This window comes from Engystomops pustulosus, chromosome 1 (assembly GCF_040894005.1).
Source record: "Engystomops pustulosus chromosome 1, aEngPut4.maternal, whole genome shotgun sequence".
Classification (NCBI taxonomy): Eukaryota; Metazoa; Chordata; class Amphibia; order Anura; family Leptodactylidae; genus Engystomops; species Engystomops pustulosus.
The window spans coordinates 226,547,371-226,608,318 of record NC_092411.1 but is presented as its reverse complement, the minus strand read 5'-3'; the positions used below and the strand labels follow the sequence as shown (position 1 = coordinate 226,608,318).

Sequence of the window (60,948 nt, the reverse complement as noted above, 5' to 3'; positions counted from 1 at the left end):
CCTGTATATTATCCCTCACATGGCTTGTGTCCTCTCCTGTATATAACCTCCTCACATGGCTTGTATCCTCCCCTGTATATAACCCCCTCACATGGCTTGTGTCCACTCCTGTATATAACCCCCTCACATGGCTTGTATCCTCTCCTGCATATAACCCCCTCACATGGCTTGTATCCTCTCCTGCATATAACCCCCTCACATGGCTTGTATCCACTCCTGTATATAACCCCCTCACATGGCTTGTATCCTCTCTTGTATATAACCCCCTCACGTAGCTTGCGTCCATGTGGATTTGAGACATTTGCAACAAAAAGAAGCCAAAATTTGCGCCTGCCAGGATAGCCAGAAACTGAACATGTATCACAAGAAAAGACTTGATCATACATAAGGCGCAAAAAAAAGACCTTCTGAAGGTCTCAATTATATAAAAAACAAAACTATGATACCTGTCCCCCATTGTGCCACACTCCTAATTAAGGGCTGATACTGAATGGTACATGGATGTATAAGAATCATCCATACACCTCACTCTTTACTCTTACATTATACCCTTTACGTATAATGTTTACCTAAACCTGGACTCCACCGATAAAATCTGCACCTGCCCCTGTAGCAGTTCCAAATAATAGGTATCCTTTATGCTGGAGCCACTAAGCGATGCATCTTTTTTATACATGTCAGAATTGAATCGCTGCAGACACAAGACAGACAATTTATTACAAAACTAACTTTATAGCATAATGCACAAGGACAGGAATTGAACAAATATGCAACATATTAAACTGCGCCCGTGGCCTGGATTAAGTTTCTAGCTGGTTGACTTTCTCTCGGTTTCGGTTCGCCAGGTGAGATTCAATTATTTCTGCAAATAAATCCCTTTTCAAAAGCTTGTACGCAAGAGGTAAAAGCTGGCCAGCAACTTTATGAAAGTACTGAAAAATACAAGCAAAAGAAATTATTTTGTTAAAATTACCTTAAATCATTTTACCTATAAAAAGGTATACACAATGCTGTACTAGCCAGCATGACCCTTCTCCACCCACATGACTGCATACAAGTAATTCAGATAGTAACCCTCCCTCAAAGTAACTACTGTAAGAATCTGTGCGGACCCCAGAGCACAAAGTGCTTTAAATCCAGATACAATCCTGGAATAGAAATCCATTTTTCACAGTCCTGTTACTATGAAAAAACACACTAAAGTATGGATACATAGATCACCAGGGATGCTACCCAATACTGTCTGCAGCTTTGTAAGGTCAAATTTGCTAATAGATTCCCTTTAATGTGTTGTAACTTGTATTTAGGAGAAGTTAACTTCTTGCTTACTTACATGTGATCCATAGCAAAACAGATCAATTCCCAACTCATATCCCATCCCGTAATCACATTCATCATTTGCAAACTGCACAAAAGTGATCATTTCCTGGATAGGAGCAAAAGCTTTCATTCTCTTTTCATCATCGGAGGCTTCAACTATGGTTTTACAAATCTTCTTCAGGTTTCCTTTAGTTAAAATAAATAAATAAATATTATTTTACCACCAGAATATCTGGACTTTGATAAAGGGCAAATCTCGGCAGCACCGTTCAGTGAACTTAAAGGGAACCTGTCCCCACATTTTTCACAAATACAGCTAGTGGCACATTCCCATAGAGCCTTATTAACTTACTGCCACCCTTCTTTTAAATAAAAATTGTTTGTTAGATCCCCATATATCATCTTTATAATTTTACCTTCTATCCAAAGATATCTATAGCAAGTTGAGGGGTGCATCCTCGGGCTGAATCCAGCAGCTCATCCCCTTGCTTTCTCAGCATGCATCAGTAATATCATGTGACTAAGGAGACATTATGTCAGGTCCCTTAGCTTTCTAACATTAGCAAACTGTATACCATGCATGTATCTAACAACATATAATCACATCAGCCTTCATGGTGAGGAGAAGAAGTCCATGGAGGCATGCTGTGATTTCAAATAATATAATATGCTGTCATTTTATGAGATATATGCCTTGCTGTATAGTTTGCCAACGTTAGGAGGCTAAAGGACCTGAGATGTCACCCTGGTCACATGCTGAGAAAGCATGGGGATGAGCTGCTGGATTCAGCCTGAAGAAGCTCCGGCCTCTCAATTTGCTATAGATATCCCTGGATACCAGGTAAAATTATAAAGTGGATTATATGGGGATCAGAGTGAAAAAAATTTAAGCTAAAAGAAGGGTGTCAGTTAGCTGCATTTGTGAAAAATGTGGTGACTGGTTCCCTTTAAAAGGGGTTTGGCCACTTTATATGTATTTTGTACAAATATGGGGGACAGGATTTTAGGTAACTTACAAATATAAAGAAAGCAGTGTAGAACTTCTAATAGAAGTATATGTCAAGTTATGTCCCCGGTTCAGAACGTCATCACATTTGTGATCCAGGAGCTTTACTTTACATTTCAAAAAAACAATGCAGAACTTCTTATATATAATATATTGGCAAACTACATCCTACACCCACACTCATGAAAACATGAGGTAAAGTGGTCATCACTTTTAAGCAACACTGTAGTTGGGCTACATAGCATAACATAATACCTGCATATTCAGATTTATTAACACATATTTACCAAAGAAAAACACAATGGGGCAGATTTATCAAGTTGTCTGAAAGTCAGAATATTCTTAGTTACCCATGGCAACCAATTGCAGCTCAGCTTTCTTTGTACCAGTGCTCATGAATATTTTAAAGGGGAGCTGTGATTGGTTGCCATGGGCAACTAAGAATATTCTGACTTTCAGACAGCTTGATAAATCTACCCAAATGTCTTGGCATCAAGCTTTGTGTATATTTTGGTTACTGCGGATTAAACATAATGCATATGTTTGCCTAATATTTTTTTATACATAACCAGTTGCAAAAGAAAAAAAATTTCGGGCTTGCAGCATTTAGGATGAATCAAACAAGCTTCAAACTTACCATCCGTATGAGGAAGCTCTCTGTATCCTACATTGTTCTTCTTATCTACAGGGACAACCAGGCCTGCGTTATGGAATGATTTTGTCACCACCTAATTAGAGGAAATGGGTAAAACATCAAGGTTCCACATTCATTCAAATATATTTAGAAGTCATAGCTGTTAGGGGAACATAAAATTAACTTGCCTAACAATCATCTCTTAGAAAGATCTCTACACTTAAAGAGAACCCGTCATGCAAAATAACCCCCTAAACTAAATATATTTTCATAAACTGCCATTAGAGAGCATTGCCTCTATCCCTTCATTGTCCCTCTACAGGCCTGTAAACCTAAGCAATGAGGTCCTAAAGCTGTATGCAAATGACCTGTAAAATGTCCAATGAAGCATTAGCATATTCAAGATGTCCAGCTTATTCATGAGTGGGAGGCACAGCCACACCCCCAGTGCATGACTGACAGCCTGTATAATGATGTGAGGCTGTATAATGATGTGCTTCCTGGTGCTGGTGGCCACGCCCCCTGCAGCCTGTGTGTGCATGTGTGTGTGTGTGTGTGTGTGTGTATGTTTAGGAGAGATACAGCAGCTCCATACAGCCATGTTACAGCAGAACATGTCAGATTCATGTGTAGCTGATGTCTGTGTCTCTCACCTGTATATTAGGAGGATGCAGCATGTCAGCAGATGCAGCACTCACACTAGCCATGCTTTACTAAACATTACACACAGACATGAGCAGGGGGAGGAGAGGGGAGGGGGAACAGGGGTGACATCACTGCCTCTGACCATGTGACCAGCCTCACTTACATGATAAAGAATAGATGATTTTACAATGATTAATGTATGAAATAACTAGATAAAGGCTGGGATGGGATCCTTGTGAGCTGCTCTAACAGGTAGTAGTGACAGGACAAGTGACACAGACCTGATGACAGGTGCCCTTTAAACACTCACCGGTAAAGCCAGGATATTGTAGCCACATACTGTAAATATTAATAGTTGTTATGCTCTACATGTGCTATGAATGAGATGACACAGTGTTAGCCAAATAGATAGCATAGGCTACATAATCCAAGGGTGGTAAAGTATTTCAAGCAGTAAACATGTGACCCTCGGGTAGCAGAACCCTTGACTTCCTGTGACGCCCCACGTTCTGCTGAATTGAGGTAGCCAGTCAGACATGGACACCCCTCCAAGCACTGATACGGTAGCTTTTACCGAAAGCAAGTAGAACATGGGAGGTCACAGGAAGTCAAGGGTTCTGCTACCCGGGGGTCACATGTTTAGTTTACTGCTTGAAATACTGGTCACATGACCCACAGCTTACAGCAAACAGGGAAATTATAATATTAGTGATCCTATTAGGGTATTATACTTACCGTGTTACAGTTTAGTAGAAGTGGCCAACCCCTTTGACTCAGCTAGCTAGAAAGTAACAGTCTAAAGATTAAAGGGGTTGGCCACATCTACTAAACTGTAACACGGTAAGTATAATACCCTAATAGGATTACCAATATTATAATTTCCCTGTTTGCTGTAAGCTGTGGGTCATGTGACCAGTATTTCAAGCAGTAAACTAAATATGTGACCCCCGGGTAGCAGAACCCTTGACTTCCTGTGACCTCCCATGTTCTACTTGCTTTCGGTAAAAGCTACCATATCAGTGCTTGGAGGGGTGTCCATGTCTGACTGGCTACCTCAATTCAGCAGAACGTGGGGCGTCACAGGAAGTCAAGGGTCCTGCTACCCGAGGGTCACATGTTTAGTTTACTGCTTGAAATACTGGTCACATGACCCACAGCTTACAGCAAACAGGGAAATTATAATATTGGTGATCCTATTAGGGTATTATACTTACCGTGTTACAGTTTAGTAGAAGTGGCCAACCCCTTTAATCTTTAGACTGTTACTTTCTAGCTAGCTGAGTCAATCTCCCACAAACTCCAGAAAATATTTAGGCAGAAATCACCAGGAGCTGCCTGTGCACGTATTTATACAGCATTTAAATGACTGCATGTAATGGTGCAAAGTCCTCAGCAGGATGGTGACTTAAAGAGGACCTTTCGCTACTTCACTTATATTGAGATTATGATACCATTCTGTAGGGGCTTCTACATAGATTCACGGGCACTTTGAATTTTCTTTCTAGCCCTCACGGTTGCGGAGTTATTAGTCACGAGATGTGACCATTATAATCTGTGTTTGGTCAGAGAGGAGGAGCTGGGGCTGGGGGCGTGTGTTATGCTAATCTTCTCTCATACTGTCAGTGGTGAGATGTAATTTCTCTATCTGAATCTAAAGGCTATGTTCACACACATTCTAATATTCTGTTGACATTGCATTTACACAAGGTTTACAAAAATGCAATGTTACACGCATTGGTAAACGCGCATGCAATGTAAACGGAAACGCAAACGCTGTGTAAACGTAAGTGCAAACATGATGCTAACCAGACATAAATGCAAATGGCATGTAAATGTAAGGGTGCCGTAAACGCAAGCACCGTTTACATAAGCAAAAACACAAGTCACACTCGACATAAAGGCGAATGCTATGTAAGCTTAAACATGGCGCAAATTCAACATAAACAGAAAATCTGTAAACGCACCTCAAACACTGCATGAACGTAAAAACGTGCCACAAATGTTGCGTATGCATAAACGCAAACATAAATGTGGGACAAGCGTAGGTGAAAGTGTGCTGCAAATGCAGCAAATCGCAACCTTGATGCAAACGGCGCGTAAGAATAACCATAATGCGTAATGCAAATGCAGTGTAAGTGTAAACGTGACATAATTGCCTCGGAAAGTTAATTGCAGCTAAGCGTAAACGTCATGCAAACGGCGCGTAAGCATAAACATGGCACAACTGTTGCGCAAGTGTTAATGTGCCGCAAATGCGCTGCAAATGCAGCGTAAGCGTAAACGAGCCGCAAACACGTCTGGGTGTGGAGGATGCGATTCTTTATTTGCTCCACAGGGTATACATGCATCTGTACGAGCCGGGGTCTGAGATCAGGATAATGTTCTTCGACTTTGGGAGTGCTTTTAATAGGATTATCCCGAAACGTTTATGTCAGAAATTGGGTAAAATGGGGGTTGGTTCTGGCCTAATTCAGTGGATCTTTAATTATCTGATATTAAGACCGCAGAAGGTGAAAATTGGAAACACGGCGTCAGATGTGGTTGTGAGTAACATTGGAGCCCCACAGGGGACTGTTCTTGCCCCGTTTTTATTTACCATCTACACCGCAGATTTTCAAAAAAATAGAAATCAGTGTTTCTTGCAGAAGTATTCGGATGACACTGCGATAATAGGGTGCATAAAAGGGGGAGATCTGTCTGAATACTGGTCGACCATTGATGTGTTCTCGGAGTGGTGCGACACAAATGGTTTGGAATTGAATCTAAGACCAAGGAAATGGTAATCAGTTTCCGGAAAGAATGTGATACTGATGGTGAGCCTACAAAGATTAGGGGTGTCGCAGTAGAACTCGTCACAAACTATAAGTATCTGGGTGTCTATCTGGATGATAAGTTATTGTGGCATATAAATTCAGAGAAATTGTATAAAAAGGCGTCCGGGAGACTGTACTTTTTAAGATCGCTCAGGTCCTTTGATGTGGACCGTAGGATGTTGTTGTCCTTTTACCAGTCTGTAATTGGAAGTGTTTTATTCTATGCGGTGGTATGTTGGGGAAATAATGCTCGCACGACTGACCTGAACAAATTTAAGAAATTGGTCAGGAAGGTGAACTCAATTGTTGGTATTAAGACAGAGGATGGGGAGTCAGTCTTGTGTGCACGTATGCTCTCCAAATTTAAGTCCATTGTATGTAATGAGAAAAACCCATTACATAACACACTGATGGGTCAACGTAGCACATTTAGTGATCGGTTTTTGCACATGAAATGTAGAACGAATCGTTTTAAAAATTCTTTTATACCGAGGGCAATTGCATTAGTTAACATGGGCAAGTAATTAATATGTAACCACGGTGTTATTCTTCTTTTTATATTTTTTATTGATTCTTTTTAAATAACTGTTATTATCTATATGTAAAGTATTTTGTATCTTACTCTGTTTGTATATGTATATCTGTGATTATGAATGGAGGTGTTGCTGCTGTCGTTGTGACAAAGTCAATTTCCCCTATGGGGACAATAAAGCATTCTATTCTATTCTAAAAAAAACACAGAGTAAGCGTAAATGGGACGCAAATACCCCGTAAGCATAACCCCCTGTCACAAATGTGGAATAAGCGTAACCGTGATGCACACGCTGCATAACAGTGACTCAAATGCCATGTAACTGGCGCAAACGCAGCGTAATCGTTACTGGCGCAATAGCCGCGTAAATGCAACCACAAGCAAAACTGCCAAAACATCGTAAACATAATGTCAACAGTATATTAGTGGAATGTGTGTGAACACAACCATTAGATGAACATAGAAAAAACCCACAGCTCAATATTCATTGCCTGCCACTGACTGACAGTATTAGCATAACACACACCTCCAGCCCCACCCCCAGCTCCTCCTCTCTGACCAAACACAGATTACAATGGTCAGAACCTCGGAATGATATCTCCGCAACCATGGCGGCTAGAAGGAAAATTCCAAGTGCGCCTGAATATGTGTAACAGCCCCTACAGGATGGTATTATAATCTTCACATGTGTGAGGTGGTGAAAGGTCCTCTTTAATGTCCAAGTTAGCCCTCATACACATGAGCCGATGCTTTAGCAAAGTGAATCATAGCACACAGATAAAGACTACATAGGTGTCCATGAGGGGTCCACATTTTAGTGAAGTACATCACCAGTCAGAAAACTTATAAGAAGCTGCTCACACGCAACCACCAAGAAGAGTATAACCAATAGAGTGAAACAAAAAACTAACTTTCTTATCTCTCTGTTTCATTGATGCAGTTTTCTGTTCCAGCGAGTAGCCCAGACTGTCTGCCGCTGCTGTTAGTTTCTCCACCAAATCTTTTATCGTTGTCACCGTCTTTTTGTCAGAAATTTCCTTCAACTTCTTTACTGCAAACTGTCTGAAGAATAAAATGTAGTTATATATGAGGATTACATAAGTAACGTAACAAAGAAGTTAAAGGGAACCTGTCAGCAGACATTAACCTAATAAACCACTAACAGAATGTTGCCAAGCAGTTGAACACCTTCAGATCATGTTTCTTTCGTGACTCAGCATGGTGGTATCATCCAAAATAATCAACTTTGAAGTGAGGTGTAAATTGGTTGGATAGTCAAGGTGGAGAGTTTAACGCTGAAGTCGAACTCTCCATGATTTTATGCAACCATTTTATATCTCACTTCAAAAATGTCTTTCTGGGTGATGCCCCCACACCGGGCCATAAAAGGAACATGATCTGGTTCCCTTTAACATGTTACAAATGCAATTTAGTTTCAACAAAGTTTTATTCATTGAGAAAACAAGAAAGTGCCTTACAATCCAACAGACCGAATAGAGTCCCCTCGCAGGGGAAACATCACAAGTCAGTTATGTTAGATACATAGGCAAGTTACAAACGCAAATTAAAAGGGTTTTGTGGAATCTCCTTGCGGAACACAACAGTCTAATAGGAAATGGTTACGGTTCATTACCCTTATAAGAAAAAAACGTGTCAGTAGAAAACATGCTTTACTGAAACTGTATGGGAACATCAAAAAAAGACAGACAGAAACTTACTTTACAGCAGAAAACAAATTATCGCCAGTTGGAGTGATGAGGCATCCTATACCAGCTTCACTACAGCCCAGAAACACAGGTAATTCTTCTGGAGAGTCTCTGCAATGTAAGAAAGAGGAGTGATGGACACAGCAAACTGCAGTGTATCTAGTGCATTTTCCTGGGTCCTAAACCAAACAACTAATAGGATGTGCAAAGTTACACTAGACAGATTTATCATTCCACATCAGCTGTGCCCCAAAAGTGTCTTCCCACCAAGCAAATATGGCCCTAATTTGCTGATTGGGAGTCTCAGTGACGCGGCTCCCACCCATCAAGAGAACAAGGGGGGGGGGCTTACTGAGGTACCTGGGACCCTGTCAAAACCTGATCACGTAATCTGTGAACAACAAGTTAGGCCCTATCCACTGTTGGGGAACCAGTCTACAATTGTGCAATAAAAAGTGGCATTAAAAAAAACGTTTCAATACAAAAGTACTATTTTTACCCACTAAAAAACAACCAATTAAATGTTAATGAAAAAAAAAAAATTAAGGCCCAGGTCACACCTTCTGTCACTAAAACACTATAACCTAAATTGTCAGTCGAAAAAATATTGTTGTTTAATACACAATCCTCACCTGTAATAACCAACATGATATTGTGTTTTGCTGTTCCCTACAATGACTGTCTGAAATTCAGGGGGGTCATAAAAGAACCTCCAGTGCAAGTTGTAGTTAATATCCGATGCCTTCTTATCGGCTTTGTGTTTGCCAGCCAGAATATCATATGGGCCAACAAGCTGAAGACCTAGGCTTAATTTCAGGGCCGCTAAAAAAAAGAAGAAGTTAAAATTATTATATTAATCTGGTAATTCTGGTAGGTGCAGTGCTTTTTATTACTTCATTAATTCAAAAACTTAACATAAATTAGCAATACAGTGTACGTGAGGAATGACACAGTTTGCTCTGTCCTTCAACTCTCATCTCTGAAACCTGTACCTGTAGTTTGCCTTCCTCTCAGAGCTGATGGGAGGAAACCTGGCTGCCGCAGCTCGTCCCTCCCCCTTTCCTCTCCACAGGACAGTGATGGCAAACCTTTTAGAGACAGCGTGCCCAAACTACAACCAAAATCCACTTATTTACTGTGAAGTGCCAACATGGAATTTTAAGCAGTAACTTATAGCTACCTGTTCTTCCACATCTTTCAATTGTATCGGCCCCCTGAAGCCACCAATACAGTTGAAAGAAGGAGGGCAAATTCAGACTCTCATTGTAGCTCATCTCCAGGGTCTCTCTGTACAGGAAGAATGTTGGGTCCAGCAGGAGGACCTCCAAAGATAATGCAGTTCTATCAAAAACTTCTCACGGCCAATGAAGTGTTGCTACAAAATAGTGCTGAGAGCAGCATCTAAGTTGCCTGGGAATGGAGGAAGATTCAATGTTTGGTGAACTCCACCCTGGGGAATGGCCTGAGTGGCCGCAGAAAGGGCTCCGGGTGCCACCTCTGAAACCCGTGTCATAGGTTCGCCACCACTGCCATAGACTCTGCCATTGTCTGCTGCTGCTGTGGCAGTTGGACGCTGAGCTCCTCATTCTACTCACTAAAGAGGATTCCTGAAGGAGGGGCGAGCTGATTTTTCATCAGTCAGTCACATACAGACAGCCTCTCAACCTCCTCAATTCAACAGTCTCAGAAATTCTCTTCAGCAAATCACACAGCCAGTGTGAATGATAAGGCAGAGCAGATAAGAACATGAAAATCATTTAAATGGCGAATCAACTTTACAAGCAGACTGTGAAACTTTTCAGGAATGGGGAATATAATAAAAGTTTTCAAAGATATTTTTAGCTTGTGTGGGTTATTTTAACAGGTTACCTCCAAGTCATGTTCACACACTGGCAAAACAGACAGGTATCAGGTATATCTATGGAATAAATGTGAGTCTGACAGATTTCTGCTGCCTATTCTCATACAAGTGGCGGTAATCCCCCCCCCCCCCCCCCCCATGTAGAATCTGTGTAAATAAATAGTATAAATTACTATAATTCCAGGTTGCAGGAACCCTTTTACTAGTAAGGCAGAGGCACCACCAAAGGTGTCACAGTGAAAAACAGCAAACACAGATCTAGCAAACTGTAAGGAAATGAGGTAGAATATTGGGAAATAGTACAAGTCTTCATCATGCACTGCAAATGCTTTTATAAATTTGCTGAAACTGCACAATTTCTCTAGAGGGTTTTGTCCCATAAAGTACATTTATTCCATATACAAAGGATTGGGAAAATGTTTGATAACTGTCCACCCGTAGATGGACCCAACGATGGGTTCATGAACAAGGCAGCTCTAAGAGACTAGTTATTTGAATGGTTGGAATTGGCCCCCTGCAGTGAGCCAAAGGCTAAGAAAACATGGCTCATTTATGATTAGAGGGGTTTCCAAGACTTATTTAAAAAAAAAAACAAAAAAAAAAACTGCTATGTGGTCGGGAGGAGCTGCTTTAAAAAAACCAAAAAAAAAACCCCCCCAAAAAAACCAAAAAACCAAAAAACAAAAAAAAACCTTCTGGCTCATTATCATAGTATCATAGTATATAAGGCTGGAAGGAGACGCAAGTCCATCAAGTCCAACCTTCAAGAATTAAATAAATGTTTTATCCCCATAACCCGTGATATTTTTTCTCTCCAGAAAGTCATCCAGGCCTCTCTTGAACATGTACATAGAGTCGGCCATAACAACCTCCTGCGGCAGAGAGTTCCATAGTCTCACTGCTCTTACAGTAAAGAACCTTTGTCTATGGTGATGGTAGAATCGCCTCTCCTCTAGGCGTAGAGGATGCCCCCTTGTCCTGGTCACAGGCCTAGGTATAAAAAGATCTTTGGAGAGATCCTTGTACTGTCCGTTCAGGTATTTGTACATTGTAATGAGGTCTCCCCTCAGTCGTCTTTTTTCTAAACTGAATAATCCCAAATTTTGTAATCTGTCATTGTATTCTAGTCCCCCCATTCCCCTAATAATCCTGGTTGCTCTCCTCTGCACCCGTTCCAGCTCTACTATATCCTTTTTATACACTGGTGCCCAAAACTGTACACAATATTCCATGTGTGGTCTGACCAGGGATTTGTATAAGGGCAGAACTATGTCTTTATCATGAGAATCTATTCCTCTCTTGATACATCCCATTATTTTATTTGCTTTAGCAGCAGCCGCCTGGCTCTGGTCACTAAAATTAAGTTTACCATCCACCAATACGCCCAAGTCCTTTTCAGCTTCAGTTTTACTAAGTAATTGACCGTTTAGAACATAATTATACTTTTTGTTTCCATGGCCCAAGTGCATAACTTTACATTTATCTACATTAAACCTCATCAACCATTTCTCTGCCCATCCCTCAAGCTTCCACAAATCCCTCTGTAATGCTAAACTATCGACCTCAGTATTTATTACTTTACACAGCTTAGTATCATCTGCAAATATTGAAACTTGACTGTATAAACCCACTACAAGGTCATTAATAAAAATATTAAAAAGAAGTGGCCCCAATACTGACCCCTGTGGCACTCCACTGGTAACATCAACCCAATCTGAGAATGTGCCATTAATGACCACCCTCTGTTTTCTATCACTAAGCCAATTACTTACCCAGATACACAGATTTTCTCCTATTCCCAGCAGTCTCATTTTATATACCAACCTTTTATGTGGCACGGTGTCAAATGCCTTTGAAAAGTCCAGATATACAACATCCACAGCGTCCCCCAGATCCAGTCTTGAACTTACCTCCTCGTAGAAACCAATCAGATTAGTCTGACAGGACCGATCTCTCATAAACCCATGCTGACGCTGGGTTATAAGGTTGTGCACAGTGAGATACTCCAGGATAGCATCTCTAATAAACCCCTCAAATATTTTCCCCACCACAGCAGTTAGACTTACGGGTCTGTAGTTTCCAGGATCGCTATTTGATCCTTTTTTGTATATTGGTACCACATTTGCTATGCGCCATTCCTGTGGAACATAACCAGTCCTCAGTGAATCTTCAAATATTAAAAATAACGGTCTGTCTATCACCGTACATAATTCATGCAGAACCCGGGGGTGTATGCCATCTGGCCCAGGTGATTTATCTATCTTAGTGGTTGCGAGGCGGCGCCGTACCTCTTCCTGGGTTAAACTGTTGACATTATAAAAAGAATTTACATTATTCCTCATTGTGTCTTCCACCAGGGGATTTTCCTGGGTAAAGACAGTTGAGAAGGCGACATTCAGTAGATTGGCCCTTTCCTCATCTCCTTCCACCATGACCCCCATGTTATTTCTAAGGGGACCCACACTCTCTGTTTTTAGTTTCTTATCATTTATATACTTGAAAAATAATTTGGGATTATTTTTGCTCTCCCTGGCAATATTTCTTTCAGTCTCTATTTTTGCGGCCTTTATCTGTTTTTTACAGGATTTATTTTTCTCTCTATAATCCTGTAATGCCTCATCGCTACCTTCACGTTTTAGCACCTTAAACGCTTTATCTTTCTCGCTTATTGCTTTCCTTACAAGACTAGTTAGCCACATAGGGTTTTTCTTGTTCCTTTTATGCTTTTTCCCATAAGGTATGTGTTTCTCACAGGACTTTTTCAGAATATATGAGAAAAAGTCCCATTTTTGGGGGGGGCTTTTGTTTTTGAGAGCATTATCCCAGTCTATGCCTTTTAGGTCTTCCCTTAGTTGATGAAAATTTGCCCTCCTGAAGTTTAGAGTGTTGGTTGCCCCTTCACTAACGTGCTTAGTAAAGTGTAATACAAAATCAATGATATTATGATCACTATTCCCCAGGTTCCCCCCAACCTGTAGTTTTGATATCCTATCAGGTCTGTTGGTAAGGATAAGGTCCAGCAGTGCCCCCCCTCTTGTTGGCTCCAGGACTAGTTGCGACAGGTAATTGTCTTTTGTTGTTGACAAGAACCTGCTACCTTTGAAGGACCTGCATGTTTCTGCCCCCCAGTCGATATCTGGGTAATTGAAGTCCCCCATGATAAGCACTTCACCATGCTTTGAAGCCGCATCCATTTCACTTATCAGCATTTCCACTGCTGCCTCCATTATATTTGGAGCCTTATAACAAACCCCTAGTAATATTTTATTTTTATTTTTCCCTCCTCTTATCTCCACCCATAGGGACTCCACATTTGCGTTACTGATGTCATCTCGCAGGACGGGTTTGAGGCAAGAATTCACATATAAACAAACCCCTCCACCTTTTTTATTTATACGATCCTTTCTAAAAAGACTATAACCATCTATAGTAACAGCCCAGTCATAGCTACTGTCCAGCCATGTCTCGCTGATACCCACTATATCATATTTCCGTTCCAACATCAAGAGTTCCAGTTCCTCCATTTTGTTTGTGAGGCTTCTGGCATTTGTGTACATACACTTTATATGGTTTTCCCTGTCCGTATTCCTTTTGTCCTTATTCCCCAATCTCATTCCAGCCCCCCTTCCCCGTCCTCCCCCATGGACTATGGCTCTTCCCAGCTCTCTATGTACACCGTCTATTTGCCCTGCACAGGTGTAGTTGCCCTCCCCCCAGGTCTCTAGTTTAAACACTTCTCCAACCTTCTAGCCATTTTTTCCCCTAAAACAGCGGCCCCCTCCCCATTGAGGTGCAGCCCATCCCTACTGTAGAGCCTGTAGCCCACAGAAAAGTCAGCCCAGTTATCCATGAACCCAAACCCCTCCTTTCTACACCAACCTTTGAGCCACTTATTTACCTCCTTGATCTCCCGCTGCCTTTCTGGTGTGGCACGTGGTACAGGCAGTATTTCGGAGAAAATTACCTTTGAGGTCCTTGCCCTGAGCTTATGGCCTAAATCTCTGAAATCATTTTTAAGGACCTTCCACCTACCTGTTACTTTGTCATTAGTGCCAATGTGGACCATGACCGCTGGTTCCTCACCAGCCCCTCCCAGTAATCCATCAACCCGATCCGCAACATGCCGAACCCGAGCACCCGGCAAACAACACACTGTTCGGTATGCACGGTCTTTGTGACAGATTGCCCTGTGTGTTCCCCTAATAATGGAATCTCCCACTACCAGCACCTGTCTGACCTTGCCTCTGCTCCCATTACCCTTCTTACTGGAGCACACATTCCCCTGGTTGCTAGCGGCCACATCTTTCTGCAGCATTGCTACCCCAGAGCTGATATCCCCCTCATCCTCCAGCCTGGCAAACTTATTGGGGTGCACCAGATCAGGACTAGACTCTCTACAACTCTTCCCTCTACCCCGCCTTCTACATGTTACCCAACTAGCTGCCCCCTCACTCTGCACCTCCATACTTCCCTCCCCACACCCATCTTCCCCAGAGAGTTTGTGCTCCAGGAGCAGCAAACTTCGTTCCATATTATCAATTGCCCGCAGCCTTGAAACTTGCTCATTTAGATCCAGAATCTGGGCTTCCAGATGAGCAATTTTCACACACCCCACACAGCAGTATTCCCCCTCGAACGGCTGTTCAAGGAAAGCATACATGGCACAGGATGTACACCGTGTAGCAATGCCACTTATGGAGTCCATTATTCTAATGGGGATTACAATAGAATTATGCACAGAAAGAAGAATTTACAGTCAAAGTAACACAGAACACAGAAGTTACCTGCTAAAGCCCCTCAAACTTAAGTCCCTTAAACGTAAGTCACACTTAAGACACTGCACACACTTCAGATCAATGCACACTCGCTGCCAAGCTCATACACTCGCTTTGCTAATGCTTTTTTTAAAAGTTATCTGCCACAAAAATCTGCAGAGCTCACTGCACAAGATCTGGCTGCATCATTTTAAAAGCTGATTTCAGAAGGAAGGAGGTCATAGATAACAAATATAAGAAGATGCATAGATCCAGGCACTATGGCTGTGGTAGTCAGTGCCCCGTGTTATCATGATGGATTTTCATGGTAGATTTCCTGTAATAGGGAGCTGTTCAGGAGCCAGAAGAGCCGCTTTATCCTAGTGAGCTAAGCCAAATGTTCTAGTTCACTATAAAGAGGCAGACTTCCCATTACTAGATGGACCCACCACAATTAGACAATTACAATCCTTGATCCTGGTGGTAGATGTCCTAAATGTGGTATATGTTAATATCTTACCGCATGGATCATCGCCATTGATTTCTGCACAAAACACCCAGAACTTATAGAAGTCTTCTGGCATAGTAAGCTTATACAAGGATTCCACCTCCTGCCGCAGGCTGACCGATACATCGGACTGATCAGAGCGTCTCTTCTTAACATCTTCTGTAACTGTATCACTATTCTGCAGATAAAAGGTACATTACACATCAGCAGTAAAGAAGGGTTACTGCGAGACATACAGTCTCTAAAATATCAGTTTGTTAAATTAAACCAACCATTTGAAAAAAAAACCCTCATCTCCGCTCCTTTTGATGTTGATCCCGGCACAGTTCTCTGCTGGTCTTGAGACGCCGGGATCACCTAGAAAAGAAACTTTTAATTGGCAGCACGGAATGCGGGGTCAAGATGTCCGGTGCTCCAGGCTGCTAATTATGCACGCCCCTGTACCCATGGGAGACGGAGGTGATGTCAGAAGAAAGGCTCATAATCAGCAGCTCAGAGCGCCGGACATCTTGTTGCTGCGCTGCTAGTTTTAAGTTTCTTTTCTAGGTGGTCCCGGCATATTTAAACTAGCAGAAGACAGTGCTGGGATCAATGAACAAAATATAGTATTGGAGATGACATCCAAAGATGCACGTTTATGTCCCTTAATGTCCGAATGGTCGAATTAGAAAAATTACTGACTGTAAATAGGAACACTTAAAAACAAACAACTTTATTAGTTATATTATTAAAACCTAGGCCAGTAATAAACAGCCAAAATGAAAAAAAAAACCTTGCACTGGTTATGTGCATTAACAGGCTTGGATCTCTCTCAGATATGGGATGTAATACCACAACCAGCCACTAGGGGGTATTAATGTGATTTTAGGTAAAAACCATGCAAGGCATTGCTGATCTTTCTCCTATTAGTAAATCCCAATTAAGTGATGCTGGTTAAAGAACAATATATCTCCCAGACAGTCATAGAGTGTCCCTTCACTTTTTCTATGTACATATAGAATTGTGGAGTCCCGTGTCACCATATATCGTATGCGGACACGGCTCAAAGTTAACACCTATATGCACATCAAGGCTCAATTATAGAGAAACACTGTAAATCACGTGTCACTATATATATCATGTATGGACACGGCTCACAGTATAACACCTAACGCGTTTCCCTGCTAATAATCGGCGTAGCAGTTCATCAGAGGTGTATATAGGCTAGAGCCATAAATAGAGTGCATCATAACTGGGTGCTATATATTGTGTCTCGCACAGGTCACTCTGTCAGGCGCTCCACACTGTCTAGACTAGCCATTGTCATTATAATCTGCTTAGATTGAGGAGCCTGGATGTATGGTATAATTTCACACCATATCTGACTGGCTCATTGTCATTCCATATGACACTCACTAGCTGTCTAGACAACATGCCGGCACTGGTTAGGCCGCGCGTTCCACTTGCACGCGCGGCTATTTATAGCCTAAGCTCCGCCCATCAGCCAGTGAGACCGGCCAATGAGGTTTCATTCCACCCCCATCTCTACACCGTGTGCAGGCGGAGAAGCGAAGACGTCACCAGTAGGTGCGTCCCGCTCCGCCAATCACGTGAGTCGTGGTGGAATCTCCACCTCCCTGTATGCAGGCCAATGAATCACCTAATGCTGTGATGATGCGGCTCAGAAATTGTTGCTGGGAGACGTTTATATAGCAGATCTGAAAGGTAAGATCAATCAATCATAGTGAAATAACTAATCTTTTTAAAAAAAACTTCTAAAGGTAGGCAAACCACGGCTGGCAACCCAGACATGCCCTAGACAGCACATAGACACAAATCGGCATAAAAAGAAGGATGAATGATAGAATAGTAGGTTCATACTTTGTTAAACAACAAAGTCCAGATTATGTAGTTTACATGTCCATTGTCCAGAACAACAATACACGGTAGAATATACCGCATATGTATTATTGTTGTTCCCAATGTAATCCATAAACTGCCCCCAAATTTGCCAGAGATTAGATAAAGAGAAGAGAGGGATACAAATAGCTTCTTTTGGGTGCCAAATGACAAAGAACGGAACCGGAGGGACGCAAAGTATTACTGCTGCGGTCGGTGCTGGCACTGGTCGGCGGCACTTGACTCCTCACTCCCTGATGGCCGCCATCTTGGATGGCTGATCGCCGCTCCCCCATAACGTCATTGGAGCGCGGCGACCGGTTGCTATGGCAGCCTACAGTCTTAATGAGACTCGTAGGCTTGCCAGGTGTAATGATCTCTAATAGCCAGCAGATGGCCGGCTATTAGAGATCACCAGTAATATTGTTAAATACTGCAATACATGAGTATTGCAGTATATCGCATTAGCAATAAGACCCTGCAGGGTTAAAGTACCCTGGAGGGTCTGAAATAATGGTTCAAAAAAACAAAAAAAAAAACAAACAACTTTAAAAAAAGTTTTAATATTTTTAAGTAAAAGTTTAAACCCAGATCACATATAAAAGTAAACAAACAGTAAAAATCAGTATTGCCACGTCCCTAAATGCCCGTTCTATCAAAATATAAAAACAATTATTCCCCGCCATGCACACCATAAAGGACAATGGTGCCTAAATGTCCGAATCGCCCCCCACCCCCTTTTTCATTCATAAAGTCCCAAATTGATGTAAATTAATAAATTAATTAATAACCTTACACAGGTCCGTACACCAAAGTGTGAAAAAGTTATTGGCTTCAGAATTTGGCAAAATGGAAAATATTTTTTTTTGCACAAAAGATTTTAATTTAAAAAAAAAATCTATTAAAACCTATATAAAAATAATATCCCTGCGATCATAGCGACCCAAAGAATAAAGAGAAAGAGCCATTTGCAGCACAGAGTAAAACCTGTAAAAACAGGGCCCACAAGAAAATGCCACAAATGTGTTTTTTTCACTGCCACAATTTCAAAACTTATTGCTTTTGGAACAAGGGGATTAAAAAACAGAAGTGCAAAAATTGAAAAAAGGGCTGTGGCCTGTAATGGTTAACAAAAACATGACACTTTCCTGATAAGTATTTTAGTATTTATAAACAAAAACCAGGAGTACAAAATGAATATTGTAGTTTCTGGGATTGGTTTACAAGTACCGGAAGGGAATACTGACAGCTTTCTTTATACTTGTTCTGTATTAAAATAGGGAAATTATTCCCCATTTGCACTGGTTAATTTGTTAAGCAATGGTTCTCATTAAGCATTTCTTGTGGAGGTGATATCAGCCTATCACACGACTGTTTCCATGCTCCTCCCCGCACTCAACACATATAAGCTAAGCTGTGATTGGTTGCTATATCAGCAGACAATGGTGCAGTTACGGTACATAACGCTGTGCCCCCGCGCAGCACATCCTGCATAACCGGGGGCATCATTATCAGGGAGAAGCTGTATAGCGCACATCTCTATACACAAACCACGGCTGGGGAACCACAAGTCCCAGCAGCCCCTGTGTGGGGTCACATGATGCCTCAGGCTGCAGTGCCTCCAGCTGCTCCCAGCATGTCCCTCACCTGTTGCTCGGCTTGTGGCGCTCTTTTCCCGCCTCCCGCCATGTCAGACTTTTTGCTTGACGCGCCTGTTTTCCTTGACGTCATCCCGGTGTCTCCTTTACTCGGGAGCGAGCACGCACTGCGTCTATGTACACAGAGAGAGGGCACGCGCCTGGAGAGGGGCAGACATGTTGGTTGGGGCAAGTGGACTGGACTGCGGTTCTGCCTAGTTATAATTTCACACCTTATGCAGAGATTCCCTGCGGCTTCCAGCGAACACACTGGGTCACGTACCAGATTACTGTACTGTTACTGCACAGAAGTGCACGATGCACGCATTGTTATACTCAGTGCTGCCAGTAGAGGGCGATAGAGCGCAGCCAGTGGACCAAAGATGACGACACCCAGCGATGAGGAGGGGATGCGACCTTTTTATAATATCTTTTTTTTGTGGACGTCAAAAAAAAAACGGATGCAGATACAGTATGGACTGAACACGGTTATCACGTCTGCGTTTTTTGCATACAATGGACACACCCGTCTCAATAAGCCCTTAGATCCATAAATCCACACTGACATAATTTTTTTTTTTTATCTTTTTACTAAAACATATTCAAGTTATAGCTATGAATGGGCCAGACGTTTCACCTTTTCATCTGAGAGTATTAAAATTATACCAAATGTAATTTAACAGTTGACGCAAAGACTGTTTAATGGGCCAATGTGGGCAATTCCGGGCAGCACGGTGACTCAGTGGTTAGCATTACAGCCTTGCAGCACTGTAATGTCCCATCCTGGTCAACATCGGCAGAGAAATTGTTTGTTCTTTCCCTGTTTGCGTGGTTTTCCTCCCACGCTCCAAAACATACTGGTAGGTTAATTAGATTGTGAGCCCCATTGGGACAGGGACTGATCTGGCAAAATCTGTGCAGCACTGCATAATCTGTGTGTGCTATATAAATAAAGAATTATTATTAATCCCTTTATTATATCATTTTTGATTAAACATATAATTTAGATACATTTGCATTTAGATGATTTCGCTGTGAAGAAAACATGCAGCCTTTGGAGGTCTCTATGCAGAGAGAAACAAGCTTTCCTTAGGTTGCATTCACACGAACGTATGAAAACGGATGCATATACGGGTAGCATAAGGCCCCATTAATTTCAGTGGGCAATACAAACATCCATTTACATGGCTGTATTGATCACCGTAGCGTAAAGCTGTATATAAATTTCTCATGTACTTCTGTTCCATATGACCCGTAGAAGTCTATAGGAATGTTTAAAATACAGGTTGCAGAAATACAGGTTGCCTTCTATACATGCAGTATCCTGGGAGACCAGAACCAGTGGGAGGTGCATTCTGTCAGCCATCCATCATTTCCCAGCCCACCGTATTTTATATGGATAGTGAAATATTTACACAAAATTCTTTACATGTATACAGATTCATACAGGACTGGAGGCATCACATGTTCGTGTGAATGCAGCCTTAGGCTAATAGGACATGTCTTATATCTGACATACGTCCAAACGCAAAATTAACAGGGAGTAGGAAAAACACACAGCGGGCATGACTTTAATAACCCCTTACCACCGATGCTTGTTTACAGCTTAATGACCAGACTCGATTTTTAGAATCTGACATGTGTCACGATAATTGTTTACAACTTCGGGAAAGCTTTAACCCCTTCCCGACTTTCCTACTAGTACGGCGCAAGCCGGGTCAAAACAAAATCATGCCACTGGCTGGACAGCATGTTTGCAATTGGATGACCTGAGTCACATGCTTGTGACATCACTCAAGGTCCTGTGCCAGAGTACTTAGGCCGCTGCAATAGCTACTTCCTCTCCATGAGACTGAAGCTTGTTTACACTATGTTTCAAGGGAGAGGAGGAGCTTCTGCTCCCTGCCCAAAGGGGAGGAGATCATGTCACAAAACTCTATCTGTGTATGAAGCATAGATGGATGTGTCAATGCAGATGTCTCACAGATTAGTGAGGTACAAGTTCTCCCCTGTTCCCTAACAGTTCCTCCATCCCAGTTTGTGATTATACAGAACTTTCTCTGTCTGTCTCTGCTCTTCATGCTACTCACTTCCCCCACCTTGTCATCAACAGTATCAGCTCTGTGTAGATAAGCTATTAACCCTTAGTGCTCACACAGCACAGGCTATATACTTTATGTCACTGGTTTACTTATAATTTCTTCCACTTATTACATGTTCCCTGCTGCTCCATGTGATGGAAGCTGCCAGGCTGCTCACTATATACATCCTGTATGTGCACTGTGCAGTGGATTTACTTGTGGGAAACTAAATGGATTTAATGCTAAATTACTTTGAGAGAGAACACAAGGCATCATGGGATCCACGGGCAAGCTAACTGACCTCAGACTGACTGCATAGTCGGACAGATATTAGTCTCCGCCCACTTCACCTCTAGTGAGAAAGATTATTGTCAAACACTTTCAGAACAGAAAATTTCATAACTTTAGAAAGAAAAGGATGAGCAGCAAAGTAGGCATTATTCTATTTGTTTTTAAAGGGGGTATCACACATAAAAAGTTGGTAAAAATAGATCAACAGTTACACTTTAAAGGGGTATTCCGGGTATATGAATGTCTGATATGAAAATCCATAATGCTATAAATAAATGAATACAATAAAACTCAATGTCATTCATCACAAGACGGAGCTTAAATAGTTTTCTTTTATGATTCACAAAATTTTGTAGTCAGAGTTATCACCAACATGGCCACCATTTACAACTGCAAGTCTCATGACTACAGCCAAACATAGTGATGATCATATGACCTGCCCAGGCAGGTGCAGGACATGTGATGTGGACATAAGACCGACAGCCATCTTCTGTACTGTGTCTCCTCCACAGGGACAAAATCAATGGACTGATTAAAGGGCTGGTAGCATTTTCCTTATTCCCTATGCTATACCTGCACAACATTTTTCAGTTAACTGGAGCAAAATTTAATTTTGTGCAAACCAATAAAAGCTGAAAGTCTTCACCTGCATCTGAATTCACAATTCAATGTAGCAATGTACAGAACTAAAATTAAAAAAAGTTGTCTCTGTCCAAATATATATGGACTAGAGATGAGCGAACATGCTCGTCCGAGCTTGATGCTCGGTCGAGCATTAGGGTACTCGAAACTGCTCGTTACTCGGACGAATACTTCGCCCGCTCGAGAAAATGGCAGCTCCCGCCGTTTTGCTTTTTGGCGGCCAAAAACAGAGCCAATCACAAGCCAGGAGACTCTGCACTCCACCCAGCATGACGTGGTACCCTTACACGTCGATAGCAGTGGTTGGCTGGCCAGATCAGGTGACCCTGGGATAGACTAGCCGCTGGCCGCGCTGCTCGGATCATTCTGTCTCTGGATGCCGCTAGGGAGAGAGCTGCTGCTGGTCAGGGAAAGCGTTAGGGTGTTCTATTAGCTTACTGTTAGGCAGGAGTGATTCTCAAAGAACCCAACAGCCCTTCTTAGGGCTACAATAACGTTCTACTTTTTTTATTTTAATTTGCATCTTTTACCATTTTGTGAGGAATTAGCAGGGGGACTTGCTACCGTTGTGTTTAGCTCTTAGTGGCACACATATCCATAGCAAAGACCGAAGTGGGAAAATTCAGTAGGGGTTGGATTTCTATTAGGCAATAACTCAGTGTCATCTCATCTGGCATAGTAGTGTGCTTCCTTTGATACTTGGCTAGAAAATAGCCATAGGAGAATACAAACAGCTTCTTGAAGCCTACAGTAGCGTTCTATATATTTGATTTCTGGTTGATCTGCTGGTGGCTGTAGTTTCTGCAGTGCATGTACTTGCCAATTCTGAGCAATTTGTAGTGAGACTTGCGACCGCTGTGTTCTGCGCTTAGTGGCGCACATATCCATAGCAAAGGCCGAAGTGGCAAAATTCAGTAGGGGTTGGATTTCTATTAGGCAATAACTCAGTGTCATCTCATCTGGCATAGTACTGTGCTTCCTTTGATACTTGGCTAGAAAATAGCCATAGGAGAATACAAACAGCTTCTTGAAGCCTACAGTAGCGTTCTATATATTTGATTTCTGGTTGATCTGCTGGTGGCTGTAGTTTCTGCAGTGCATGTACTTGCCAATTCTGAGCAATTTGTAGTGAGACTTGCGACCGCTGTGTTCTGCGCTTAGTGGCGCACATATCCATAGCAAAGGCCGAAGTGGCAAAATTCAGTAGGGGTTGGATTTCTATTAGGCAATAACTCAGTGTCATCTCATCTGGCATAGTACTGTGCTTCCTTTGATACTTGGCTAGAAAATAGCCATAGGAGAATACAAACAGCTTCTTGAAGCCTACAGTAGCGTTCTATATATTTGATTTCTGGTTGATCTGCTGGTGGCTGTAGTTTCTGCAGTGCATGTACTTGCCAATTCTGAGCAATTTGTAGTGAGACTTGCGACCGCTGTGTTCTGCGCTTAGTGGCGCACATATCCATAGCAAAGGCCGAAGTGGCAAAATTCAGTAGGGGTTGGATTTCTATTAGGCAATAACTCAGTGTCATCTCATCTGGCATAGTAGTGTGCTTCCTTTGATACTTGGCTAGAAAATAGCCATAGGAGAATACAAACAGCTTCTTGAAGCCTACAGTAGCGTTCTATATATTTGATTTCTGGTTGATCTGCTGGTGGCTGTAGTTTCTGCAGTGCATGTACTTGCCAATTCTGAGCAATTTGTAGTGAGACTTGCGACCGCTGTGTTCTGCGCTTAGTGGCGCACATATCCATAGCAAAGGCCGAAGTGGCAAAATTCAGTAGGGGTTGGATTTCTATTAGGCAATAACTCAGTGTCATCTCATCTGGCATAGTAGTGTGCTTCCTTTGATACTTGGCTAGAAAATAGCCATAGGAGAATACAAACAGCTTCTTGAAGCCTACAGTAGCGTTCTATATATTTGATTTCTGGTTGATCTGCTGGTGGCTGTAGTTTCTGCAGTGCATGTACTTGCCAATTCTGAGCAATTTGTAGTGAGACTTGCGACCGCTGTGTTCTGCGCTTAGTGGCGCACATATCCATAGCAAAGGCCGAAGTGGCAAAATTCAGTAGGGGTTGGATTTCTATTAGGCAATAACTCAGTGTCATCTCATCTGGCATAGTAGTGTGCTTCCTTTGATACTTGGCTAGAAAATAGCCATAGGAGAATACAAACAGCTTCTTGAAGCCTACAGTAGCGTTCTATATATTTGATTTCTGGTTGATCTGCTGGTGGCTGTAGTTTCTGCAGTGCATGTACTTGCCAATTCTGAGCAATTTGTAGTGAGACTTGCGACCGCTGTGTTCTGCGCTTAGTGGCGCACATATCCATAGCAAAGGCCGAAGTGGCAAAATTCAGTAGGGGTTGGATTTCTATTAGGCAATAACTCAGTGTCATCTCATCTGGCATAGTAGTGTGCTTCCTTTGATACTTGGCTAGAAAATAGCCATAGGAGAATACAAACAGCTTCTTGAAGCCTACAGTAGCGTTCTATATATTTGATTTCTGGTTGATCTGCTGGTGGCTGTAGTTTCTGCAGTGCATGTACTTGCCAATTCTGAGCAATTTGTAGTGAGACTTGCGACCGCTGTGTTCTGCGCTTAGTGGCGCACATATCCATAGCAAAGGCCGAAGTGGCAAAATTCAGTAGGGGTTGGATTTCTATTAGGCAATAACTCAGTGTCATCTCATCTGGCATAGTAGTGTGCTTCCTTTGATACTTGGCTAGAAAATAGCCATAGGAGAATACAAACAGCTTCTTGAAGCCTACAGTAGCGTTCTATATATTTGATTTCTGGTTGATCTGCTGGTGGCTGTAGTTTCTGCAGTGCATGTACTTGCCAATTCTGAGCAATTTGTAGTGAGACTTGCGACCGCTGTGTTCTGCGCTTAGTGGCGCACATATCCATAGCAAAGGCCGAAGTGGCAAAATTCAGTAGGGGTTGGATTTCTATTAGGCAATAACTCAGTGTCATCTCATCTGGCATAGTAGTGTGCTTCCTTTGATACTTGGCTAGAAAATAGCCATAGCAATAGGATAGCATTGTTTGGTTTTAAAAACTCAAAAAAAAACAAAAAACACAAAAAAAAAAAAAAAAAAAAAAAAAAAAACAAAAAAAAGTAAAAAAAAAAAAATAAAGTTATAACTCTCATTTTAAAAATGTTTAACCCGAGGGCTAGGGGTAGAGGACGAGGGCGGGGACGTGGGCGTCCAACTACTGCAGGGGTCAGAGGCCGTGGTCCTGGGCGGGGTGAGACACCACCTGCTGATGAGGGAGCAGGGGAACGCCGCAGAGCTACACTCCCTAGGTTCATGTCTGAAGTTACTGGGACTCGTGGTAGAGCACTGTTGAGGCCAGAACAGTGCGAACAGGTGATGTCGTGGATTGCTGACAATGCTTCGAGCAATTTGTCCACCACCAGTCAGTCTTCCACGCAGTCCACCCATGTCACCGAAATCGCCACTCCTCCAGCTCCTGCACCTCAGCCTCCTCCCCCCCAGTCTGCCCCCTCCCAGGAAAATTTGGCATTTGAACCGGCATACTCTGAGGAACTGTTTTCTGGACCCTTCCCACAGTCACAAACCACTTGTCCGGTTGCTGCTGAGCAATTTTCCGATGCCCAGGTTTTCCACCAGTCACAGTCTGTGGGTGATGATGACCTTCTTGACGTAGTGGAAGTGTGTAAAGAGGTGTCCGACGATGAGGAGACACGGTTGTCAGACAGTGGGGAAGTTGTTGTCAGGGCAGGAAGTCCGAGGGGGGAGCAGACTGAGGGATCGGAGGATGATGAGGTGACAGACCCAAGCTGGGTTGAGAGGCCGGGTGAACACAGTGCTTCTGAGACGGAGGAGAGTCCTCGACCTGAACAGGTTGGAAGAGGCAGTGGTGGGGCCAGACGGAGAGGCAGGGCCAGAGCTGGTGCATCAGCGCCACTGTCAACTAGTGAAGCTCCCGTGGTGAGGGCTCTTGCGGCGAGGGCTAGATCTTCAGAAGTGTGGAGGTTCTTTAAGGAAACACCGGATGACCGACGGACTGTGGTGTGCAACATTTGCCAAACCAGGCTCAGCAGGGGTTCCACCACTACTAGCTTAACTACCACCAGTATGCGCAGGCATATGAATGCTAAGCACCCCACTCAGTGGCAACAAGCCCGTTCACCTCCGGCCGTGCACACCACTGCTCCTTCCCCTGTGTCAGCTGATAGTCAGCCCCCTGCCCAGGACCCTGGCACAAAAACCCCATCGTCGCCTCCACGATCCTCCACAGCATCCACCAGCGTTCAGCTCTCCATACCCCAGACGCTGGAGCGGAAACGCAAATATAGTGCAACCCACCCGCACGCCCAAGCCCTTAATGTGCACATCTCCAGATTGCTTAGCCTGGAGATGCTGCCCTATAGGCTAGTAGAGACCGAGGCCTTTCGCAACCTCATGGCGGCGGCCGCCCCTCGGTATTCGGTCCCCAGCCGCCACTACTTTTCCCGATGTGCCGTCCCAGCCCTGCACCAGCACGTGTCAGACAACATCATCCGTGCCCTGACCAACGCCGTTTCTGACAAGGTCCACCTGACCACGGACACGTGGACGAGTGCTGCCGGGCAGGGCCACTATATATCGCTGACGGCACATTGGGTTAACTTGGTGGAGGCTGGGACCGAGTCTGACCCTGGGGCTGCTCATATACTGCCGACGCCGAGGATTGCGGGGCCTACCTCGGTCCAGGTGTTTCAGGCCTACTATGCCTCCTCCTCCTCCCACCCCTCCTCCACCTCCTCCTCCGAACTACCATCCGTGGGCACGGCGCCATCAGTCGGTAGCTCTAGGCACAGCAGCAGTGCCGTCGCTAAGCGACAGCAGGCGGTGCTCAAACTGCTGAGCCTAGGCGACAAAAGGCACACCGCCCAAGAGCTATTACAGGGCATCACGGCGCAGACTGATCTGTGGCTGGCACCGCTGAACCTCAAGCCGGGAATGGTTGTGTGTGACAACGGCCGTAACCTGGTGGCGGCTCTGCAACTCGGCAGACTGACACATGTGCCATGCCTGGCCCATGTGTTAAATCTGATAGTGCAGCGTTTCCTCAAGACATACCCCAATCTGTCTGATTTGCTCACGAAGGTGCGCCGCATCTGTGCGCATTTCAGGAAGTCCAGCCCAGATGCTGCCACTCTCAGGGCAGCGCAGCGCCGCCTCCAACTGCCCGCTCACCGACTGTTGTGCGACGTGCCCACGAGGTGGAATTCAACACTGACCATGTTATCCAGAGTTTACCAGCAGCGCAGAGCGATTGTAGACTGCCAGATGTCAACTTCCACCAGAACTGGTAGTCAGGTCAGTCAGCTTCCTCAAGTCTACAATGAGGAGTGGACGTGGATGTCTGATATCTGTCAGGTGCTGAGTAACTTTGAGGAGTCAACACAGATGGTCAGTGGCGATGCCGCCATCATCAGCCTCACCATCCCGCTGCTTGGCCTGTTGAAAAACTCTCTGGTCAGCATGAAGTCGGAAGCTTTGCGCTCGTCACAAGAGACGGGGGAAGAATATTCCCTTGTTGATAGCCAAAGCACCCTGAGGTCTGTTTCTCAGCGCATATCGGAGGAGGTGGAGGTGGAGGAGGATGAGGAGGAAGAGGAGGAGAATGTTGGCGAGACACAAGAGGGGACCATTGTTGAGTCCTTCACTGTTCAGCGTGTATGGGCAGAAGAAGAGGAGTTGGAGGAGTTGGAGGAGGAGGAAATGGACAGTCAGGCCAGTGAGGGGAGTGAATTCTTACGCGTTGGTACTCTGGCGCATATGGCAGATTTCATGCTAGGCTGCCTATCCCGTGACCCTCGCGTTCAAAGAATTTATTCCAGCACCGATTACTGGGTGTTCACTCTCCTGGACCCACGGTACAAGCAAAATCTTCCCACTCTCATCCCTGGAGAGGAAAGGAGTGTGAGAATGCATGAATACCAGCAGGCCCTGGTGCACAAGCTGAAACAGTATTTCCCTTCTGACAGCGCTAGCGGCAGAGTGCGTAGTTCTGCGGGACAAGTAGCGAGGGAGAGTAGGCGAGCAGGCAGCTTGTCCAGCACTGGCAAGGGTACGCTTTACAAGGCTTTTGCCAGCTTTATGTCACCCCAGCAAGACACTGTCACCTGTCCCCAGTCTCGGCAGAGTAGGGCTGATCTTTACAGAAAGATGGTGAGGGAGTACGTAGCTGACCATACCATCGTCCTAAATGATCACACAGCTCCCTACAACTACTGGGTTTCAAAGCTGGACATGTGGCACGAACTGGCGCTCTACGCCTTGGAGGTTCTTGCCTGCCCTGCCGCTAGCGTCTTGTCCGAGCGGGTTTTCAGTGCAGCTGGTGGCATCATCACCGATAAGCGTACACGCCTGTCGACTGACAGCGCTGACAGGCTGACGCTTATTAAAATGAATAAAGGCTGGATTTCTCAGAATTTCCAATCTCCACCAGGTGAAGGAAGCTCAACCTGAATAATTGATCCACTCCTCCTCCTCCTCCTCATTTTCCTCCTTCTCCTCCTCTTTGTACAGTAAAGCAGAGGAAACTGGCTATTTTTTGACAGGGCCCACTGGCTCTTGCTATAGTACTTCATGCATTTAATTTTTCTGGAGGGCCACCTACCCGGTCCTCTGTTTGAAACAATTTTTGTGAGTGCCACATACAGGCACTCAATCTATTCCATTTTACTGCAGGGCCACCTACCTGCTCCTCTGGTTTGAAACATTTTTGGGACTGCCACATACAGGCACTCAATCTATTCCATTTTACTGCAGGGCCACCTACCTGCTCCTCTGGTTTGAACAATTTTTGGGACTGCCACATACAGGCACTCAATCTATTCCATTTTACTGCAGGGCCACCTACCTGCTCCTCTGGTTTGAACAATTTTTGGGACTGCCACATACAGGCACTCAATCTATTCCATTTTACTGCAGGGCCACCTACCTGCTCCTCTGGTTTGAAACATTTTTGGGACTGCCACATACAGGCACTCAATCTATTCCATTTTACTGCAGGGCCACCTACCTGCTCCTCTGGTTTGAACAATTTTTGGGACTGCCACATACAGGCACTCAATCTATTCCATTTTACTGCAGGGCCACCTACCTGCTCCTCTGGTTTGAACAATTTTTGGGACTGCCACATACAGGCACTCAATCTATTCCATTTTACTGCAGGGCCACCTACCTGCTCCTCTGGTTTGAAACATTTTTGGGACTGCCACATACAGGCACTCAATCTATTCCATTTTACTGCAGGGCCACCTACCTGCTCCTCTGGTTTGAACAATTTTTGGGACTGCCACATACAGGCACTCAATCTATTCCATTTTACTGCAGGGCCACCTACCTGCTCCTCTGGTTTGAACAATTTTTGGGACTGCCACATACAGGCACTCAATCTATTCCATTTTACTGCAGGGCCACCTACCTGCTCCTCTGGTTTGAAACATTTTTGGGACTGCCACTTACAGGCACTCAATCTATTCCATTTTACTGCAGGGCCACCTACCTGCTCCTCTGGTTTGAACAATTTTTGGGACTGCCACATACAGGCACTCAATCTATTCCATTTTACTGCAGGGCCACCTACCTGCTCCTCTGGTTTGAACAATTTTTGGGACTGCCACATACAGGCACTCAATCTATTCCATTTTACTGCAGGGCCACCTACCTGCTCCTCTGGTTTGAACAATTTTTGGGACTGCCACATACAGGCACTCAATCTATTCCATTTTACTGCAGGGCCACCTACCTGCTCCTCTGGTTTGAAACATTTTTGGGACTGCCACATACAGGCACTCAATCTATTCCATTTTACTGCAGGGCCACCTACCTGCTCCTCTGGTTTGAACAATTTTTGGGACTGCCACATACAGGCACTCAATCTATTCCATTTTACTGCAGGGCCACCTACCTGCTCCTCTGGTTTGAACAATTTTTGGGACTGCCACATACAGGCACTCAATCTATTCCATTTTACTGGAGGGCCACCTACCTGCTCCTCTGGTTTGAAACATTTTTGGGACTGCCACATACAGGCACTCAATCTATCCCATTTTACTGGAGGGCCACCTACCTGCTCCTCTGGTTTGAAAAATGTTTGGGACTGCCACATACAGGCACTATCCAAATTAAATTGTCTCCATAGCAGCCTCCACACGTTGTCTCCATTGCTACCTCCAAAAGTCGTCCATATAGCTGCCTCCATACATCGTCCCTTTATCAAACGAGGTGTGTCAGGCAGAAATTTGGGTTGTTTTCATGGATTCCACATCAAAGTTGTTAACTTTGTCGCCACCCTGCTGTGTTATCCACAAAATATACTGGCAAACTTTTACCATTTAGGGATATTATTTCAGCGCTTCTTGCGCATCTGTTTACATTCCCCTCACCCGGCATATCCTAAACTTATAAGAACGCTACTACACTTGATCTTATACAAAAGGTTCTTAGAAGTGCTGTTTGGGGAGTAGCCTAGAGACAGGGGCTTGGATTGGCGAAAGCTCGCCTGGCAGCGGAACGCCAGCTCCATGCGCATCATGCGCTTCTTGCGCATCTGTTTACATTCCCCTCACCCGCCATATCCCAAACTTATGAGAACGCTACTACACTTAACTTGGTGCAGGCTGGGACCGAGTCTGACCCTGGGGCTGGTCATATACTGCCGACGCAGAGAATTGCGGGGCCTACCTCGGTCCAGGTCTCAAAGGCCTACTATACCTCCTCCCACCCCTCCTCCACCTCCTCCTCCTCCGAATTACCATCCGTGGGCATGGCGCCATCAGTCGGTAGCTCTAGGCACAGCAGCAGTGCCGTCGCTAAGCGACAGCAGGCGGTGCTGAAACTGCTGAGCCTAGGCGATAAAAGGCACACCGCCCAAGAGCTATTACAGGGCATTCCACATCAAAGTTGTTAACTTTGTCGCCACCCTGCTGTGTAATCCCCAAAATATACTTGCAAACTTTTACCATTTAGGGATATTATTTCAGCGCTTCTTGCGCATCTGTTTACATTCCCCTCACCCGCCATATCCTAAACTTATAAGAACGCTACTACACTTGATCTTATACAAAAGGTTCTTAGAAGTGCTGTTTGGGGAGTAGCCTATAGACAGGGGCTTGGATTGGCGAAAGCTCGCCTGGCAGCGGAGCGCCAGCTCCATGCCAAGATCCAACTAACATAGTTTTAACTGCAGCACCTTTAATCTACTACTAGTTCACTGCCTCCATACATCGTCCCCTTATCAAACGAGCTGTGTCAGGCAGAATTTTGGGTTGTTTTCATGGCTTCCATGTTAACTTTGTCGCCACCCTGCTGTGTAATCCACAAAATATACTGGCAAACTTTTATCATGTACCGATATTATTTGAGCGCTTCTTGCTCACCTCCTTTGGTTCCTCTCTGCCACCCATTGGTTTGAAGCCTGAGTCCATTTAGGGTATGTCGCCATGACACTCTCTAGCCTGCTGCCGCTGCCTCTGCATGCCGTCCCCTATAGTGTCAGGGTCAATTATTGGATGTTTTAGATGCTATCTAGCTTCATTCTGTCACTCTGTCATGGCCATGCTGTTGCCCATAATTTTGGCATAATGGTGCGATTATGCAGCCTCAGAGGCATCCATGCATGCTGCCCCTGCTGTTTCCTGTCCATTTCCGTGGTGTTTCCATCCTTTTCTGAGGTTCCCAGGTGTTTGGCCAAGCTTCCCTGTGCAGAGCCTTGGTCCCCTTGAAAAATGCTCGAGTCTCCCATTGACTTCAATGGGGTTCGTTATTCGAGACGAGCACTCGAGCATCGGGAAAAGTTCGTCTCGAATAACGAGTACCCGAGCATTTTAGTGTTCGCTCATCTCTAATATGGACCTAACTGTATGGCCAAGTACTTTACGCCAGACACCTTCCTGTGAGATTGTGAATGGTGCCCCCCATCTTTGGATTCAAAAGGCTACAGGGAAGAGCTTGGGACACTTGCAGACGCATTTCCATTGGTGTTTGTTGCTAAACATATCTGCTATTGGACAAAATCCCTCCCTGCAGCCTTTAAATTGCATTTCTAAACACAATCATAAAGCTGCATATGTACACTGCCTAAAGGCAGAACCGGATTATAAGGGAGGGGGGGGGGAGTTAATGGGGCACATGCCCCACCAAATGTGGGCGATTCAGGTGGTCGCATGGCCGCGCGATTCGCCAACAGTGTATTTGGGTCTGGCTCCCTGGGCCGAATCCTGCCAATGTGCCCCAATTTCACATCTATGGCAAAGCGAGGAACAATAAGTTCCCTGCTCTGCCATAGACGATCGGATGTAAACAAAGATCTTTGTTTACATCTGATATCCACTCATATCCTTACACTGTGATGGAAGGGAAGGAGGTTGCCGCGCATTGGGTGAACAATAGAAGGTGAGTACAATTTTATTATTTTACCTAGGACTGTGTATAGTTATTATAGGGGGATTGTATATATTTATTATGGGAGGGGGTGTATATAGCTATATTCTGAGTTCTGGGGGCGGTATACAGTGATTACTGGGGGAGCTGTATATAGTGATAACTAGGAGCTGTATATAATGATTACTAGGAGCTGTATATTGTGATTGCTGGGAGGCTGTATACAGTGAATGCTGGGGGTGTTGTATACAGTCATTGCTGGGGGGCTGTATATAATGATTGCTGGGGGAGCTGTATATAGTGATTGCTTGAAACTGTATATAGTGATGTCTGGTGGCTGTATATAGTGAATACTGGGTTCTGTATATAGTGGGGAGCATTATATAGTGATTGCTGTTCCCTGTCTGGACTACATTTAATGGAGGCCCCCACCAGATTTTGCGCCCAGGGGCCCCCACCAACCTTATTCTGGCCATGGTTAAAGGTATTAAAATAACCCTAAAATGATAAATGTGTGCCTGGTACACTACAGTTCCCTGAAGCTGTAAGGTAAAAGGCGAGCACACAAATGGCATAATTCCTTAATTCTGACCTCCCACTCGCATCTCCAGGACTTCTCCACAGCTGCACCAATTCTCTGAAATGCCCTACCCAGGTCTATAAGACTACTACCCAACCCCAAAGCTTCAAAAATGCTCTTAAAACCCATTTATTTAGGCAGACATATCATACTCGCTAACTGCATACAACTTTAACTCTCTATTAACCAATTCTGGGTACTCCCTCTGTCTGTTATTTGGAAAATGATTCTCTGCAGTCCCACTGACTTTGGATTTGTATACAAGATGACAGCATTTTTATTCCCGATTCCTGCCCTAGAAATCGGGAACACGCGCACACGGCCAGAATGACGGAGCAGGAACCGGGTGTGTTAAGAAGCGCTGGTGGCACACTAGTGGGGGGAGAGCACAGGTGAGCCCACGACACGCGAACAGTACCCCGCCCCCCTTCGGCCTTCCCCTCTTCTTGGGTTGAGAAAACTTTTGCAGGAAGTTGCGGTCCAGGATATTTTCCTCAGGCTCCCAAGGTCTCTCCTCGGGCCCGAACCCCTTCCAGTCAACAAGGAAGAACCACTTCCCTCTCATGGTCTTCGTGTCCAGTACCTCTTTTACCTTGAAGTCATCCGCGGAGTCAGCCTCTGAAGCAGGAGGAGGAGGTTGCCGAGAGAAGCGGTTTAGGATGACAAATTTCAGAAGGGAGACATCGAAGGAGTTTGTGATACGCATAGTAGGAGGAAGGCGGGGCTTATACGCCACAGGATTTATGCCCTTTAACACCTCAAATGGACCAAGAAACCGTGGACCAAGCTTGTAGCTGGGAATCTTCAATCAGAAATACCTGGAAGATGACCAGACTTTTTCGTCCGGAGAGAAGACAGGAGGAGGTCTACATCTCTGGGACTTGGTGCGGGCAGAGGCTTGAAAGAGACTGATTTGAGGTCCTGAATCAAGTCTTTAACCCACAGTACTTCTAAAGGAACAGAGGAAGAGGTGGTCGAGGAATTCGTCCATATACAACGATGAAAGGAGCTGCTTTGGCAGCCTCAGAGTCCAGGGAGTTATAGGAGAACTCTGCCCACGGCAACAGACTGGACCAATCAACCTGACGACCAGAGACAAAATGGTGGAGATAGCAGCCCAGAGTTTGGTTCACCCTCTACATTTGACTGAGGATGGTAGGCATAGGAGAACACCATGCAGCCGGAAGATGCTAAAAGAACAAGTTGGCACGACGTGGAGCAGACGGAAAACTTGGAAGGGGAACAAAATTCCACATCTTAGAAAACTGGTCCGTCATGACCCAGATGACGGAATTGTCAGAGGAAGGTGGAAGGTTCGTGACAAAGTCCATAGGCATGTGCAATCACGGTCTTGGAAGCAAGAGACCAGCCGGTTTCAGACGGGAAGGCTTATTACGGGCACAGGAAGTGCAGGATCCCACGAAGTCCCGAACATCTTTACCAAGTCAGGCCACCAGTAGAAGCGTTAGATGAGGGCCATGGAGCATTGCGCCCCATGGTGCCCTGCAAAGCGCGAAGAATGTCCCCAAGACACCATCTTCTTTCGCAGTGCAGGTCGGACATACACTCTCCGGCCACTTTATTAGGTACACCATGCTAGTAACGGGTTGGACCCCCTTTTGCCTTGAGAACTGCCTCAATTCTTTGTGGCATAGATTCAACAAGGTGCTGGAAGCATTCCTCAGTGATTTTGGTCCATATTGACATGATGGCATCACACAGTTGCTGCAGATTTGTCGGCTGCACATCCATGATGCGAATCTCCCGTTCCACCACATACCAAAGATGCTCTATTGAATTGAGATCTGGTGACTGTGGAGGCCATTTGAGTACAGCGAACTCATTGTCATGTTCAAGAAACCAGTCTGAGATGATTCCAGCTTTATGATATGGCGCATTATCCTGCGAAAGTAGCCATCAGATGTTGGGTACATTGTGGTCATAAAGGGATGGACATAGTCAGCAACAATACTCAGGTTGGCTGTGGCGTTGCAACGATGCTCAATTGGTACCAAGGGGCCCAAAGAGTGCCAAGAAAATATTCCCCACACCATGACACCACCACCACCAGTCAGAACCGTTGATACAAGGCAGGATGGATCCATGCTTTCATGTTGTTGACGCCAAATTCTGACCCTACCATCCGAATGTCACAGCAGAAATCGAGACTCATCAGACCAGGCAACGTTTTTCCAATCTTCTACTGTCCAATTTCAATGAGCTTGTGCAAATTGTAGCCTCAGTTTCCTGTTCTTAGCTGAAAGGAGTGGCACCCGGTGTGGTCTTCTGCTGCTGTAGCCCATCTGCTTCAAAGTTCGATGTACTGTGTGTTCAGAGATGCTCTTCTGCCTACCTTGGTTGTAACGGGTGGCAATTTGAGTCACTGTTGCCTTTCTATGAGCCCGAACCAGTCTGCCCATTCTCCTCTGACCTCTGGCATCAACAAGGCATTTCCGCCCACAGAACTGCTGCTCACTGGATGTTTTTTCTTTTTTTGGACCATTCTCTGTAAAGCCTAGAGATGGTTGTGCGTGAAAATCCCAGTAGATCAGCAGTTTCTGAAATACTCAGACCAGCCCTTCTGGCACCAACAACCATGCCACGTTCAAAGGCACTCAAATCACCTTTCTTCCCCATACTGATGCTCGGTTTGAACTGCAGGAGATTGTCTTGATCATGTCTACATGCCTAAATGCACTGAGTTGCCGCCATGTGATTGGCTGATTAGAAATTAAGTCTTAACGAGCAGTTGGACAGATGTACCTAATAAAGTGGCCGGTGAGTGTACGTCTTGCCAGGGGGAGGCTGCCTAAGATCCACCGGAGCGGCAACAACCAACTGTTCCAGAGAGATAATATGCTGAGGAAAGGGCTCTTCTCCAATGACATTGGAAGCACAGGAAAGGGCATCCGCTTTGATATTCTTTTCCACAGGTCGAAAGTGGATTAACAGGTTGAAGCGTGAGAAGAAAAGGGACCACCAGGCTTGCCTGGGATTAAGACGTTGGGCTGTCTGGAGATATAATAGATTTTTATGGTCTGTATATACGCAGACCGAATGGCGAGTTCCCTACAAAAGAGCTTAATGGCTAAAAGTTCTCTGTCCCCATTAGAGTAATTTCTCTCTGCAGGAGAAAAGGTTTCCGAAAAGAATCCACACTTGAGTGTTTGGCCCTGTGAGGGCTGTGAGTCTGTGGACCCTCTGGACCACTGTGGGAGATGGTACTAGCTGACACCTGGGACCAGAGTCTAAGTGGCACCTGGTCTGCACCAGAGCCCGCCGCAAAGCGGGATGGTCTTACTGCGGCGGGGTACCACCAGGTCATTCCACAGGTGCGACTAGCCCGCAGTGGCAGCCAAGGTAGTAATGCAGGAGACAGTCTGTATCCGGGGAGGTAGCGGGAAAATAGGACAGGAAGGCACACTAGGACTCACATCAGGAATCGCAGGGCTGGCTCACAGATCAGGAACACAGCAACAGACTGGCACACGGATCAGGATACACAGCAACGGACTGTCACACGGATAAGTATACACAGCAATGGACTGGCACACGGATCAGGATACACAGGAACGCAGGATACACAGGAACACAGGATACACAGGAACGCAGGATACACAGGAGGGCTTTTTCTTCAGGGGATGGCTTGAAGATCCGGCAAGGGTCACAGGAAGGGGCAGGAATTTATGGCAGGCCAGCGCCAATTATCGTCGCGCTGGCCGTTTAAACCTTTGCATGCCAGCGCGTGCGCGCCCTAGGAGGTGGGGACGGGCACGCCGAACCGCTGGAGCCGTAAAGACCGCCACTGGAGCCAGGAGGGGTGAGTTCCGCTGGGCTCCAGAGGGAGATGGGTGCGCCCGCGATCCAAGACAGGGATTGCGGGAGCACCTTTGACAGGCCCCTTCTGAGTGAGCACTGTCCCAGGGCCTACGGTAGATGCATCCACCTTGAGATGAAAGGCTTTCTCTGTTTAAGGCCTAGTGAGAACAGGAGCTGAGGCAAAGGCAGACTTTAGCCTAGAGAAGGCCTCTTCAGCTACCGAGGGCCAGAGATGAGGACTGCCACCCTTCTTGGTGAGCACCACAATGAGAGACACCAGAGTAGAGAAATGGGGAATGAAATGTGGGTAATAGTTTGCAAAGCCTAGGAACCTCTGGATGGCTTGTAGACCTTCTGGTCGTGGCCACTGCGGAACCGCAGACAGTTTAGCGGGATCCATCTGGAAGCCTTTGTCGGAGATGATGTAACCGAGGAAAGGAAGACTTTGTTGGGGGAACTGACACTTCTCGAGCTCGGCGTAGAGACGAATTGACTGAAGGCGGCCTAGAACTTGCAGCAAGTGAGATTGGTGGGTCTCAAGGTCTGGAGAAAACGCCAAAATGTCGTCAAGATGGACCACGACACATGTATACAGCAGGTCTTGAAAGATGTCATTGACGAACTCCTGGAAGACAGCTGGAGGATTACAAAGTCCAAATGGAATTACAAGTTACTCAAAATTTCCATCACAAGTGTTAAACACTTCCTCCACTTGTCACCCTTGCGGATCCGGATGAGGTTGTAGGCCCCACAAAAGTCTAGCGCAGGTGATCAAACAGTTCGGTGATCAACGGTAGGGGGTAGCGGGCAGTGGGTCTTAACCGTGATCTCCAGCACCAGCTGGAGAGGAGGACTTACGTATAAACCCTCTCTGCAGGTTCTCTTTAATATACTCCGTAATAGCTGCGGTCTCGGCTACCCGGCAACAAATCAATAGGGCAGTCATAGGGCCGGTGTGGTGGCAGTGTCTCTGCCGGCTTCTTAGAGAATCCATCGGCAGCACGCTGGGAGACTCTCCAGAGACTTGCGGAGCATGGTAGAGAGCAAGACTGGCACAGGATGAGGAGCTTTCATGCAACAAGACAAGTCAGTCAGGCCCCCATGGAGAATCTCTCCCGTCTCCCAATTAAGGACGGGTGCATGGAGCTGCAACCACGGAAGACCAAACAGGAGGGGCGAGATAGAGCGTGGAAGCACAAAGAAGGACAGTCTCTCCTTATGCAAACCACCGACGAAATCGTCTCTGTGCAGTATCAGACCGGATCAGAGAGAATTTGTCCGCTGAATGACGAGATAACCAAAGGCTTTTCGAGGAGGACTACAGGGATGTGTTGCCGGCAGACCAGGGTGGCATCCACAAAGTTTCCCGCAGCACCAGAGTCCAAGAAAGCCCGGACCTGGAGCTGGTGCAGATGCCAATGCTGAGGTGCACCGGAATTCTCCCAAGAACCCTAGGTGCTAGCATTTCCCAGACGTTGGGGATGGACAGGGCATATCACAATGAAGTGCTCTGGGCTGGCACAATACAGACAGGGGTTCTCCATACGTTGCCTGGAATGGAGGGAGAGTTGGGTTCAGTCCACCTGCATAGGGTCCTCAACGGACGATTCAGGCAGGGTCTGAAGATGCTTTTGGGAGGCAGGTGCCAGTCGAAGAAAACGTCTAAGTCATGCTTGAGGGTGCTCGAAGCATAATTCCTCGCCGCGCTCCTTCAACCGTACGTCAGTCCGAGTGGTCTGATGAAACCTCTTAGAATACACGGCAGGTAACAAGCAGCCAAAGCATCTTTTACCTGAGCAGAGGGACCCTTTTTAAAGGTGGCAATCAGAGGCCAGAGTTCGGAACTGAATTGCATACTCTCCCACAGACAAGTCGCCTCGACGCAGTTTCAGCAACGCAGTCTCAGAGGAGGAGGCCCGTGCAGATTCTTCAAAGACAGACCAGAATTCCGCCAGAAATGCTGTGGGAGTAGCCGTGACCGGATCGGCTCTGTTCCACAGGGGGGTAGCCCAGGCCAGGGCTTTTCTGGAGAGGAGACTGATGATAAATGCCACCTTTAATCCCTTTGTGACAAACTGCGTTGGTATGAGTTCAATGTGCAGGGAACATTGGGTTATGAAACCCCTGCACAACTTGGGGTCCCCATCATATTTACTGGGCATGGACAGTCGTAGCCTATGTTCTGCAGCAGGAAAGCCAGCCGGAGAAGCAGGAGACACTGCAGGTGCAGTCTCAGGAACCTGTTGCTGTGTGGCTAGCAACTTTTGCAGCATGGTGGTAACTTGTCCCAGCTGTTCACATTGCGCGGCAATCGGCCAGGACAGCTGTAACACGATGGTGGCAAGATCAGGCCGAATGGGAAGTGGAACCTCGGCGGGATCCTTGGCCACATCTTACTGTCAGGCTCAGAGGTAGTGCATCCTCTGAACCACTGCGGACGATGACACAAGCCTACCTTGGACCGGAGTCTAAGTGGCACCCAGTTTTCACCAGAGCCCGCCACAAAGCAGGTTGGACTTGCTGTGGCGTGGTACCACCAGGTTGTTCCACAGGCGTGACTTGTCCGCAGTGGCAGCCAAGGTCGAGGTACAGAAACGGCAGGCAATCTTCTAGTCGGGGACAGGCAGGAGGTCAGGACGGGCAGCTCAAGATCAAAGTCGGAGACGTAGCAACAGGTCAGGGCAGGCAGCAAAGGAGCGAAGTCAGAAACGGAACCGGGGTCACAACGGGAAATCACCGAAATACACAAGGCATCAAACACAGCTTTCTCTTAGGCTCAAGGCAGGAAGATCCGGCAGGGCTTGCAGGAAAAGGCAGACTTAAATAGTTTTACAGGAAATGGTTTGCGCTAATTAATGGCACACTGGCCCTTTAATTCTTCTAAAGCCAGCGTAAAAGTCGGGGACGTGCGCACGGCTGAGGAGGAGGGTGCAGAAGCCTGGAGCGAGGGGAGAGGAGCATGGGTGAGCCCGCGACCCACGATATGGGTCGCAGGAGCACACCATGACAAGCGCTACCGAATTTGATGGTGCTATATAAAGATTATTGCGGCAAAAAGGCTGAGCCTAGTCACCAGCTGATTTATCTGACCCTCAAGATCCATTGACCATAGAAATCTGATTCAGGTTTTTGGATCCTGAGCCACAAAAAGCAAAGGCCAGATCTTTATTGGAGCTTCTACTGCATGCCCAGCAACAACCCCCGCACATATAGCGAATGTGCCATTCATACAAGTCATCTAGACTTTCCACACTCACTTGCTGACATCATGTCTGCTGACATCATGTCTTGAGTGTAGGAATGATAGTGAAATCCAGCATTGTATTGATAGGAGAAACTTCACTTAGTCAAGCTAAAATTCTTAAATATACTCAGGGGGCAAAATAACATATTCTGTTAATGTTATAATGTTATTAACAAAAATACAGCATATCGCAGATATAATTCCAACCTAGCTTTATCAATCCAGCTCTTGTGTGTTTTGGTTGGCATGGGATACGACCATAAACTCAGTCCTGACTAGGGTTGGGCAGGTCTTTCTGTCAAATTCCTCTCACATTAATACTGTACAGCAGGGGGAGGAGGCAGAGATCACTAGAGCCAGAGGCTTCCAGCAGGGTGAAGAGGAGAGCAGTTCTACAGACAAGATATAGCAGTGCTGACTTTGTTTGATTTATTAGGTGAGCTTAAAGGTGTCGACGGGTTCCGTCCCTGGCTGCATTCCCCGTCGCAGGTTTACCTTCAGCCGTCGTATCCGGCCATGCTTCAGCTCCCTTAGGGCGCGGGTGGCAACTCTCTCTCCTTCTTAAAGCAGCAGGCGGTTTCCTAGCTAGGCTTTCCCAGCCTCCAGCAATATAGCCCAGCATGACCTGTTCTCCGCACCTGAGCAAAGGTTCCTAGCCTGCTAGTCCTGCTGTATGGTGTTTGTTTAGATTTGTCTTCCTGTGTGTGACCCGGCCTATTCTGTGCTCCCTGGTATCCGACCCCGGCTTGTTCCCTAATCCTTTGCTGCCTGCCTTGACTCCAGACTGACTTTGACTACCCGCTCTGCCTGACCCCTTGGTACCATGTATCGGTGTCCCACCTGCTATCTATACTGAGACCACCACAAGAGGTAGGAGTTTTGCGATCTCTCTACAGTGAAGTCCAGATCCCTGTATAGGGGTAAAAGGGTGAATACCGGAGAGGTCCAGGGATAACACCCTTAGTGTGTGGGCCAAAGTCAAACCAGTTAGATAGCACAGTGGTTTCACAACCCGCTGCTTGGCACAGTGAGGCAGCAGATCTGAGTTTGTTATTAGGGATCTTTCATCCATCTCATTGCACTGATCTGTCTCATCTCTCTTTTTCTATGTGTCAGATATTAGTAGAATCTTCAAAAGCTAGATGAGAGTTTAGCTAAACCCTATACTAGTGATGGGCAACCTTTTGAGCTTGGTGTGTCAAAATTCGCCAAAAAAACGAGCATAACTCGTGTGGTGTGTCACCTTGACAAAAAAAAACATAATTTTGTGAGATTTATAGTTTAAATAACAAATATGTATAATTATTTAACTTCTAGGGTACTTTAACCCTAGGTTGTCTGATTGATCCTACCATGTACTGCCATACTACAGTATGGCAGTATATGAGGATTTTCCACATCATCTATTACTATGTGCAAATCGCACATTGTAATAGACTGCTTACAATCAGACAGGTGTAGAAATGCTTAGTAACCTGCAAACTTTCAGTCATGAAAGTTCACAGTTTATAGTGAGTCGCAGGCGCTGCTGTCCGCATCTCCTTCATGAGGAGCAAAATAATCGCAATATCTGGCGATTTGCAAGGCGTTGCGATTATTTCAGGGATTGTACATCACAAAACTGACACACAAGCCCTGATGACTGTCTTCTATCATACTGTACACTGACCTTACTCACTGTATGATGGGAGTGGTTGTCCTCCCTGGTCCCTGCTGTGGACATGGTCAGTGTAGAGGTGGCAGAGGTACACTGACCTTACTCACTGTATGATGGGAGTTGTTGTCCTCCCTGGTCCCTGCTGTGGAGATGGTCTGTGTAGAGGTGGCAGAGGTACACTGACAGGTGGCAGAGGTACACTGACATTACTCACTGTATGATGGGAGTGGTTGTCCTCCCTCATCTGCTGTGGACATAGTCAGTGTAGAGTTGTGCAGCTGCTGGGACATCACAGGAGGCAGCAGCGAGCTTCTGTCTGTGCTGCCTCCCTCCCCCCTCCACAACACAACTAGGAGCTGCAGAGGAGTCTCCTATGGCCGGGTCACCTCTCCTGCTGTGCCCTGTGCTGATACCTGGAGACCTGAGGCACAGCTCACACAGAGGGAGGGGCCGGCCCAGAGGAGGAGGAGGAGGGGGGAGTGCTGGGAGCTCAGTGCTGACAATCTCTCAGCCTCCCGGCTACTGCACCGTTACTCGGCCGTGTAGGAGCCGAGGATGAAACTCCTGGGTGGCCGCGTTTCAGTGAAAATGGCTACGCGTGTCAGCACTGACACGCATGTCATAGGTTCGCCATCACTGCCCTATACCATGATAAAGCACAGGATGTCCATGAGAATAGCACAGAGAAATCAGGAAGTGTCTTCTTAGATAGTACCTACCCATGTGGCTGAATTCTACAATCAGATGCTGATACAGCAATAGGAGCAAAATAAGCAATAAAAAAGTGAGTAAAATTGCAATGTAAGGGTTTAAAAGTTATCTTTATCACCTTAATCCATAACTAATGGATTGAGATTTGAGGACTTTCTTTCATGGGCAAACCCCTTTAAAGGGAACTTCTGGAGATTTACACTTCAGTGTAAAACTCTGCCTTCATGACTTACAGCCAATTTTCTATTCACTTCAAAGTTGATTTTCTGGATGATGCTACCTCACTGATGAATGAAAAAACCATCAACTAGAATGTGTTCAACTGCTTGGCAACAGACTTGTAATGGTTTATTAGTTCAATTTCTGCTTACAGGTTACTTTTAAAAGATTGTATTAACTTCTAACTCAAACACATTCACTAACAAGTCAGGTTGTGCAAAGATTAGAAGTCTATGGACCCTTGTATATTGTAAATGCTGCATAAATTCTGCAGTGAACCACATGCAGAATGTCCACAATGTAGAACGAAGTTTTTCTGTATTAATTGAGAGTAGAGGTAAGTAGAACAGAGCAGCAGGTTCCTATGACACTGCTATATATGGCATAGCCAAATATTTGGCTGCTTCTGACAGTGCCATAGACAGTGAATGGAGCGGACATATTCTTTTGGGTGTACAATATATTATAATGAATACCAACTATCCAGGAAAATTGAAGAAACACAAGATCTGCTACAAAACAGATATATTATGCCTATATCCAGACCTTATAAAAACCATCTAATTAAGTAGACAACAATTGTTGACAAAATATATGTTTTATTAATAGTTAATACACAAATTTTACAGACGTATGATCACCAAGATTAAAACCAGCCCATTAAAATAATCCCTGGTGGACTAAAAAAAAGTGCATGGCCATTCCTGTAGTAATAGTATCATAATACAAGTAAATACATAGCCAGAGGGACAATAGATATAATATTACAATCAGGATAATTAGAATAGACAAGTTGAAGAAATGTTACACCGGTCACACAATATAGTGCTAATGAACCTCCAAAATATATAGTTTCGTGTGAACACTATTACCCCTAGTATATCACTGGCTATATACAGTATGGATCCTGGTAGGCAAACGCCTAGTAAACACAAATATATAAATATATAAAGTGCATAGTGCAGAGAAATTCATGTATACCGACCAGGCTGCATCATGCTCAGGAAAAATGGCGATGGTTCATCGTACTTTTTGAGCGAGTACTAAAAGTACCAGCTCATATGCTGAGTATTCTGCCAACAGTTCATATACTCAGGCAAAAGCTCATATAGTTACCATTATTGGTGGGCATCACCTTGGCGGTGGGCAAATGCGAGAGTCTCTCCGCTCTCAGGATGATGCGCCGGCCTCGGTGACATCATTTTGTCGTGCGAGATTCAAAGCTTGCGCATGTGTTATTGTACATGTCTCCTACATTGTAAGAAGCCGTGACTGTACAGGGAGCACCATAGTTTGGGGAACTTTCCCCGTGGCACACCCGACCATGTGTCGCGGCACACTGGTTGAAAATCACTGCCTTAGTATATGTACCCCAATGTGATTTTCTGGATTTGTTTTCACATGTTCATCTCTACATGTTCAGGTCTACATATGATGTCAATCAATATTAGGCCTCTCTCATCTTCCTAAAGAACATCTAGCACATTTTAGCACATCTAAAGGACATCTAACACTCTCATCTGTGTGCAAATCTCGAGCGTGTTCAGTAACACTTTTCTTCTCTGACCTCAAAATGGTAGCAATGAAAACGTCGGCTCACTTCGTAAAAAAAACGACACCTAACACAGTTCCGTACACCAAAGTATGAAAAAGTTATTATTGTCAGAAGATGGCAAATTTTTTTTATCTTTTTTTGTACACAATCGTTTAATTTTTGATAATGTGTTAAAACTCAATCAAACCTATATAAATTTGGTACTGAACCAAAAAATAAAGTAGAGGTGTTATTTGGAGCACACGGTGAAAGTCGTAAAAACTGAGCCCAAAAAAACATGACGCAAACGCGATTTTTTTCAAATTTTTCCACATTTGGTAATTTTTTACAGCTTCCCAGTACACGGTATGGAATAATAAATAATGTGATAGAGAAGTAAAATTTGTTACGCACAAAATAATCCCTCACACAGCTCTGTGCACGGAAAAATGAAAAAGTTATGGATTTGAAGGTGGATATAAAGAGCAATGAGCAAAAAATCCCTGCGTCCTTAAGGGGTTGATAACAGTGAATTAGAGAATGTGTTTTTTTTTGTTATCTTGAGTATGTTTAAGAATCTTGTCTTCGTGGGAAGACCCCCTTAATACAGGTTCATTTTGAGGGCAGGGTAGGTTCATTTTGTCATGTGTTGAATGTATCATAAAATATAATGATATGTCTTTTTAATGTTTTCTCCTAATTTAAACTTCTTTTTTAAAGCCAATGTGTAAATTATAGTATATCACAAAAGTAAGTACACCCCTCACGTTTTTGGATGATATTTTAATGGGACAACACTGATTTTATGACATGATAAATATAAAGTAGTCAGTGTATAACAGTGCAAATTTGGTTTGTCCTACAAATAATTTAACAGATATTAATTTCTATACTCTTTACAATAAAAGCTAGTACAAATCTAAATGACTAAAATGACTAATGACTAAAATTACTAAACTCTGCCTAAATAGCCCTTACTCCTTAGTGTTATCAGATCTGGTGCAAAGTGTGAATTGGGGAGGGCATTTTCAGGGCATGCCAACTGTACACTTATGCAATCTACTTTACCATACTTCCCAACCATCCTGGATACAACGGCACAGGGCCTGGACATCAATTTTATGAGTGACCAGCCATCAGCTCTCTGTTTCACCTCTGACTCTTTGCCGTGTCTGTATACAGCAGAGCCTGGCAGGTTCATTGACATCATCACAACATATCATCACAAGCTGCTGCACACAGACACAGATACAGTAGTGGAGAAGGCTGGACTAGGGGGGGACGAGGAAAGGTGAGTAGAATTTATTCTTATTAAACAAAAGAATCTCCATAAAAAGAGGGGGAGCAGATTAGGGGGCTCAATAAGAAGGGGAGTGTAATATATTCAGTTTTGTCCCATGAAAAGATTATATAAAATATTTCCAAAAATGTGAGGGGCTTACTCACTTTTGTGAGATACTGTATAGCCTTGTATAGACTTTGGTTTCATATTATATGGCTACATGTCTGTGTTATAGTTGCAACCCAAAGTTCTACTATACAGGCAGTCCCCGGGTTACATACAAGATAGGGACTGTAGGTTTGTTCTTAAGTTGAATTTGTATGTAAGTCGAAACTGTATATTTTATCATTGTAGTTCCCGACAATTTTTTTTTTTTTGCCCCAGTGACAATTGGAGTTTCAAATTTTTTTGCTGTAATAGGACCAAGAATTATCAATAAAGCTTCATTGCAGACAATTTTAAGCTGATTATTGCAATCTGGGACTATTTTAAAGCATCCAGAGAGCTTCACCAGAGGTCACAGTGGGCAGAGGGGTCCGTCTGTAACTATGGGTTGTCTGTAAGTCGGGTGTCCTTAAGTAGGGGACCGCCTGTATTGGAGTTAGATTATCATAGATTGCACCCAGAGTTGGATATAATTTTATTACCACCTTGTAAAACTAGTTTAGGTTGATGGATTAGAAAAGATTCAGGAATCAAAAAACTTTCTCTTTCAATAAGGTCAAGATTTCATACAATTGTCAGATTTTTAAAGGCATGTACCAATTATAATATTTATTCTTTTTTTATATGATCGTTTTTGAGAACGAAATAAAAGATATAAATTGCAGCAGAGAAAAATAATTTGCTGTGTCAGAATTAATGGCCAAATTCTTAACCGTAATAATTAGCTCCATAGCAGGCAGTGAATCAGAACAGACACGCATTATGCTCCTAGAATTCCCATTAGCTTCTGCGGAATACATGCATTTGGCAGAAGTAAAGTGGCATTGGAACAGCACAAGATACTCGCTCCTAAATACATAATGTTGAAACCTACATATGCAGGGTTCATATGTCATATTTAGAAGGGCCTTTGGCGTTAAAATACATTAGGTTATAGCAGAGTTATTTGCATACAGAATGTACAGAATTATCTAGTGTGTCCAGAAGATAATGTTGCCTGGTTACCATATCTCTAAGATTCAGCTTCTCCAGCAATAATGATTATTAACAACAACAACAAAAAACGAGTTGAAATATGACATTATTTTAAAAGCCCCGGAACTAAAACGTCTAAAAATAGATAAGTGAACTGTCAGATTAGTCCAAAATACAATTTCTCAGTGAATACCAGTGTATACAGTCATTCCACGCTGTGCTGTCCTATGACTGGTGCTAGATGCTTCTGATTCAGCGCCAGTATTTCTCTGCCAATACCCCATAGTGCCGTAAATTACAACGTTGCTGGAGCAGAACAACCTGTCCTGCTATGGTTTTAGCCTTAATGGTTGTGTTGTAAAAAAATAACTATGGTTAAAAACCTGAGAACTAAAAATTTGATTTGTTCTGTACAGAAATTTAGGTCATGACATGCCTAATAAGACATAAGCATAATACATAACACTACTTGACACACTAAACATATTAGAGGAGTCCCTCATTTTATGAGAAGGAACAATCTGCTGATAGCTAACAGTGCAGGCACGCTGAGTGTAATGAACCTCCTCTTGCTTTGATTTCACTTGGCTTCCCTTCATTATTATTACATCACTCCAGCACATTAAGAGAGCATTTCAGGTAATAGAGATATAATAAGAACACCAGTGTATGAAATGCAGTAACAAAGGTGAAAATATACTTCATATTAAAATGAAAATTACATTCTGTTTTGGCGGACTCTTTTAATATGTTGAAGATAGGCCTGGATGCCTTTCTGGAGAGCAAAAACATCACAATGCCTGTATTCCTGCGGTCCAGTGTGCTCCTGAGTCCTGTGTTGCCGTGTTCCTGTGTTACCAGAGTTCCTCCGTGTTGCTGTATTCCTGCGTTCCTGTCTCCCATGTGCCTGAGTTCCCGTTCCCATCTGCCTGGACCTCCCGTTGCTGACCCCGGATTGGACTTGACCTTACATCGCTGCCATCTGCCCTTACCCTGTGCCTGGACCCGACCACGAGACTGTCTTCCGTTAAGGTACCTCGACCTTGGCTGCCACCACGGACTAGTCACGGACTGCTACCATGCAACTTAGATTCCGGTCCCAGGTGTCGGCTAGTACCCCCTCCCACAGTGGTCCAGAAAATCCACTGATCCCGAACCCTGACAATTTCCCACAGGTAAATCCACTGAACACTGCACATATAGAATGTATATGGTGACTAACCTGGCAGCTTCCATCACATGGAGGAGCAGGGAACATGTAATAAGTGAAAGAAATCATAAGTAAACCAGTAACATGCAGTCTATAGCCTGTACTGTGTGAGTACTAAGGGTTAATCGATTATCTGCAAAGAGCTGACCAAGGTGGTTGAGGGGAGAAGCATTAGGTACAAAGAGAGACCGAGAAAGTTCTGTAGAATCACAGACTGTGATCACAGGTTGCTACGGGGCCCGCAAGGTTTAGGGGCCCGCACTCCTGGGCCCGACTGTGGGCCTGCAGCCACCACACCTCCTCCCCAGGATACGAGCCCACCAGATACCCACTGTGTTCTCCAGTGCTCACATCTTAACATAGCACTGCTGAGCTGGCAGGGCATCGGGGAATGGCTGCCGCCCCAGCCATGCAGCACACAACAGAGGCCGGCCAGAGAACTGCGCTACCACCAGGAACTGAGGAGCAGACTGACTAGGTGCCAGGAGAAGGAAGATCCCAAGCACAAGCATTCATTAGCCAATCAGCCCGAAGGCTGCAGAGAGTATACACCTTCTGGTAAGTATGTGTATGCTGTGTGTGTGTTTATGTATGATGTATGAGTGCATACGGGTCCTCCAGTTTCCTCCCACACTCCAAAACATACTGGCAGGTTAATTAGATTGTAAGCCCCATTGGGGACAGGGAATGATTGTATGCATGGTGTATATATAATATATGTATGTGTGTATGATGTGTATATAATGTATGTATGTCTGTATATGTGTGTGTGTATATATGATCTATGGTATGGGGTCTGACTGTAAACTGTCTGCGTATGCGTCTGCATGCTCAGACAGTTTACACTGCTCTACAAGGAATAAGTATTGTAGAGGAGTCTATTGGACTTGGATCAGTGCATCACTGGTTCAAATTCCAGTTTGAAGAAGTAAAAAAAGATAAAAACACTAAACATTAGAATAAATAAAAAACAAATAAATAAAAATATAAGCCCCTAAAATGTCACTTTACCATAAAACACTTAATAACGTATAAAAAACACAAAAAACCCACATATTTGGTATGGCCGCGTCCGTAACAATCTTTATAATAAAACAGAATAGTTATTGGACCCACACAGTGAAGCCTGTAAAAAATAACTCCAAAAAACGCTCTGAAAAAAGGATAATTTTTAATTAATACCCTTTAAAAAATGCTGTAAAAAGTGATAAAAAAATGTTATGCTCTCTAAAATTTTATTCAGTAAAAATGGGGTAAAAATAAAAAATCTATATAAATGAGGTATTTTCATAATCATGGCGACCAAAAGAATAAAAATAATAAACTATTTTTATAGTAGAGTAATCTGCCCAAAAAAACCCCCAAAAAATCTTCCTAAAAGTTAATGATTTTAATTTCCTCCACCAACAAAGAGTTAATAAAATCTCGCCAATTAGCTATAGATGCCCCAAAATTATGTACCAGAAAAGTGCATCTCACGTGGCAAAAAATTAGCCCCTGTAAGTCCACATAAAAAAAAGAAAAAAAAATTAAAGCCTGTACAATTTGACGTAGCAAATCTGCTCCGGATTTTGCTCCTTCCATTCTATGCCCGTCCATGCGCCCATACAGCAGGTTACCGCCACATATGGGGTATCAGTGTACTCGGGAAAAATTGTGTATCAAACTTTGTGGAGCCTTTTTTCATTTACCGTATTTTCCGAACTATAAGGCGCACTTAAAAGCCTTGGATTTCCTTGGAAATCCAAAGTGCGCCTTATAGTCCGGGGCGCCCTACATGAGGGCAGCGGACCCTACTTACATAGGTCCCCGCTACCGGAGACAGCAGATCTCCAGCGGGAACTGCAGACCACGCGGCACGAACAACTTCTGCCGCATGGTCTGCAGTTCCCGCTGGAGATCTGCTGTCTCCGGTAGCGGGGACCTATGTAAGTATGCCATTCTCCACCTCCCCGTCACCTTCCCCGCTCACCTTCCCCGCGTTCCGCGTTTCTCTTCTCGTCGTCGCGTCCCGTCGCGTCTCCGCTCCGCCCCCGGACCTCCGCCACGCCCCCAACCCTGCGCCTTATAGTCCGATGCGCCTTATATATGGAATTATTACATATATGAGGCGCATCGGACTGTTGCGCCTTATATTCCGGTGCGCCTAATAGCCCGGAAAATACGGTAATCCATTGCAAATATTTAATTTTCCATCCAAAATGAATGTATTGTCAAAAATATTATATTTTGTAGACAGCACCTCCATTTTGTTTTAACCCATATAAAACACCTAAAGGGTTTAAAAAAACTTCTCAAAAGTGGTTTTCCATACATTGAGGGGTATAGTTTCCATAATGGGGTAATTTACGAGTCTAGTTATTTTTTAGGCCTCTCACAGTCAATTAAAAGTTGAGCGGGTCCCTCTAAATACAGGTTTTGGTGATTTTCCAAAAAATTTGAAAAATGGCACCTAAATTCTGAGCCTTATAACATTCTAGTAAAATATGTGGAAACTTAAAAAAAAACATTCCAACATAAAGCTGACATCAAAAGTAGAGAATTTTGAACTTCGAAAATAAAGAATTTTTCCACATTTTTGCTAAATTTAACTAACTAAACACACAAGATATCATCCAAATTTTAAAACTAATTTGAAGTACAATGTGTCACGAGAAAACAGTCTCAAAATCCCCTGGATATCTTATAGAGTTCAAAAGCTATAAGCACTTGACACAGGGCATCCTAGAGGCCAAAATAGGCTGAGGCCCGAACGGGTCAATGTCTGTATGTGTGACTATAAGTTAATGTCTGTAAGTGTGTATTTATGTGTGTATGAGTTTACAACTTTATGTGTGTTTCTAAGTATATAGATGTGCATATATTTTAGTGTGATATGTGCATGATTTTACAAATATGTATATATTTTTTTAAGAGGAAGGGGAAGAAATCTGCTACGGAGCCCAGCCTCTCCTAGTTACGCCACTACTTGTACCTATTGCACTATTCTGTGCATCTGTTGGATCTCTCTACCCATGGTCCTAGATCTATATAAAGGAGTGATGTATTCTATATATCTGTCATTCATGACTCATCAGGCCACCAGAATGCCCCTTTCAGTGCAGAATTGTGTGTCACGTCGGAAATAGTGCAGCGGTGCCACATTGTAAATACATTTGCAAGCAGTTTGCACTGAAAATTATAAATGTGGGCCTGTAAAATATTTTGATGCATCTTCTCTCAATGAATGAAGAACTTGGAAGCAGCAGATGGAACTATGTTTTGGTATTGCTATAGTGTTCATCTTCCTCCAAACATAGCACTACAATTTTTTGGTACATTTATTAGTTGGTGCACCAACCTTTAGCTGTGAGGCCACACCCCTTTAAAAAACTTTAGTTACTGGAGCAGCGAACACATATATTTTGTTTAATTTATAATTTTTTAAATTTATTTTTTCTTTTATTCTCTTAAAAGTCATACTAGATCTTTGGAGACTTTTATGGGGTTTTTATTTTTCTTACATTTTACTTTTCCATTGTAAGTGTTACATGTTAAATAGAGCACTGTTTGGGCTGTGCTGGGTCTTGAAATACCTAGTAGCAGCCTCTTGGTGTTCAGGTGTTCAGTCACGCAGTCATACAGCTGTATATGAGAAAAGAAATAGACATAAATGGTAAGTGCCACTTCTGTCTTCTTTCCAAGGAGCCCCTGCTGCTGCTTGCATCGGAGAATCCAACATCCGGCTGCCGATCTCTAGGGCAGCCTCCTAAAACCTGTTCCATAAATGTGCTATGGTGCGGGCTTTAGTGACCCAGAACGCCTGCTGTAAATCTACAGGGGGTGGTCACTAACTTGTTAAAGGAGTTGTACCTATCCACTCTACACTCCTGTTGATAGGGAAAACTTGGTACAAACCTTTTAAAGGTGTTTATGGTTTTCTCAAAACAGAAAACAGCATTAGGAATCAATGAAACTTTTTTTTATAGATACAACTACATGCTGATTTATTTTAATATAAAATAAAGAAGAAAGAAACTTTATTATACATAAGTACTGGATCGTACTTTTACTTTTTTGTAACACTTTTTTTTTACCCCTTGCTTGGTTTTTCATGAAAACCAAAAACCACCTTTAAATCCACTCTATTTTTTGGCTGAAATAATGAATGAAAAAAAGATCAATAATAATAAAAAATCTTTATATAGCAACAAAGCATATTCCACAGCACATTATAGATTATGGCAGAAATATACAAATAAAACAAGACATTAAAGAGCAATAGCAGGGTCAGATGGAATAGAAGGAATGAGGGCCCTGATAAAATATGCAACACCCCTGCCAATTCATAGGCAAGGTAGTTGTTGCAAATAACGCCCTCTCCTTCTCAGGATCTGTGTCGTGAGCCTGTGCAACTCATCCAGTAGCAACTTCTAGGAGAACTTAGTAATTGCAGCTGCAGCCACTGCCTGGTAAAGCAAGAGCTAACACTGTGAGATGTTACTGTCCAATGATGTTCTTGTAAAGCGAGCTGGAAGCTGAGTGGAGAGTATAGAATATAAACCTCTGATGGGTGGGAGCACATGACATGGTCTTAGTCAGCAGAGAGCAGTGATGAGAGAAACAGACCTCATGGTTTGACTTCTACAGTCAGTGTCCACTACCAACAACCACAGGGGCCTCAGGCCAAGCACCCAGGGCAAGTCAGGAGACTTAAGCCCAGAGCCGAGACGCCACCTGAAGCTACTACCAGGCTGCGTGTAACCTTCCTGTGGACAAGCTCTCCCTGACTCTTCCAGCTTGCCGAATCTGCTGCTAATTCTGCTATTATCTTTTGGCTGTTGCCTGCTGTTGAATAAAAAACTGTCCGTCTGATCACTTGGTCCAGGCTGCTTACCACCATGGGCTTCCTAATCCATCACCCAGGGATTCATACTTCAGCCTCCCCCTCCTTATTTCTTGCACACATCACCTGCTGAAGACCTGCCAGGCTGTAGGTCAGCCCTCCGGTCCCCATACCAAGCACCGTGACCACAGCCGCAATAGCCCAAGGCGCAATAGCCAGTCCTTCCAGGCCACAAAAAAAGGCCAGGCCCGGTGGGGGGATGATGCAAACACATTAAAGTGAATCAACAGTTTTAACCGTCAAATCTGCAGCAAATGTTATGTAGCAGTGGAAAGCTGTTTAACTACACCTTTCTATGTGTCACAGCAGGACTGTGAAAAATGCATTTAATTTCCAGGATTGTGGCTGGATTCAGAACACTGAACACAGCCATTCCATCCATTCCATTCCATTCCAATGCTGTAGTATTCAGTCAGTAGCTGCTACAGAAGTGACTCCAAGCAGTGAAGAGATCTCACACAGCAGTGCACCATAGTGCTCTGAATCCAGCTACAGTCCTGGAATGCATTTTTTACAGTCCTGCTGCTACTTACAACACACACAATAGTTATTGGGGCTTATTTACTGAGGTTCCGCGCTTGCACTTTCGTCGGACTTTGCACTGTTTTCAGGATTTGCATGGCTTTGACGTGTATTTAATAGGTGACTGCGCTGGGATTGTGTGGCACCCGATTGGTTTTTGGTGCAGCTGTGCTGGCTTGCAAGCGACAGAAAACGGACGATCCGACAGATTCAGACTGAGCGTGGGATTTAACATTCAAATTGTGTCACAAGACAATGCACTTACATGCACCTGGAAGAAGAAGGTGAACTCCAGCGGACCTGAGCGGGCAAGCAACACTTGCAGGATATCAGTCACACAATCTTAGTGAATTGTTGCAGAGTGCATTAGGGTTGGGACTCTTTGAACTCCTCGGACCAGTGAAATAAATGTGCCCCATTTTTTCACAGATGTCCGGGACTGAAAACATTGTCTGCAGCTCTGTTCGTTAAAGAATGCTGAAAGATTCCCTTTAAATGACACCTTCCTGTTAAAGGTAAAAGGTAAATGAAGGTCGTGACAAACACAAGTCATGTGTTTGTGTTTTTAATGTAAGAGCAGGATACATATCAAAGATAAGTTTTGTAGCTGACTTGAACAACCGGTATCCTTATCACATAGTTACATGAACTGAGGTCTGTATTTGGCCTTAATGTCTCATATTTAATGATCTGTTTGTAGAGAACAAGTTTCCTGTGTTATGGATCTGACTTTGATATATACTGCCTTTCATTAATATCCAGGCACATGCTTATCTACAAGCAACCTCTGTTACAGGAAACTAACACTGTGGGTTGAAGTCATTAGCTAAAATGAGAGAGGTTTCAGGATTTCAAGAAACACTACTTAAAAGACAATTTTCAGAACTGGGTACATTTGCACAGATTTTTCTGGTAAGATAACTGATAATAAGTTCTATGATACATAATGATAAATGTATTGTTAATCCAAAATACTTTACAATTATAAACAAAATATTTACTTTGTCTATAATAATTTCAACTATTGGATTGCACCAATGGAATGTTGGGATTTTAAAGGGAACCTGTCACCACATTCACATAAATTCAGCTAGTGACAGGTTCCCATAGAGTCATATTAACTGACTGACACCCTTCTTTTAAAATTGTTTCCCTTGCATTCCCATAAATCAACTTTTTGTTATCCTATATTGGCATCAGAGAGGGGATGTCCCATGCCTCTTCTCAGCATGTAATGTGACTTGAGTGATGTCATCTATGGTCATTTACCCAGTAAAAGTTGCCATGTCTACTCCATGTATGTATCTGATCATATGAAATCACAGTATGGCTCCATGGACTTCTACTCCTCCCCATGCCTCCATTGAGGCAAGCTGTATATTTATGTGATCAAATACATACATGGGGTAGACGTTGCAAATATTACTGGGTAAAGGACCTTAGATAACATCACCCTGGTCACATGACATGAAATGGTCAATAACAGAGCTCTCTCTCAATGTTCCATACAGTAGTGAGACAGCAAGCAAATGCTTTTAAATCATAGTTTTAATGAAGTATTTATTTGGGTGGGTTAATATAAATGGCAGGGTTCTCTTATTATTACTTATTATTATGGATAAACCTCCTGTACACGTCTGAGCTTTCTAATATCATACAGCAAACTTCCCTTTTAGTCTTTCTATTTATCAGTATTTGTGACATTTACCTGCTATGTCCTCTACATGCAATCTAATAGGCGGTAAGAAGCTGCTATTGGTTGACAGTGGGCCATCTTCCCTATACAGTAGTGTAAGTTGAACATATGGTATTTCTGTCCCTGCTTATTATTTATTCATTAAGCCTGTTCTCTCTGGCTACTACATTGTTCTCCTGTCAATGAGTGCGGGATTTCATGTCTTTGTTAGTAGGGTTGTCATGGTGGCTAATATCTTCCTGCAGCATCGCATACAGTTACATTACAAAGCATTGGCAATTTGTGCCCACTGCCAGGTTACCTTCTTGGTGCATGGCTACAATGCTATCCTGACAACTCTTGGGCCCTATGACATGCACGTGCCGAGTTCTTATATTTGAAAACAAAGTGCGCCCATGTGTAATAAATCACTGCATTCCCTGGTGATAAAAGACACCTTCTCATAGTGGTCTCATTTAATTTTTAGGCACTGAGTAAAAAAAATCCCAAAACTTATATACTCACCTTGTCCATCCAGACTCACGGGAGAAGTTTTAAAATAAAATAGAAATGATGTCCTCCAAAATTAAACCTATGCATGGGATTAGTCATTCCCCTCTTACATAACCAGGAGGTTGGGTGATGGAGGTCCAGTAAGATCCCTCAAAGAGGGCATATCAGCATTCACATTTGGTCACGGGGTGGACGATCCAATGCAAGATGGCAGTGCCTATGTGGCACCTTAATGTAAAAGCCCCTGGTGGATTTGTTGGCGATATTTAAGTGGTTTATACCCACCTGCAACCGGTGATAGCACCGATCATGGGTGTTTACAGTGAGTATTTGATGCATAGTGTAGTAAACACCCAGTGTGTATAAAGTGGGCTCAGCCCATGAGCCTATTTCATGCACCTGCTGTCTCACTAGGAAATACCATTACGTCCTGGTGTGGTAAGAGGTTAAGCACTGAACTTTAGCATATTAAAACTTTAAATGGGTTGTCTACTTTCAACAATTACCATATATACTCGAGTATAAGCCTAGTTTTTCAGCACATAAAAATGTGCTGAAAACCCAAACTTGGCTTATACTCAAGTAAAAAAAATATAGGTTTTAACAAGTTTTTGTGGTAAAATTAGGGTTCTCGGCTTATACTTGGGTCGGCTTATACTCGAGTATATACGGGTAATTGATATTATTTGTGTATACAATTTTCCAATATACTTTCTGTATCAATTCTTCACTTTTTTCTAGATATCTGCTTTCTGTCTTCTTTGTTAGAGTATATTAATTAATATGGCTATATACTCCAGAATATAAGAAAAAATAAGAATAATTGCAAATACATCAATATTGTCATGTATACGGTTTCCTGTGATTTCCAGATGATTGTATTGTTATTGCAGGTCTTGATTTTTATAAGTCTTTTATATGTTTTATATAGTCATGTCATCACTTTGCCCATTTCCAGATGTCTGATATGTAACTGTTTATGTGTTGCTAACTGTTCCTGGCATGAAGAGAAGATGTTAAGCTACTGCAGCTTTCATAAATAACATAATGGAGCTCATTTACTAAGGGCCTGCGGACCGCGATTCCGTCGGGTTTCCCGAATATTTCCATTTTGCCCTGAATTGCCCCGGGTTTTTGGCGCACGCGATTGGATTGTGGCGCATCGGCGCCGGCTTGCATGCAACAGAAATCGGGGGCGTGGCCATCGGACAACCCATCGGATTCAGACAAACCGCAGAATTTAAAAACAGAATTCTGTCGCAAGATCAAGCACTCACATGCACCAGGAAGAAGAAGTTGAACTCCGGCGCAGAAGCGACACATGCAGGAAATTGGACGCACTACCTTAGTGAATCGGGGCAGACCCTAATCCTCGACAGACAACGCACTGCGGGATCGCGACAGGACCGGGTAAGTAAATCTGCCCCATTAACTAGTCCACACACCATATAGAAAACATAGGGATGCTATTTAGCTTTGCCCTTTTTAAACGGAGAACAAAAATGAACATATCTGCAGGTGCTCATATTTCAGTTTGTGTGATTTCCCCCACAAATCTTGGCTGCATCCCACAATTTAATGTGTTTTGTAGTGACTGAGAGAAATGAACACATTTTACACGCTTTGATAACGTTCATTCTATAAAGTACTTACCCGCTTTAAATAGTTCCCTGGACAACATATTTCATAGAGTATTCAAAGAGCCATTCAAATCAATGGCAGTGTATACATTATATGATACAGTTGTTACAATTCAGAACTTCATCATCAATACCCCATCTGTCATTCAATAAACGGCAGTTATGTCAATCTGTAAATGAAGCACATAATAATGACATGACTAAAGCCAATAAAATACTAGTTAACAATGCACCAGATTGCTTTACAATTAATGTAGTAATAGTTTTAGTAGTAGTAGTAGTAGTAGTACTATTAATTTACTTCAGCAGGCAAAAATGGTGAGTGGGATAAAAACATGAAAATGAAACAACCCCTTCAATCATTTTCAATGTTCTATTTTCCGTGTTGAAAATAGAGCACACCACTCTGTGCAATAGAGTGCAATAGAGCACTGTGACTGAGCTGTGACGGCACGCCGCAAAAACATGTGGCACGTCCTACTCCTGTTTATTTTTGCACACCATGACTGCTTGGCTCCCAGCTGAAAATGGCCTGGTTACTGCCCTGCTTTGCACTTGCGCTTCCGGCTGTTTTTTTACACAGTGCATTTGAATTGTATTTAGAAATGCTATTCAACTGCAGCAGGGAGGACTATTCATGTGCAGATGCTGCTTTGAATTTCATCAAGCGGAGGCTGCTGCTGGACACTTCATCGAGCGGTAGCTGCTGCAGGACATTTTATTGAGCAGAGGCTGCTGCTGGACATCTTTTTAATACGGGGGGTTACAAGCCAGTGGGGCACATTTACTTACCCGTCCGCTAGAGTTCACAGAAAGTGCATTGTCCGACGATAATGCAGTGTGCCAATATCCTGCATGTGTCGCCACTCAGGTCTGACGGATTTCACCTTCTTCTTCCGGGTGTATGTAAGTGCTTGATCTTGTGACACAATTTGAAAGTTAAATCCCGCGCTCAGTCCGAATCAGTCGGATCGTCTGATGGCCCGTTCCCTGTTTTCTGCCGCATGAAAGCCAATGCAGCTGCGCCAAAAAATGATCCCATGCGACAGAATCCCAGCACAGACACCTGTTAAATACCTGTCCAAGTCGTTTAATCCCCAAAAAAGGTCCAAAGTCCAACGAAAATTCTCATCACCGCTCCTCTTCATCTCTTGATGATGGAGCTGTCCGTCGCTAGTCTGGACATGCCTAGATCACCTCCCGGTGAGAGCATGCATAATTAGCAGTGCTGGACATCTTGTTCTTTTCTAAGTGATCCCAACATGTCTAGACTAGCGACGAACTGCGCTGGGATCAAGATGAAGATGAGCAGAGGTAACATATAGGGGGTTATTTATCATAAGCCTGCCTCCCAGTTCTATGTCTGTTTTTGGAACTCCACTTCATATTCATTAAAGTGGCTTTGACCCTGCAAAATGTGTAATAAGTCCAAGCACATAGGCCAGCAGAGGACTGGAGTGACTATGCAACTATGCAACTATGTGACGCGCCAACAGCAGGGAAGCTCTGCTCCCAAGCAGCAGATGTGTCACCCACAGCAGAACATGAGTTGCTGCACTTTTGCAAAGCTTGATTACTGTCGGAGACTGTCCCGTGTAGTATACAACCAGCCCAGCCTGCCCCTGTAGTATACAGCCAGCCCAGCCTGTCCCTATAGTATGCAGCCAGCCCCCTGTAGTATACAGTCAGCCCAGTCTGCCCCCTGTAGTATACAGCCTGCCCAGCCAGTCCCCTGTAGTATACAGCCAGTCCACCCTGCGCTTAAAAAACCCCAAAGTTATATACTCACTCTCCAGGGGCCTCGATGCTCAGCGCAGCTCCCGATGTCCCCAATGCGCTCCTCTTCTGTCTTCCCCGTGGCTCCTCTTGTTTCTTTGGTCTTCAGTACAGCAAGCAGGGACGTGGTTATCTCCCGGACAGCGCATACTATGATGTCATCAGCAGCTGCATCATAGTATGCGCCGGCCAGGAAGATAACATGGCTGTGGAGGCTGAGGCGCCACTGGAGCAGCACTGGCAAGCTGTGGAGGCTGTGTCGCCACTGGAGCAGCACTGTCAAGCTGCGGAGGCTGGGGCGCCACTGGAGCAGCACTGGCAAGCTGCGGATGCTGGGGCGCCACTGGAGCAGCACTGGCAAGCTGCAGAGGCTGGGGTGCCGCTGGAGCAGCTCTGGGAAGCTGCGGAGGCTTGGGCGCCGCTGGAGCAGCTCTGGTAGGCTGCGGAGGCCTGGGCGCTGCTGGAGCAGCTCTGGGAAGCTGCAAAGGCTGAGGAGCCGCTGGAGCAGCTCTGGGAAGCTGCGGAGTCACTGGAGCAGCTCTGGGAGGCAGTGGAGACACTGGGGACACGGGACCAAGCTGGACTAAAGCAACGGGAGGAGTCGTGGGAGCCTGCTGCTGGGAGGCAATCATGGTGTTATCGATGGTGTTAGGGAGGTCACCCAGTAGCAGGTACGGATCCTCGACACAGTCCATGGCTTTTGCAGGATACAAGACCTTGGTGGAGTCCATGGCCGGATCTTACTATCACAGTTTATGGGGTTACTCCATTTGGACTAAGTAAGTGGACTCCCTGGACCTCCGCGGGAGATAACAACCTTAGCCGCAACCCGGGAGCGGAGTCTAAGTGAACTCCTGGTCTTCGCCAGAGCCCGCCGCAAAGCGGGATGGTCTTGCTGCAGCGGGGAGTCACCAGGTCGCTCCACGGGTGCGACTAGGCCCGCGGCGGCAGCCAAGGTAGGGACACGGGGACCACGGGAAGGCAGGACCACAGATGGCAGGCAGGCAGACTGTCAGGGAATCTAATGGTAGATGTCCTTTAAGCTCTTGCTACCACTGCACTTTATGCACAAATTATTTGGTCCACTTTCTATTGGTGAATCTTCTCTTACCAGCTGCCAGGGCCAGGACGAGGGGTAGGCGAGGGTAGAAAATCGCCTAGGGTGCTACCCTCACCTCCCATCCTGGGACGCCGTCCCAGGCCCCGTAGAGACTAGCGATGTGGGACAGACCATGTGGTTACAGGGAGCGCAGGTAGGTGGGTATTATTTTATTATTTTTTGGGGGCATGGCTGTATACTACAGGGGGGCAGGCTGACTGTATGCTACAGGGGCACGGGATGGCTATAAACTACATGGGGGCAGGATGGCTATATACTACATGGGGCTGGTCATATACTACAGGGGGGGAGATTGCTATATACTACATGGGGGCAGGACGGCTTTATACTACATGGGGGCAGGATGGCTGTATACTACATGGGGCAGGATGTCTATATACTACATCGGGCAGGATGGCTATGTACTACATGGAGCTGGTCATATACTACAGGGGGGGAGATTGCTATATACTACATGGGGGCAGGACGGCTTTATACTACATGGGGGCAGGATGGCTGTATACTACATGGGGCAGGATGTCTATATACTACATCGGGCAGGATGGCTATGTACTACATGGAGCTGGTTGTCTGGTTGAGGGCATAGGCTGCCTATATTCTGGGGAAGTATGCTGAGGTTACCAGATTAATGAGGGGGAAATTATATGGTAGTATATATTATAGTATATTGATGGGTTGCAGTATATTATCTGTATATGCAGGG

At 44.4% G+C, this 60,948-nt stretch overlaps 1 protein-coding gene across 1 annotated transcript; it reads right to left on the bottom strand.

Annotated features, from left to right (window-relative positions):
• Window positions 1-698: 698 nt before the first annotated feature.
• On the bottom strand, window positions 699-19,470 carry HPF1 (histone PARylation factor 1). Its single transcript, XM_072119905.1, has 8 exons — window positions 19,305-19,470; window positions 15,792-15,957; window positions 9,289-9,478; window positions 8,669-8,767; window positions 7,862-8,012; window positions 2,964-3,054; window positions 1,334-1,506; window positions 699-932 (listed from the first exon to the last, which is right to left on the bottom strand). The coding sequence occupies exons 1-8, from the start codon at window positions 19,386-19,388 to the stop codon at window positions 801-803; spliced, it is 1,086 nt and encodes a 361-aa protein (XP_071976006.1). The 5' UTR covers window positions 19,389-19,470; the 3' UTR covers window positions 699-800.
• Between the last annotated feature and the right edge of the window lie 41,478 nt (window positions 19,471-60,948).

Excerpts from the sequence above, each read along its gene's own strand:
- HPF1 (XM_072119905.1), bottom strand. The coding sequence starts at position 19,388 with ATGACGTCAAGGAAAACAGGCGCGTCAAGCAAAAAGTCTGACATGGCG. Across the intron at positions 3,055-7,861 it reads TGAAACAGAGAGATAAGAAA|GTGGTGACAAAATCATTCCA; the intron begins GTTAGTTTTTTG and ends TCCTCTAATTAG. Across the intron at positions 933-1,333 it reads TGTTTTGCTATGGATCACAT|TACTTTCATAAAGTTGCTGG; the intron begins GTAAGTAAGCAA and ends TGTATTTTTCAG.